Source organism: Watersipora subatra, chromosome 4 (genome assembly GCF_963576615.1).
Source record: "Watersipora subatra chromosome 4, tzWatSuba1.1, whole genome shotgun sequence".
Taxonomy (NCBI): domain Eukaryota; kingdom Metazoa; phylum Bryozoa; class Gymnolaemata; order Cheilostomatida; family Watersiporidae; genus Watersipora; species Watersipora subatra.
The window spans coordinates 58,427,844-58,499,932 of record NC_088711.1 but is presented as its reverse complement, the minus strand read 5'-3'; the positions used below and the strand labels follow the sequence as shown (position 1 = coordinate 58,499,932).

At 34.8% G+C, this 72,089-nt stretch overlaps 1 protein-coding gene across 2 annotated transcripts; it reads right to left on the bottom strand.

Moving 5' to 3' along the window:
• Positions 1-29,588: 29,588 nt before the first annotated feature.
• On the bottom strand, positions 29,589-71,414 carry LOC137395257 (DENN domain-containing protein 2B-like). 2 transcript variants are annotated; one of them, XM_068082116.1, is made up of 16 exons: positions 71,299-71,414; positions 68,575-70,959; positions 67,633-67,713; positions 58,502-58,657; positions 51,875-52,018; positions 45,599-45,678; positions 43,367-43,436; positions 41,364-41,447; positions 38,852-38,971; positions 37,587-37,613; positions 37,095-37,264; positions 36,269-36,452; positions 36,034-36,151; positions 35,504-35,622; positions 32,410-32,536; positions 29,589-30,172 (listed from the first exon to the last, which is right to left on the bottom strand). In XM_068082116.1, the coding sequence occupies exons 2-16, from the start codon at positions 70,936-70,938 to the stop codon at positions 30,060-30,062; spliced, it is 3,957 nt and encodes a 1,318-aa protein (XP_067938217.1). In that variant the 5' UTR covers positions 70,939-70,959; positions 71,299-71,414; the 3' UTR covers positions 29,589-30,059. The 2 variants fall into 2 exon arrangements, with proteins under 2 accessions (XP_067938217.1, XP_067938216.1); XM_068082115.1 differs by lacking the exon at positions 37,587-37,613.
• Positions 71,415-72,089: the final 675 nt, after the last annotated feature.

Below are 72,089 nucleotides of genomic sequence, written 5' to 3'. Positions count from 1 at the left end.
TGTTTCTATCATTTGCTATTGTTTGTTATCAGGTGTCAGTATGTTTCTATCATTGCTATTGTTTGTTATCAGGTGTCAGTATGTTTCTATCATTTGCTATTGTTTGTTATCAGGTGTCAGTATGTTTCTATCATTTGCTATTGTTTGTTATCAGGTGTCAGTATGTTTCTATCATTTGCTATTGTTTGTTATCAGGTGTCAGTATGTTTCTATCATTTGCTATTGTTTGTTATCAGGTGTCAGTATGTTTCTATCATTTGCTATTGTTTGTTATCAGGTGTCAGCATGTTTCTATCATTTGCTATTGTTTGTTATCAGGTGTCAGTATGTTTCTATCATTTGCTATTGTTTGTTATCAGGTGTCAGTATGTTTCTATCATTTGCTATTGTTTGTTATCAGGTGTCAGTATGTTTCTATCATTTGTTATTGTTTGTTATCAGGTGTCAGTATGTTTCTATCATTTGCTATTGTTTGTTATCAGGTGTCAGTATGTTTCTATCATTTGCTATTGTTTGTTATCAGGTGTCAGTATGTTTCTATCATTTGCTATTGTTTGTTATCAGGTGTCAGTATGTTTCTATCATTTGCTATTGTTTGTTATCAGGTGTCAGTATGTTTCTATCATTTGCTATTGTTTGTTATCAGGTGTCAGTATGTTTCTATCATTTGCTATTGTTTGTTATCAGGTGTCAGTATGTTTCTATCATTTGCTATTGTTTGTTATCAGGTGTCAGTATGTTTCTATCATTTGCTATTGTTTGTTATCAGGTGTCAGTATGTTTCTATCATTTGCTATTGTTTGTTATCAGGTGTCAGCATGTTTCTATCATTTGCTATTGTTTGTTATCAGGTGTCAGTATGTTTCTATCATTTGCTATTGTTTGTTATCAGGTGTCAGTATGTTTCTATCATTTGCTATTGTTTGTTATCAGGTGTCAGTATGTTTCTATCATTTGTTATTGTTTGTTATCAGGTGTCAGTATGTTTCTATCATTTGCTATTGTTTGTTATCAGGTGTCAGTATGTTTCTATCATTTGCTATTGTTTGTTATCAGGTGTCAGTATGTTTCTATCATTTGCTATTGTTTGTTATCAGGTGTCAGTATGTTTCTATCATTGCTATTGTTTGTTATCAGGTGTCAGTATGTTTCTATCATTTGTTATTGTTTGTTATCAGGTGTCAGTATGTTTCTATCATTTGCTATTGTTTGTTATCAGGTGTCAGTATGTTTCTATCATTGCTATTGTTAGTTATCAGGTGTCAGTATGTTTCTATCATTTGCTATTGTTTGTTATCAGGTGTCAGTATGTTTCTATCATTGCTATTGTTTGTTATCAGGTGTCAGTATGTTTCTATCATTTGCTATTGTTTGTTATCAGGTGTCAGTATGTTTCTATCATTTGCTATTGTTTGTTATCAGGTGTCAGTATGTTTCTATCATTTGCTATTGTTTGTTATCAGGTGTCAGTATGTTTCTATCATTTGCTATTGTTTGTTATCAGGTGTCAGTATGTTTCTATCATTTGCTATTGCTTGTTATCAGGTGTCAGTATGTTTCTATCATTTGCTATTGTTTGTTATCAGGTGTCAGTATGTTTCTATCATTGCTATTGTTAGTTATCAGGTGTCAGTATGTTTCTATCATTTGCTATTGTTTGTTATCAGGTGTCAGTATGTTTCTATCATTGCTATTGTTAGTTATCAGGTGTCAGTATGTTTCTATCATTTGCTATTGTTTGTTATCAGGTGTCAGTATGTTTCTATCATTGCTATTGTTTGTTATCAGGTGTCAGTATGTTTCTATCATTTGCTATTGTTTGTTATCAGGTGTCAGTATGTTTCTATCATTTGCTATTGTTTGTTATCAGGTGTCAGTATGTTTCTATCATTTGCTATTGTTTGTTATCAGGTGTCAGTATGTTTCTATCATTTGCTATTGTTTGTTATCAGGTGTCAGTATGTTTCTATCATTTGCTATTGTTTGTTATCAGGTGTCAGCATGTTTCTATCATTTGCTATTGTTTGTTATCAGGTGTCAGTATGTTTCTATCATTTGCTATTGTTTGTTATCAGGTGTCAGTATGTTTCTATCATTGCTATTGTTAGTTATCAGGTGTCAGTATGTTTCTATCATTTGCTATTGTTTGTTATCAGGTGTCAGTATGTTTCTATCATTGCTATTGTTTGTTATCAGGTGTCAGTATGTTTCTATCATTTGTTATTGTTTGTTATCAGGTGTCAGTATGTTTCTATCATTTGCTATTGTTTGTTATCAGGTGTCAGTATGTTTCTATCATTGCTATTGTTAGTTATCAGGTGTCAGTATGTTTCTATCATTTGCTATTGTTTGTTATCAGGTGTCAGTATGTTTCTATCATTGCTATTGTTTGTTATCAGGTGTCAGTATGTTTCTATCATTTGCTATTGTTTGTTATCAGGTGTCAGTATGTTTCTATCATTTGCTATTGTTTGTTATCAGGTGTCAGTATGTTTCTATCATTTGCTATTGTTTGTTATCAGGTGTCAGTATGTTTCTATCATTTGCTATTGTTTGTTATCAGGTGTCAGTATGTTTCTATCATTTGCTATTGCTTGTTATCAGGTGTCAGTATGTTTCTATCATTTGCTATTGTTTGTTATCAGGTGTCAGTATGTTTCTATCATTGCTATTGTTAGTTATCAGGTGTCAGTATGTTTCTATCATTTGCTATTGTTTGTTATCAGGTGTCAGTATGTTTCTATCATTGCTATTGTTAGTTATCAGGTGTCAGTATGTTTCTATCATTTGCTATTGTTTGTTATCAGGTGTCAGTATGTTTCTATCATTGCTATTGTTTGTTATCAGGTGTCAGTATGTTTCTATCATTTGCTATTGTTTGTTATCAGGTGTCAGTATGTTTCTATCATTTGCTATTGTTTGTTATCAGGTGTCAGTATGTTTCTATCATTTGCTATTGTTTGTTATCAGGTGTCAGCATGTTTCTATCATTTGCTATTGCTTGTTATCAGGTGTCAGCATGTTTCTATCATTTGCTATTGCTTGTTATCAGGTGTCAGTATGTTTCTATCATTTGCTATTGCTTGTTATCAGGTGTCAGTATGTTTCTATCATTTGCTATTGTTTGTTATCAGGTGTCAGTATGTTTCTATCATTTGCTATTGCTTGTTATCAGGTGTCAGCATGTTTCTATCATTTGCTATTGCTTGTTATCAGGTGTCAGTATGTTTCTATCATTTGCTATTGCTTGTTATCAGGTGTCAGTATGTTTCTATCATTTGCTATTGTTTGTTATCAGGTGTCAGCATGTTTCTATCATTTGCTATTGCTTGTTATCAGGTGTCAGCATGTTTCTATCATTTGCTATTGCTTGTTATCAGGTGTCAGTATGTTTCTATCATTTGCTATTGCTTGTTATCAGGTGTCAGTATGTTTCTATCATTTGCTATTGTTTGTTATCAGGTGTCAGTATGTTTCTATCATTTGCTATTGCTTGTTATCAGGTGTCAGTATGTTTCTATCATTTGCTATTGCTTGTTATCAGGTGTCAGTATGTTTCTATCATTTGCTATTGTTTGTTATCAGGTGTCAGTATGTTTCTATCATTTGCTATTGTTTGTTATCAGGTGTCAGTATGTTTCTATCATTTGCTATTGTTTGTTATCAGGTGTCAGTATGTTTCTATCATTTGCTATTGTTTGTTATCAGGTGTCAGTATGTTTCTATCATTTGCTATTGCTTGTTATCAGGTGTCAGTATGTTTCTATCATTTGCTATTGCTTGTTATCAGGTGTCAGTATGTTTCTATCATTTGCTATTGTTTGTTATCAGGTGTCAGTATGTTTCTATCATTTGCTATTGTTTGTTATCAGGTGGCAGTATGTTTCTATCATTTGCTATTGTTTGTTATCAGGTGTCAGTATGTTTCTATCATTTGCTATTGTTTGTTATCAGGTGTCAGTATGTTTCTATCATTTGCTATTGCTTGTTATCAGGTGTCAGTATGTTTCTATCATTTGCTATTGCTTGTTATCAGGTGTCAGTATGTTTCTATCATTTGCTATTGTTTGTTATCAGGTGTCAGTATGTTTCTATCATTTGCTATTGTTTGTTATCAGGTGTCAGTATGTTTCTATCATTTGCTATTGTTTGTTATCAGGTGTCAGTATGTTTCTATCATTTGCTATTGTTTGTTATCAGGTGTCAGTATGTTTCTATCATTTGCTATTGTTTGTTATCAGGTGTCAGTATGTTTCTATCATTTGCTATTGTTTGTTATCAGGTGTCAGTATGTTTCTATCATTTGCTATTGTTTGTTATCAGGTGTTAGTATGTTTCTATCATTTGCTATTGTTTGTTATCAGGTGTTAGTATGTTTCTATCATTTGCTATTGTTTGTTATCAGGTGTCAGTATGTTTCTATCATTTGCTATTGTTTGTTATCAGGTGTTAGTATGTTTCTATCATTTGCTATTGTTTGTTATCAGGTGTTAGTATGTTTCTATCATTTGCTATTGTTTGTTATCAGGTGTCAGTATGTTTCTATCATTTGCTATTGTTTGTTATCAGGTGTTAGTATGTTTCTATCATTTGCTATTGTTTGTTATCAGGTGTTAGTATGTTTCTATCATTTGCTATTGTTTGTTATCAGGTGTTAGTATGTTTCTATCATTTGCTATTGTTTGTTATCAGGTGTTAGTATGTTTCTATCATTTGCTATTGTTTGTTATCAGGTGTCAGTATGTTTCTATCATTTGCTATTGTTTGTTATCAGGTGTCAGTATGTTTCTATCATTTGCTATTGTTTGTTATCAGGTGTCAGTATGTTTCTATCATTTGCTATTGTTTGTTATCAGGTGTCAGTATGTTTCTATCATTTGCTATTGTTTGTTATCAGGTGTCAGTATGTTTCTATCATTTGCTATTGTTTGTTATCAGGTGTTAGTATGTTTCTATCATTTGCTATTGTTTGTTATCAGGTGTTAGTATGTTTCTATCATTTGCTATTGTTTGTTATCAGGTGTCAGTATGTTTCTATCATTTGCTATTGTTTGTTATCAGGTGTTAGTATGTTTCTATCATTTGCTATTGTTTGTTATCAGGTGTTAGTATGTTTCTATCATTTGCTATTGTTTGTTATCAGGTGTCAGTATGTTTCTATCATTTGCTATTGTTTGTTATCAGGTGTTAGTATGTTTCTATCATTTGCTATTGTTTGTTATCAGGTGTTAGTATGTTTCTATCATTTGCTATTGTTTGTTATCAGGTGTCAGTATGTTTCTATCATTTGCTATTGTTTGTTATCAGGTGTCAGTATGTTTCTATCATTTGCTATTGTTTGTTATCAGGTGTCAGTATGTTTCTATCATTTGCTATTGTTTGTTATCAGGTGTCAGTATGTTTCTATCATTTGCTATTGTTTGTTATCAGGTGTCAGTATGTTTCTATCATTTGCTATTGTTTGTTATCAGGTGTCAGTATGTTTCTATCATTTGCTATTGTTTGTTATCAGGTGTCAGTATGTTTCTATCATTTGCTATTGTTTGTTATCAGGTGTCAGTATGTTTCTATCATTTGCTATTGTTTGTTATCAGGTGTCAGTATGTTTCTATCATTTGCAGTTGTTTGTTATCAGGTGTCAGTATGTTTCTATCATTTGCTATTGTTTGTTATCAGGTGTCAGTATGTTTCTATCATTTGCTATTGTTTGTTATCAGGTGTCAGTATGTTTCTATCATTTGCTATTGTTTGTTATCAGGTGTCAGTATGTTTCTATCATTTGCTATTGTTTGTTATCAGGTGTCAGTATGTTTCTATCATTGCTATTGTTTGTTATCAGGTGTCAGTATGTTTCTATCATTTGTTATTGTTTGTTATCAGGTGTCAGTATGTTTCTATCATTTGCTATTGTTTGTTATCAGGTGTCAGTATGTTTCTATCATTGCTATTGTTAGTTATCAGGTGTCAGTATGTTTCTATCATTTGCTATTGTTTGTTATCAGGTGTCAGTATGTTTCTATCATTGCTATTGTTTGTTATCAGGTGTCAGTATGTTTCTATCATTTGCTATTGTTTGTTATCAGGTGTCAGTATGTTTCTATCATTTGCTATTGTTTGTTATCAGGTGTCAGTATGTTTCTATCATTTGCTATTGTTTGTTATCAGGTGTCAGTATGTTTCTATCATTTGCTATTGTTTGTTATCAGGTGTCAGTATGTTTCTATCATTTGCTATTGCTTGTTATCAGGTGTCAGTATGTTTCTATCATTTGCTATTGTTTGTTATCAGGTGTCAGTATGTTTCTATCATTGCTATTGTTAGTTATCAGGTGTCAGTATGTTTCTATCATTTGCTATTGTTTGTTATCAGGTGTCAGTATGTTTCTATCATTGCTATTGTTAGTTATCAGGTGTCAGTATGTTTCTATCATTTGCTATTGTTTGTTATCAGGTGTCAGTATGTTTCTATCATTGCTATTGTTTGTTATCAGGTGTCAGTATGTTTCTATCATTTGCTATTGTTTGTTATCAGGTGTCAGTATGTTTCTATCATTTGCTATTGTTTGTTATCAGGTGTCAGTATGTTTCTATCATTTGCTATTGTTTGTTATCAGGTGTCAGCATGTTTCTATCATTTGCTATTGCTTGTTATCAGGTGTCAGCATGTTTCTATCATTTGCTATTGCTTGTTATCAGGTGTCAGTATGTTTCTATCATTTGCTATTGCTTGTTATCAGGTGTCAGTATGTTTCTATCATTTGCTATTGTTTGTTATCAGGTGTCAGTATGTTTCTATCATTTGCTATTGCTTGTTATCAGGTGTCAGCATGTTTCTATCATTTGCTATTGCTTGTTATCAGGTGTCAGTATGTTTCTATCATTTGCTATTGCTTGTTATCAGGTGTCAGTATGTTTCTATCATTTGCTATTGTTTGTTATCAGGTGTCAGCATGTTTCTATCATTTGCTATTGCTTGTTATCAGGTGTCAGCATGTTTCTATCATTTGCTATTGCTTGTTATCAGGTGTCAGTATGTTTCTATCATTTGCTATTGCTTGTTATCAGGTGTCAGTATGTTTCTATCATTTGCTATTGTTTGTTATCAGGTGTCAGTATGTTTCTATCATTTGCTATTGCTTGTTATCAGGTGTCAGTATGTTTCTATCATTTGCTATTGCTTGTTATCAGGTGTCAGTATGTTTCTATCATTTGCTATTGTTTGTTATCAGGTGTCAGTATGTTTCTATCATTTGCTATTGTTTGTTATCAGGTGTCAGTATGTTTCTATCATTTGCTATTGTTTGTTATCAGGTGTCAGTATGTTTCTATCATTTGCTATTGTTTGTTATCAGGTGTCAGTATGTTTCTATCATTTGCTATTGCTTGTTATCAGGTGTCAGTATGTTTCTATCATTTGCTATTGCTTGTTATCAGGTGTCAGTATGTTTCTATCATTTGCTATTGTTTGTTATCAGGTGTCAGTATGTTTCTATCATTTGCTATTGTTTGTTATCAGGTGGCAGTATGTTTCTATCATTTGCTATTGTTTGTTATCAGGTGTCAGTATGTTTCTATCATTTGCTATTGTTTGTTATCAGGTGTCAGTATGTTTCTATCATTTGCTATTGCTTGTTATCAGGTGTCAGTATGTTTCTATCATTTGCTATTGCTTGTTATCAGGTGTCAGTATGTTTCTATCATTTGCTATTGTTTGTTATCAGGTGTCAGTATGTTTCTATCATTTGCTATTGTTTGTTATCAGGTGTCAGTATGTTTCTATCATTTGCTATTGTTTGTTATCAGGTGTCAGTATGTTTCTATCATTTGCTATTGTTTGTTATCAGGTGTCAGTATGTTTCTATCATTTGCTATTGTTTGTTATCAGGTGTCAGTATGTTTCTATCATTTGCTATTGTTTGTTATCAGGTGTCAGTATGTTTCTATCATTTGCTATTGTTTGTTATCAGGTGTTAGTATGTTTCTATCATTTGCTATTGTTTGTTATCAGGTGTTAGTATGTTTCTATCATTTGCTATTGTTTGTTATCAGGTGTCAGTATGTTTCTATCATTTGCTATTGTTTGTTATCAGGTGTTAGTATGTTTCTATCATTTGCTATTGTTTGTTATCAGGTGTTAGTATGTTTCTATCATTTGCTATTGTTTGTTATCAGGTGTCAGTATGTTTCTATCATTTGCTATTGTTTGTTATCAGGTGTTAGTATGTTTCTATCATTTGCTATTGTTTGTTATCAGGTGTTAGTATGTTTCTATCATTTGCTATTGTTTGTTATCAGGTGTTAGTATGTTTCTATCATTTGCTATTGTTTGTTATCAGGTGTTAGTATGTTTCTATCATTTGCTATTGTTTGTTATCAGGTGTCAGTATGTTTCTATCATTTGCTATTGTTTGTTATCAGGTGTCAGTATGTTTCTATCATTTGCTATTGTTTGTTATCAGGTGTCAGTATGTTTCTATCATTTGCTATTGTTTGTTATCAGGTGTCAGTATGTTTCTATCATTTGCTATTGTTTGTTATCAGGTGTCAGTATGTTTCTATCATTTGCTATTGTTTGTTATCAGGTGTTAGTATGTTTCTATCATTTGCTATTGTTTGTTATCAGGTGTTAGTATGTTTCTATCATTTGCTATTGTTTGTTATCAGGTGTCAGTATGTTTCTATCATTTGCTATTGTTTGTTATCAGGTGTTAGTATGTTTCTATCATTTGCTATTGTTTGTTATCAGGTGTTAGTATGTTTCTATCATTTGCTATTGTTTGTTATCAGGTGTCAGTATGTTTCTATCATTTGCTATTGTTTGTTATCAGGTGTTAGTATGTTTCTATCATTTGCTATTGTTTGTTATCAGGTGTTAGTATGTTTCTATCATTTGCTATTGTTTGTTATCAGGTGTCAGTATGTTTCTATCATTTGCTATTGTTTGTTATCAGGTGTCAGTATGTTTCTATCATTTGCTATTGTTTGTTATCAGGTGTCAGTATGTTTCTATCATTTGCTATTGTTTGTTATCAGGTGTCAGTATGTTTCTATCATTTGCTATTGTTTGTTATCAGGTGTCAGTATGTTTCTATCATTTGCTATTGTTTGTTATCAGGTGTCAGTATGTTTCTATCATTTGCTATTGTTTGTTATCAGGTGTCAGTATGTTTCTATCATTTGCTATTGTTTGTTATCAGGTGTCAGTATGTTTCTATCATTTGCTATTGTTTGTTATCAGGTGTCAGTATGTTTCTATCATTTGCAGTTGTTTGTTATCAGGTGTCAGTATGTTTCTATCATTTGCTATTGTTTGTTATCAGGTGTCAGTATGTTTCTATCATTTGCTATTGTTTGTTATCAGGTGTCAGTATGTTTCTATCATTTGCTATTGTTTGTTATCAGGTGTCAGTATGTTTCTATCATTTGCTATTGTTTGTTATCAGGTGTCAGTATGTTTCTATCATTTGCTATTGTTAGTTATCAGGTGTCAGTATGTTTCTATCATTTGCTATTGTTTGTTATCAGGTGTCAGTATGTTTCTATCATTTGCTATTGTTTGTTATCAGGTGTCAGTATGTCTCTATCATTTGCTATTGTTTGTTATCAGGTGTCAGTATGTTTCTATCATTTGTTATTGTTTGTTATCAGGTGTCAGTATGTCTCTATCATTTGCTATTGTTTGTTATCAGGTGTCAGTATGTTTCTATCATTTGCTATTGTTTGTTATCAGGTGTCAGTATGTTTCTATCATTTGCTATTGTTTGTTATCAGGTGTCAGTATGTCTCTATCATTTGCTATTGTTTGTTATCAGGTGTCAGTATGTTTCTATCATTTGTTATTGTTTGTTATCAGGTGTCAGTATGTTTCTATCATTTGCTATTGTTTGTTATCAGGTGTCAGCATGTTTCTATCATTTGCTATTGTTTGTTATCAGGTGTCAGTATGTTTCTATCATTTGCTATTGTTTGTTATCAGGTGTCAGTATGTTTCTATCATTTGCTATTGTTTGTTATCAGGTGTCAGTATGTTTCTATCATTTGTTATTGTTTGTTATCAGGTGTCAGTATGTTTCTATCATTTGTTATTGTTTGTTATCAGGTGTCAGTATGTTTCTATCATTTGCTATTGTTTGTTATCAGGTGTCAGTATGTTTCTATCATTTGTTATTGTTTGTTATCAGGTGTCAGTATGTTTCTATCACTTGCTATTGTTTGTTATCAGGTGTCAGTATGTTTCTATCACTTGCTATTGTTTGTTATCAGGTGTCAGTATGTTTCTATCATTTGCTATTGTTTGTTATCAGGTGTCAGTATGTTTCTATCATTTGTTATTGTTTGTTATCAGGTGTCAGTATGTTTCTATCATTTGCTATTGTTTGTTATCAGGTGTCAGTATGTTTCTATCATTTGCAGTTGTTTGTTATCAGGTGTCAGTATGTTTCTATCATTTGCTATTGTTTGTTATCAGGTGTCAGTATGTTTCTATCATTTGTTATTGTTTGTTATCAGGTGTCAGTATGTTTCTATCATTTGCAATTGTTTGTTATCAGGTGTCAGTATGTTTCTATCATTTGCTATTGTTTGTTATCAGGTGTCAGTATGTTTCTATCATTTGTTATTGTTTGTTATCAGGTGTCAGTATGTTTCTATCATTTGCTATTGTTTGTTATCAGGTGTCAGTATGTTTCTATCATTTGTTATTGTTTGTTATCAGGTGTCAGTATGTTTCTATCACTTGCTATTGTTTGTTATCAGGTGTCAGTATGTTTCTATCACTTGCTATTGTTTGTTATCAGGTGTCAGTATGTTTCTATCATTTGCTATTGTTTGTTATCAGGTGTCAGTATGTTTCTATCATTTGTTATTGTTTGTTATCAGGTGTCAGTATGTTTCTATCATTTGCTATTGTTTGTTATCAGGTGTCAGTATGTTTCTATCATTTGCAGTTGTTTGTTATCAGGTGTCAGTATGTTTCTATCATTTGCTATTGTTTGTTATCAGGTGTCAGTATGTTTCTATCATTTGCAGTTGTTTGTTATCAGGTGTCAGTATGTTTCTATCATTTGCTATTGTTTGTTATCAGGTGTCAGTATGTTTCTATCATTTGCTATTGTTTGTTATCAGGTGTCAGTATGTTTCTATCATTTGTTATTGTTTGTTATCAGGTGTCAGTATGTTTCTATCATTTGCTATTGTTTGTTATCAGGTGTCAGTATGTTTCTATCATTTGCTATTGTTTGTTATCAGGTGTCAGTATGTTTCTATCATTTGCTATTGTTTGTTATCAGGTGTCAGTATGTTTCTATCATTTGCAGTTGTTTGTTATCAGGTGTCAGTATGTTTCTATCATTTGCTATTGTTTGTTATCAGGTGTCAGTATGTTTCTATCATTTGCAGTTGTTTGTTATCAGGTGTCAGTATGTTTCTATCATTTGCTATTGTTTGTTATCAGGTGTCAGTATGTTTCTATCATTTGCTATTGTTTGTTATCAGGTGTCAGTATGTTTCTATCATTTGTTATTGTTTGTTATCAGGTGTCAGTATGTTTCTATCATTTGCTATTGTTTGTTATCAGGTGTCAGTATGTTTCTATCACTTGCTATTGTTTGTTATCAGGTGTCAGTATGTTTCTATCACTTGCTATTGTTTGTTATCAGGTGTCAGTATGTTTCTATCATTTGCTATTGTTTGTTATCAGGTGTCAGTATGTTTCTATCATTTGTTATTGTTTGTTATCAGGTGTCAGTATGTTTCTATCATTTGCTATTGTTTGTTATCAGGTGTCAGTATGTTTCTATCATTTGCAGTTGTTTGTTATCAGGTGTCAGTATGTTTCTATCATTTGCTATTGTTTGTTATCAGGTGTCAGTATGTTTCTATCATTTGCAGTTGTTTGTTATCAGGTGTCAGTATGTTTCTATCATTTGCTATTGTTTGTTATCAGGTGTCAGTATGTTTCTATCATTTGCTATTGTTTGTTATCAGGTGTCAGTATGTTTCTATCATTTGTTATTGTTTGTTATCAGGTGTCAGTATGTTTCTATCACTTGCTATTGTTTGTTATCAGGTGTCAGTATGTTTCTATCATTTGCTATTGTTTGTTATCAGGTGTCAGTATGTTTCTATCATTTGCTATTGTTTGTTATCAGGTGTCAGTATGTTTCTATCATTTGCTATTGTTAGTTGTCAGGTGTCAGTATGTTTCTATCATTTGCTATTGTTAGTTGTCAGGTGTCAGTTTGTTTCTATCATTTGCTATTGTTTGTTATCAGGTGTCAGTATGTTTCTATCATTTGCTATTGTTAGTTGTCAGGTGTCAGTATGTTTCTATCATTTGCTATTGTTAGTTGTCAGGTGTCAGTTTGTTTCTATCATTTGCTATTGTTTGTTATCAGGTGTCAGTATGTTTCTATCATTTGCTATTGTTAGTTGTCAGGTGTCAGTTTGTTTCTATCATTTGCTATTGTTTGTTATCAGGTGTCAGTATGTTTCTATCATTTGCTATTGTTTGTTATCAGGTGTCAGTATGTTTCTATCATTTGCTATTGTTTGTTATCAGGTGTCAGTATGTTTCTATCATTTGCTATTGTTTGTTATCAGGTGTCAGTATGTTTCTATCATTTGCTATTGTTTGTTATCAGGTGTCAGTATGTTTCTATCATTTGCTATTGCTTGTTATCAGGTGTCAGTATGTTTCTATCATTTGCTATTGTTTGTTATCAGGTGTCAGTATGTTTCTATCATTTGCTATTGCTTGTTATCAGGTGTCAGTATGTTTCTATCATTTGCTATTGTTTGTTATCAGGTGTCAGTATGTTTCTATCATTTGCTATTGTTTGTTATCAGGTGTCAGTATGTTTCTATCATTTGCTATTGTTTGTTATCAGGTGTCAGTATGTTTCTATCATTTGCTATTGCTTGTTATCAGGTGTCAGTATGTTTCTATCATTTGCTATTGTTTGTTATCAGGTGTCAGTATGTTTCTATCATTTGCTATTGTTTGTTATCAGGTGTCAGTATGTTTCTATCATTTGCTATTGCTTGTTATCAGGTGTCAGTATGTTTCTATCATTTGCTATTGTTTGTTATCAGGTGTCAGTATGTTTCTATCATTTGCTATTGCTTGTTATCAGGTGTCAGTATGTTTCTATCATTTGCTATTGTTTGTTATCAGGTGTCAGTATGTTTCTATCATTTGCTATTGTTTGTTATCAGGTGTCAGTATGTTTCTATCATTTGCTATTGTTTGTTATCAGGTGTCAGTATGTTTCTATCATTTGCTATTGCTTGTTATCAGGTGTCAGTATGTTTCTATCATTTGCTATTGTTTGTTATCAGGTGTCAGTATGTTTCTATCATTTGCTATTGTTTGTTATCAGGTGTCAGTATGTTTCTATCATTTGCTATTGCTTGTTATCAGGTGTCAGTATGTTTCTATCATTTGCTATTGCTTGTTATCAGGTGTCAGTATGTTTCTATCATTTGCTATTGCTTGTTATCAGGTGTCAGTATGTTTCTATCATTTGCTATTGCTTGTTATCAGGTGTCAGTATGTTTCTATCATTTGCTATTGCTTGTTATCAGGTGTCAGTATGTTTCTATCATTTGCTATTGTTTGTTATCAGGTGTCAGTATGTTTCTATCATTTGTTATTGTTTGTTATCAGGTGTCAGTATGTCTCTATCATTTGCTATTGTTTGTTATCAGGTGTCAGTATGTTTCTATCATTTGTTATTGTTTGTTATCAGGTGTCAGTATGTTTCTATCATTTGCTATTGCTTGTTATCAGGTGTCAGTATGTTTCTATCATTTGCTATTGCTTGTTATCAGGTGTCAGTATGTTTCTATCATTTGCTATTGTTTGTTATCAGGTGTCAGTATGTTTCTATCATTTGCTATTGTTTGTTATCAGGTGTCAGCATGTTTCTATTATTTGCTATTGTTTGTTATCAGGTGTCAGTATGTTTCTATCATTTGCTATTGTTTGTTATCAGGTGTCAGTATGTTTCTATCATTTGCTATTGTTTGTTATCAGGTGTCAGTATGTTTCTATCATTTGCTATTGTTTGTTATCAGGTGTCAGTATGTTTCTATCATTTGCTATTGTTTGTTATCAGGTGTCAGTATGTTTCTATCATTTGCTATTGTTTGTTATCAGGTGTCAGTATGTTTCTATCATTTGCTATTGTTTGTTATCAGGTGTCAGTATGTTTCTATCATTTGCTATTGTTTGTTATCAGGTGTCAGTATGTTTCTATCATTTGCTATTGTTTGTTATCAGGTGTCAGCATGTTTCTATCATTTGCTATTGCTTGTTATCAGGTGGCAGTATGTTTCTATTATTTGCTATTGTTTGTTATCAGGTGTCAGTATGTTTCTATCATTTGCTATTGTTTGTTATCAGGTGTCAGTATGTTTCTATCATTTGCTATTGTTTGTTATCAGGTGTCAGTATGTTTCTATCATTTGCTATTGTTTGTTATCAGGTGTCAGTATGTTTCTATTATTTGCTATTGTTTGTTATCAGGTGTCAGTATGTTTCTATCATTTGCTATTGTTTGTTATCAGGTGTCAGTATGTTTCTATCATTTGCTATTGTTTGTTATCAGGTGTCAGCATGTTTCTATCATTTGCTATTGCTTGTTATCAGGTGTCAGTTTGTTTCTATCATTTGCTATTGTTTGTTATCAGGTGTCAGCATGTTTCTATCATTTGCTATTGTTTGTTATCAGGTGTCAGTATGTTTCTATCATTTGCTATTGTTTGTTATCAGGTGTCAGTATGTTTCTATTATTTGCTATTGTTAGTTATCAGGTGTCAGTATGTTTCTATCATTTGCTATTGTTTGTTATCAGGTGTCAGTATGTTTCTATTATTTGCTATTGTTAGTTATCAGGTGTCAGTATGTTTCTATCATTTGCTATTGTTTGTTATCAGGTGTCAGTATGTTTCTATCATTTGCTATTGCTTGTTATCAGGTGTCAGTTTGTTTCTATCATTTGCTATTGTTTGTTATCAGGTGTCAGTATGTTTCTATCATTTGCTATTGTTTGTTATCAGGTGTCAGTATGTTTCTATCATTTGCTATTGTTTGTTATCAGGTGTCAGTATGTTTCTATTATTTGCTATTGTTAGTTATCAGGTGTCAGTATGTTTCTATCATTTGCTATTGTTTGTTATCAGGTGTCAGTATGTTTCTATCATTTGCTATTGTTAGTTGTCAGGTGTCAGTATGTTTCTATCATTTGCTATTGTTTGTTATCAGGTGTCAGTATGTTTCTATCACTTGCTATTGTTTGTTGTCAGGTGTCAGTATGTTTCTATCATTTGCTATTGTTAGTTGTCAGGTGTCAGTTTGTTTCTATCATTTGCTATTGTTTGTTATCAGGTGTCAGTATGTTTCTATCATTTGCTATTGTTAGTTGTCAGGTGTCAGTATGTTTCTATCATTTGCTATTGTTAGTTGTCAGGTGTCAGTTTGTTTCTATCATTTGCTATTGTTTGTTATCAGGTGTCAGTATGTTTCTATCATTTGCTATTGTTAGTTGTCAGGTGTCAGTTTGTTTCTATCATTTGCTATTGTTTGTTATCAGGTGTCAGTATGTTTCTATCATTTGCTATTGTTTGTTATCAGGTGTCAGTATGTTTCTATCATTTGCTATTGTTTGTTATCAGGTGTCAGTATGTTTCTATCATTTGCTATTGTTTGTTATCAGGTGTCAGCATGTTTCTATCATTTGCTATTGCTTGTTATCAGGTGTCAGCATGTTTCTATCATTTGCTATTGCTTGTTATCAGGTGTCAGTATGTTTCTATCATTTGCTATTGTTTGTTATCAGGTGTCAGTATGTTTCTATCATTTGCTATTGTTTGTTATCAGGTGTCAGTATGTTTCTATCATTTGCAGTTGTTTGTTATCAGGTGTCAGTATGTTTCTATCACTTGCTATTGTTTGTTATCAGGTGTCAGTATGTTTCTATCATTTGCTATTGTTTGTTATCAGGTGTCAGTATGTTTCTATCATTTGCTATTGTTTGTTATCAGGTGTCAGTATGTTTCTATCACTTGCTATTGTTTGTTATCAGGTGTCAGTATGTTTCTATCATTTGCTATTGTTTGTTATCAGGTGTCAGTATGTTTCTATCATTTGTTATTGTTTGTTATCAGGTGTCAGTATGTTTCTATCATTTGCTATTGTTTGTTATCAGGTGTCAGTATGTTTCTATCATTTGCAGTTGTTTGTTATCAGGTGTCAGTATGTTTCTATCATTTGCTATTGTTTGTTATCAGGTGTCAGTATGTTTCTATCATTTGCAGTTGTTTGTTATCAGGTGTCAGTATGTTTCTATCATTTGCTATTGTTTGTTATCAGGTGTCAGTATGTTTCTATCATTTGCTATTGTTTGTTATCAGGTGTCAGTATGTTTCTATCATTTGTTATTGTTTGTTATCAGGTGTCAGTATGTTTCTATCACTTGCTATTGTTTGTTATCAGGTGTCAGTATGTTTCTATCATTTGCTATTGTTTGTTATCAGGTGTCAGTATGTTTCTATCATTTGCTATTGTTTGTTATCAGGTGTCAGTATGTTTCTATCATTTGCTATTGTTAGTTGTCAGGTGTCAGTATGTTTCTATCATTTGCTATTGTTAGTTGTCAGGTGTCAGTTTGTTTCTATCATTTGCTATTGTTTGTTATCAGGTGTCAGTATGTTTCTATCATTTGCTATTGTTAGTTGTCAGGTGTCAGTATGTTTCTATCATTTGCTATTGTTAGTTGTCAGGTGTCAGTTTGTTTCTATCATTTGCTATTGTTTGTTATCAGGTGTCAGTATGTTTCTATCATTTGCTATTGTTAGTTGTCAGGTGTCAGTTTGTTTCTATCATTTGCTATTGTTTGTTATCAGGTGTCAGTATGTTTCTATCATTTGCTATTGTTTGTTATCAGGTGTCAGTATGTTTCTATCATTTGCTATTGTTTGTTATCAGGTGTCAGTATGTTTCTATCATTTGCTATTGTTTGTTATCAGGTGTCAGTATGTTTCTATCATTTGCTATTGTTTGTTATCAGGTGTCAGTATGTTTCTATCATTTGCTATTGCTTGTTATCAGGTGTCAGTATGTTTCTATCATTTGCTATTGTTTGTTATCAGGTGTCAGTATGTTTCTATCATTTGCTATTGCTTGTTATCAGGTGTCAGTATGTTTCTATCATTTGCTATTGTTTGTTATCAGGTGTCAGTATGTTTCTATCATTTGCTATTGTTTGTTATCAGGTGTCAGTATGTTTCTATCATTTGCTATTGTTTGTTATCAGGTGTCAGTATGTTTCTATCATTTGCTATTGCTTGTTATCAGGTGTCAGTATGTTTCTATCATTTGCTATTGTTTGTTATCAGGTGTCAGTATGTTTCTATCATTTGCTATTGTTTGTTATCAGGTGTCAGTATGTTTCTATCATTTGCTATTGCTTGTTATCAGGTGTCAGTATGTTTCTATCATTTGCTATTGTTTGTTATCAGGTGTCAGTATGTTTCTATCATTTGCTATTGCTTGTTATCAGGTGTCAGTATGTTTCTATCATTTGCTATTGTTTGTTATCAGGTGTCAGTATGTTTCTATCATTTGCTATTGTTTGTTATCAGGTGTCAGTATGTTTCTATCATTTGCTATTGTTTGTTATCAGGTGTCAGTATGTTTCTATCATTTGCTATTGCTTGTTATCAGGTGTCAGTATGTTTCTATCATTTGCTATTGTTTGTTATCAGGTGTCAGTATGTTTCTATCATTTGCTATTGTTTGTTATCAGGTGTCAGTATGTTTCTATCATTTGCTATTGCTTGTTATCAGGTGTCAGTATGTTTCTATCATTTGCTATTGCTTGTTATCAGGTGTCAGTATGTTTCTATCATTTGCTATTGCTTGTTATCAGGTGTCAGTATGTTTCTATCATTTGCTATTGCTTGTTATCAGGTGTCAGTATGTTTCTATCATTTGCTATTGCTTGTTATCAGGTGTCAGTATGTTTCTATCATTTGCTATTGTTTGTTATCAGGTGTCAGTATGTTTCTATCATTTGTTATTGTTTGTTATCAGGTGTCAGTATGTCTCTATCATTTGCTATTGTTTGTTATCAGGTGTCAGTATGTTTCTATCATTTGTTATTGTTTGTTATCAGGTGTCAGTATGTTTCTATCATTTGCTATTGCTTGTTATCAGGTGTCAGTATGTTTCTATCATTTGCTATTGCTTGTTATCAGGTGTCAGTATGTTTCTATCATTTGCTATTGTTTGTTATCAGGTGTCAGTATGTTTCTATCATTTGCTATTGTTTGTTATCAGGTGTCAGCATGTTTCTATTATTTGCTATTGTTTGTTATCAGGTGTCAGTATGTTTCTATCATTTGCTATTGTTTGTTATCAGGTGTCAGTATGTTTCTATCATTTGCTATTGTTTGTTATCAGGTGTCAGTATGTTTCTATCATTTGCTATTGTTTGTTATCAGGTGTCAGTATGTTTCTATCATTTGCTATTGTTTGTTATCAGGTGTCAGTATGTTTCTATCATTTGCTATTGTTTGTTATCAGGTGTCAGTATGTTTCTATCATTTGCTATTGTTTGTTATCAGGTGTCAGTATGTTTCTATCATTTGCTATTGTTTGTTATCAGGTGTCAGTATGTTTCTATCATTTGCTATTGTTTGTTATCAGGTGTCAGCATGTTTCTATCATTTGCTATTGCTTGTTATCAGGTGGCAGTATGTTTCTATTATTTGCTATTGTTTGTTATCAGGTGTCAGTATGTTTCTATCATTTGCTATTGTTTGTTATCAGGTGTCAGTATGTTTCTATCATTTGCTATTGTTTGTTATCAGGTGTCAGTATGTTTCTATCATTTGCTATTGTTTGTTATCAGGTGTCAGTATGTTTCTATTATTTGCTATTGTTTGTTATCTGGTGTCAGTATGTTTCTATCATTTGCTATTGTTTGTTATCAGGTGTCAGTATGTTTCTATCATTTGCTATTGTTTGTTATCAGGTGTCAGCATGTTTCTATCATTTGCTATTGCTTGTTATCAGGTGTCAGTTTGTTTCTATCATTTGCTATTGTTTGTTATCAGGTGTCAGCATGTTTCTATCATTTGCTATTGTTTGTTATCAGGTGTCAGTATGTTTCTATCATTTGCTATTGTTTGTTATCAGGTGTCAGTATGTTTCTATTATTTGCTATTGTTAGTTATCAGGTGTCAGTATGTTTCTATCATTTGCTATTGTTTGTTATCAGGTGTCAGTATGTTTCTATTATTTGCTATTGTTAGTTATCAGGTGTCAGTATGTTTCTATCATTTGCTATTGTTTGTTATCAGGTGTCAGTATGTTTCTATCATTTGCTATTGCTTGTTATCAGGTGTCAGTTTGTTTCTATCATTTGCTATTGTTTGTTATCAGGTGTCAGTATGTTTCTATCATTTGCTATTGTTTGTTATCAGGTGTCAGTATGTTTCTATCATTTGCTATTGTTTGTTATCAGGTGTCAGTATGTTTCTATTATTTGCTATTGTTAGTTATCAGGTGTCAGTATGTTTCTATCATTTGCTATTGTTTGTTATCAGGTGTCAGTATGTTTCTATCATTTGCTATTGTTTGTTATCAGGTGTCAGTATGTTTCTATCATTTGCTATTGTTTGTTATCAGGTGTCAGTATGTTTCTATCATTTGCTATTGTTTGTTATCAGGTGTCAGTATGTTTCTATCATTTGCTATTGTTTGTTATCAGGTGTCAGTATGTTTCTATCATTTGCTATTGTTTGTTATCAGGTGTCAGTATGTTTCTATCATTTGCTATTGTTTGTTATCAGGTGTCAGTATGTTTCTATCATTTGCTATTGTTTGTTATCAGGTGTCAGCATGTTTCTATTATTTGCTATTGTTTGTTATCAGGTGTCAGTATGTTTCTATCATTTGCTATTGTTTGTTATCAGGTGTCAGTATGTTTCTATCATTTGCTATTGTTAGTTATCAGGTGTCAGTATGTTTCTATCATTTGCTATTGTTTGTTATCAGGTGTCAGTATGTTTCTATCATTTGCTATTGTTTGTTATCAGGTGTCAGTATGTTTCTATCATTTGCTATTGTTTGTTATCAGGTGTCAGTATGTTTCTATCATTTGCTATTGTTTGTTATCAGGTGTCAGTATGTTTCTATCATTTGCTATTGTTAGTTATCAGGTGTCAGTATGTTTCTATCATTTGCTATTGTTTGTTATCAGGTGTCAGTATGTTTCTATCATTTGCTATTGTTTGTTATCAGGTGTCAGTATGTTTCTATCATTTGCTATTGTTAGTTATCAGGTGTCAGTATGTTTCTATCATTTGCTATTGTTTGTTATCAGGTGTCAGTATGTTTCTATCATTTGTTATTGTTTGTTATCAGGTGTCAGTATGTTTCTATCATTTGCTATTGTTTGTTATCAGGTGTCAGTATGTTTCTATCATTTGCTATTGTTAGTTATCAGGTGTCAGTATGTTTCTATCATTTGCTATTGTTAGTTATCAGGTGTCAGTATGTTTCTATCATTTGCTATTGTTTGTTATCAGGTGTCAGTATGTTTCTATCATTTGCTATTGTTTGTTATCAGGTGTCAGTATGTTTCTATCATTTGCTATTGTTTGTTATCAGGTGTCAGTATGTTTCTATCATTTGCTATTGTTAGTTATCAGGTGTCAGTATGTTTCTATCATTTGCTATTGTTAGTTATCAGGTGTCAGTATGTTTCTATCATTTGCTATTGTTTGTTATCAGGTGTCAGTATGTTTCTATCATTTGCTATTGTTTGTTATCAGGTGTCAGTATGTTTCTATCATTTGCTATTGTTTGTTATCAGGTGTCAGTATGTTTCTATCATTTGCTATTGCTTGTTATCAGGTGTCAGTATGTTTCTATCATTTGCTATTGTTAGTTATCAGGTGTCAGTATGTTTCTATCATTTGCTATTGTTTGTTATCAGGTGTCAGTATGTTTCTATCATTTGCTATTGTTTGTTATCAGGTGTCAGTATGTTTCTATCATTTGCTATTGTTAGTTATCAGGTGTCAGTATGTTTCTATCATTTGCTATTGTTTGTTATCAGGTGTCAGTATGTTTCTATCATTTGTTATTGTTTGTTATCAGGTGTCAGTATGTTTCTATCATTTGCTATTGTTTGTTATCAGGTGTCAGTATGTTTCTATCATTTGCTATTGTTAGTTATCAGGTGTCAGTATGTTTCTATCATTTGCTATTGTTTGTTATCAGGTGTCAGTATGTTTCTATCATTTGCTATTGTTTGTTATCAGGTGTCAGTATGTTTCTATCATTTGCTATTGTTAGTTATCAGGTGTCAGTATGTTTCTATCATTTGCTATTGTTTGTTATCAGGTGTCAGTATGTTTCTATCATTTGCTATTGTTTGTTATCAGGTGTCAGTATGTTTCTATCATTTGCTATTGTTAGTTATCAGGTGTCAGTATGTTTCTATCATTTGCTATTGTTTGTTATCAGGTGTCAGTATGTTTCTATCATTTGCTATTGTTTGTTATCAGGTGTCAGTATGTTTCTATCATTTGCTATTGTTTGTTATCAGGTGTCAGTATGTTTCTATCATTTGCTATTGTTTGTTATCAGGTGTCAGTATGTTTCTATCATTTGTTATTGTTTGTTATCAGGGGTCAGTATGTCTCCATCATTTGCTATTGTTTGTTATCAGGTGTCAGTATGTTTCTATCATTTGCTATTGTTTGTTATCAGGTGTCAGTATGTTTCTATCATTTGCTATTGTTTGTTATCAGGTGTCAGTATGTTTCTATCATTTGCTATTGTTTGTTATCAGGTGTCAGTATGTTTCTATCATTTGCTATTGTTTGTTATCAGGTGTCAGTATGTTTCTATCATTTGTTATTGTTTGTTATCAGGGGTCAGTATGTCTCTATCATTTGCTATTGTTTGTTATCAGGTGTCAGTATGTTTCTATCATTAGCTATTGTTTGTTATCAGGTGTCAGTATGTTTCTATCATTTGTTATTGTTTGTTATCAGGGGTCAGTATGTCTCTATCATTTGCTATTGTTTGTTATCAGGTGTCAGTATGTTTCTATCATTTGCTATTGTTTGTTATCAGGTGTCAGTATGTTTCTATCATTTGCTATTGTTTGTTATCAGGTGTCAGTATGTTTCTATCATTTGCTATTGTTTGTTATCAGGTGTCAGTATGTTTCTATCATTTGCTATTGTTTGTTATCAGGTGTCAGTATGTTTCTATCATTTGCTATTGTTTGTTATCAGGTGTCAATATGTTTCTATCATTTGTTATTGTTTGTTATCAGGTGTCAGTATGTTTCTATCGTTTGTTATTGTTTGTTATCAGGTGTCAGTATGTTTCTATCATTTGCTATTGTTTGTTATCAGGTGTCAGTATGTTTCTATCATTTGCTATTGTTTGTTATCAGGTGTCAGTATGTTTCTATCATTTGTTATTGTTTGTTATCAGGTGTCAGTTTGTTTCTATCGTTTGTTATTGTTTGTTATCAGGTGTCAGTATGTTTCTATCATTTGCTATTGTTTGTTATCAGGTGTCAGTATGTTTCTATCATTTGCTATTGTTTGTTATCAGGTGTCAGTATGTTTCTATCATTTGCTATTGTTTGTTATCAGGTGTCAGTTTGTTTCTATCGTTTGTTATTGTTTGTTATCAGGTGTCAGTATGTTTCTATCATTTGCTATTGTTTGTTATCAGGTGTCAGTATGTTTCTATCATTTGCTATTGTTTGTTATCAGGTGTCAGTATGTTTCTATCATTTGCTATTGTTTGTTATCAGGTGTCAGTATGTTTCTATCATTTGCTATTGTTTGTTATCAGGTGTCAGTATGTTTCTATCATTAGCTATTGTTTGTTATCAGGTGTCAGTATGTTTCTATCATTTGTTATTGTTTGTTATCAGGGGTCAGTATGTCTCCATCATTTGCTATTGTTTGTTATCAGGTGTCAGTATGTTTCTATCATTTGCTATTGTTTGTTATCAGGTGTCAGTATGTTTCTATCATTTGCTATTGTTTGTTATCAGGTGTCAGTATGTTTCTATCATTTGCTATTGTTTGTTATCAGGTGTCAGTATGTTTCTATCATTTGCTATTGTTTGTTATCAGGTGTCAGTTTGTTTCTATCGTTTGTTATAGTTTGTTATCAGGTGTCAGTATGTTTCTATCATTTGCTATTGATTGTTATCAGGTGTCAGTATGTTTCTATCATTTGCTATTGTTTGTTATCAGGTGTCAGTATGTTTCTATCATTTGCTATTGTTTGTTATCAGGTGTCAGTATGTTTCTATCATTTGCTATTGTTTGTTATCAGGTGTCAGTTTGTTTCTATCGTTTGTTATAGTTTGTTATCAGGTGTCAGTATGTTTCTATCATTTGCTATTGATTGTTATCAGGTGTCAGTATGTTTCTATCATTTGCTATTGTTTGTTATCAGGTGTCAGTATGTTTCTATCATTTGCTATTGTTTGTTATCAGGTGTCAGTTTGTTTCTATCGTTTGTTATAGTTTGTTATCAGGTGTCAGTATGTTTCTATCATTTGCTATTGATTGTTATCAGGTGTCAGTATGTTTCTATCATTTGCTATTGTTTGTTATCAGGTGTCAGTATGTTTCTATCATTTGCTATTGTTTGTTATCAGGTGTCAGTATGTTTCTATCATTTGCTATTGTTTGTTATCAGGTGTCAGTTTGTTTCTATCGTTTGTTATAGTTTGTTATCAGGTGTCAGTATGTTTCTATCATTTGCTATTGATTGTTATCAGGTGTCAGTATGTTTCTATCATTTGCTATTGATTGTTATCAGGTGTCAGTATGTTTCTATCATTTGCTATTGTTTGTTATCAGGTGTCAGTATGTTTCTATCATTTGTTATTGTTTGTTATCAGGTGTCAGTATGTTTCTATCATTTGCTATTGTTTGTTTTCAGGTGTCAGTATGTTTCTATCATTTGCTATTGTTTGTTATCAGGTGTCAGTATGTTTCTATCATTTGCTATTGTTTGTTATCAGGTGTCAGTATGTTTCTATCATTTGCTATTGTTTGTTATCAGGTGTCAGTATGTTTCTATCACTTGTTATTGTTTGTTATCAGGTGTCAGTATGTTTCTATCATTTGCTATTGTTTGTTATCAGGTGTCAGTATGTTTCTATCGTTTGTTATTGTTTGTTATCAGGTGTCAGTATGTTTCTATCATTTGTTATTGTTTGTTATCAGGTGTCAGTATGTTTCTATCATTTGCTATTGTTTGTTATCAGGTGTCAGTATGTTTCTATCATTTGCTATTGTTTGTTATCAGGTGTCAGTATGTTTCTATCATTTGCTATTGTTTGTTATCAGGTGTCAGTATGTTTCTATCGTTTGCTATTGTTTGTTATCAGGTGTCAGTATGTTTCTATCATTTGCTATTGTTTGTTATCAGGTGTCAGTATGTTTCTATCATTTGCTATTGTTTGTTATCAGGTGTCAGTATGTTTCTATCATTTGTTATTGTTTGTTATCAGGTGTCAGTATGTTTCTATCATTTGCTATTGTTTGTTATCAGGTGTCAGTATGTTTCTATCATTTGCTATTGTTTGTTATCAGGTGTCAGTATGTTTCTATCATTTGCTATTGTTTTTTATCAGGTGTCAGTATGTTTCTATCATTTGTTATTGTTTGTTATCAGGTGTCAGTATGTTTCTATCATTTGTTATTGTTTGTTATCAGGTGTCAGTATGTTTCTATCATTTGCTATTGTTTGTTATCAGGTGTCAGTATGTTTCTATCATTTGCTATTGTTTGTTATCAGGTGTCAGTATGTTTCTATCATTTGTTATTGTTTGTTATCAGGTGTCAGTATGTTTCTATCATTTGCTATTGTTTGTTATCAGGTGTCAGTATGTTTCTATCATTTGCTATTGTTTGTTATCAGGTGTCAGTATGTATCTATCATTTGCTATTGTTTGTTATCAGGTGTCAGTATGTTTCTATCATTTGTTATTGTTTGTTATCAGGTGTCAGTATGTTTCTATCATTTGCTATTGTTTGTTATCAGGTGTCAGTATGTTTCTATCATTTGCTATTGTTTGTTATCAGGTGTCAGTATGTTTCTATCATTTGCTATTGTTTGTTATCAGGTGTCAGTATGTTTCTATCATTTGCTATTGTTTGTTATCAGGTGTCAGTATGTTTCTATCATTTGCTATTGTTTGTTATCAGGTGTCAGTATGTTTCTATCATTTGCTATTGTTTGTTATCAGGTGTCAGTATGTTTCTATCATTTGTTATTGTTTGTTATCAGGTGTCAGTATGTTTCTATCATTTGTTATTGTTTGTTATCAGGTGTCAGTATGTTTCTATATCATTTGCTATTGTTTGTTATCAGGTGTCAGTATGTTTCTATCATTTGTTATTGTTTGTTATCAGGTGTCAGTATGTTTCTATCATTTGTTATTGTTTGTTATCAGGTGTCAGTATGTTTCTATATCATTTGCTATTGTTTGTTATCAGGTGTCAGTATGTTTCTATCATTTGTTATTGTTTGTTATCAGGTGTCAGTATGTTTCTATCATTTACTATTGTTTGTTACCAGGTGTCAATATGTTTCTATCATTTGTTATTGTTTGTTATCATGTGTCAGTATGTTTCTATCATTTGCTATTGTTTGTTATCAGGTGTCAGTATGTTTCTATCATTTGATATTGTTTGTTATCAGGTGTCAGTATGTTTCTATCATTTGCTATTGTTTGTTATCAGGTGTCAGTATGTTTCTATCATTTGCTAATGTTTGTTATCAGGTGTCAGTATGTTTCTATCATTTGCTATTGTTTGTTATCAGGTGTCAGTATGTTTCTATCATTTGATATTGTTTGTTATCAGGTGTCAGTATGTTTCTATCATTTGCTATTGTTTGTTATCAGGTGTCAGTATGTTTCTATCATTTGCTATTGTCTGTTACCAGGTGTCAGTATGTTTCTATCATTTGCTATTGTTTGTTATCAGGTGTCAGTATGTTTCTATCATTTGCTATTGTTTGTTATCAGGTGTCAGTATGTTTCTATCATTTGCTATTGTTTGTTATCAGGTGTCAGTATGTTTCTATCATTTGCTATTGTTTGTTATCAGGTGTCAGTATGTTTCTATCATTTGCTATTGTTTGTTATCAGGTGTCAGTATGTTTCTATCATTTGCTATTGTTTGTTATCAGGTGTCAGTATGTTTCTATCATTTGCTATTGTTTGTTATCAGGTGTCAGTATGTTTCTATCATTTGCTATTGTTTGTTATCAGGTGTCAGTATGTTTCTATCATTTGCTATTGTTTGTTATCAGGTGTCAGTATGTTTCTATCATTTGCTATTGTTTGTTATCAGGTGTCAGTATGTTTCTATCATTTGCTATTGTTTGTTATCAGGTGTCAGTATGTTTCTATCATTTGCTATAGTTTGTTATCAGGTGTCAGTATGTTTCTATCATTTGCTATTGTTTGTTATCAGGTGTCAGTATGTTTCTATCATTTGCTATTGTTTGTTATCAGGTGTCAGTATGTTTCTATCATTTGCTATTGTTTGTTATCAGGTGTCAGTATGTTTCTATCATTTGCTATTGTTTGTTATCAGGTGTCAGTATGTTTCTATCATTTGCTATTGTTTGTTATCAGGTGTCAGTATGTTTCTATCATTTGCTATTGTTTGTTATCAGGTGTCAGTATGTTTCTATCATTTGCTATTGTTTGTTATCAGGTGTCAGTATGTTTCTATCATTTGCTATTGTTTGTTATCAGGTGTCAGTATGTTTCTATCATTTGCTATTCTTTGTTATCAGGTGTCAGTATGTTTCTATCATTTGCTATTGTTTGTTATCAGGTGTCAGTATGTTTCTATCAATTGTTATTGTTTGTTATCAGGTGTCAGTTTGTTTCTATCATTTGTTATTGTTTGTTATCAGGTGTCAGTATGTTTCTATCATTTGCTATTGTTTGTTATCAGGTGTCAGTATGTTTCTATCATTTGCTATTGTTTGTTATCAGGTGTCAGTATGTTTCTATCATTTGCTATTGTTTGTTATCAGGTGTCAGTATGTTTCTATCATTTGTTATTGTTTGTTATCAGGTGTCAGTATGTTTCTATCATTTGCTATTGTTTGTTATCAGGTGTCAGTATGTTTCTATCATTTGCTATTGTTTGTTATCAGGTGTCAGTATGTTTCTATCATTTGCTATTGTTTGTTATCAGGTGTCAGTATGTTTCTATCATTTGCTATTGTTTGTTATCAGGTGTCAGTATGTTTCTATCATTTGCTATTGTTTGTTATCAGGTGTCAGTATGTTTCTATCATTTGCTATTGTTTGTTATCAGGTGTCAGTATGTTTCTATCATTTGCTATTGTTTGTTATCAGGTGTCAGTATGTTTCTATCATTTGCTATTGTTTGTTATCAGGTGTCAGTATGTTTCTATCATTTGCTATTGTTTGTTATCAGGTGTCAGTATGTTTCTATCATTTGCTATTGTTTGTTATCAGGTGTCAGTATGTTTCTATCATTTGCTATTGTTTGTTATCATGTGTCAGTATGTTTCTATCATTTGCTATTGTTTGTTATCAGGTATCAGTATGTTTCTATTATTTGCTATTGTTTGTTATCAGGTGTCAGTATGTTTCTATCATTTGCTATTGTTTGTTATCAGGTGTCAGTATGTTTCTATCATTTGCTATTGTTTGTTATCAGGTGTCAGAATGTTTCTATCATTTGCTATTGTTTGTTATCAGGTGTCAGTATGTTTCTATCATTTGCTATTGTTTGTTATCAGGTGTCAGTATGTTTCTATCATTTGCTATTGTTTGTTATCAGGTGGCAGTATGTTTCTATCATTTGCTATTGTTTGTTATCAGGTGTCAGTATGTTTCTATCATTTGCTATTGTTTGTTATCAGGTGTCAGTATGTTTCTATCATTTGCTATTGTTTGTTATCAGGTGTCAGTATGTTTCTATCATTTGCTATTGTTTGTTATCAGGTGTCAGTATGTTTCTATCATTTGCTATTGTTTGTTATCAGGTGTCAGTATGTTTCTATCATTTGCTATTGTTTGTTATCAGGTGTCAGTATGTTTCTATCATTTGCTATTGTTTGTTATCAGGTGTCAGTTTGTTTCTATCATTTGCTATTGTTTGTTATCAGGTGTCAGTATGTTTCTATCATTTCATATCAAGGCATGCTAGCCTAATGTTTTGTGTTTTTTTAACACTATGGCCAAGTAGGCTCACCAGAGAAAGTACAAACTCCTAAAAGAGTTGTCCGCTCATACCATGGTTAGAACAACTCTATCAGCTCATGTAGTAGTAAGCTGCTAAGCACTTTCTCATCAGCGCTTAGCAAAGATAAACCAACATGAGTGACTGTCCCGTAATATGGCCAGCTGTACAGACAAGTGAATGAGTTGAAGTGGTCTCCCTTTGGTAATTCCATGATGTTTGGGCGGCTGTAGCACGAGAAAAAGATGGAGTTAAGCCCAATACTCAGCCACCCTGGTGTGCCTGCAGCCATTGGCAGCATTCAAGGAGGCCGCATGTTCTCACCGCCTACGGTATCAGCGGTGATCATGCAATTAAGAAAATGTCTGCTCCTAAACAATGATATCTTTTACGCATGGAGTTGAGATATAATTTGCGTTTCCAGGTCAAGGTCATGTTGATTTTTTTACCATAATTGATAATACGGATTAATCGGAAAATCTAAATTACAGAAACCATATGTACAATGAATTTTGGGTGCACGGGCTTTCTGTGCACGGTTCTAACTACAGGCGGCATCGTGCAACGTATACCAGGGACAATGTAGAAGTTCAAATTGCTGAGCTTTGCCGACACTCTGCTGGTTCTCAGCAACAGCTGGCAGTCGCCCGTTGCACCACGGTCGCTCCTTATAGTGTGATGAGATAGCATTAGAAAAAAAATTGCTTTGTGCGGGACTTCAACTACTTACAGCTTTGTAGCCCGACACACTAACACTTGCACTAATTAACAGTCTTTCGGTGTTTTGTGCACCTACTTATGCTATGCGCTTTATTGCCACACTTGACAATCATGTACGATGTAATAGACTGTCAGAGTATTTGTTATATGTAAACATAATATAAGCAAAATAATTTATTCAGTGTAACTTCTAGAAATATTTTTGTTTCTTATTACAGCAAAATATTGATTTGTCCAGCATGCCTATAAAAATTTGATAAAAATAAAATATTTTGCTCTTAAATATGACCTAAACAAACATGTAAGACTAAAGGCTGGGTATTTAGCTTTTAGGAAACTACCTAAAAATGCAAAGACATTTGCATACTTGATCTAACACTTGATAACACAGGAGTTGCTTACTATCGTTGTTATTTTTGCAGAGAGTAGACAACTCTTTGATCAGGTCTATATAATTTCAAATCTTCTCGATTTAAGAGTTTAATTTATTTATTCGGCTTCAATAGTGTTGATATAGTTGTTATTTCATATATAAGTCTATCTCTGATAGAAACCGATCGTCTCTGATAGTCTGATCTCTGAAACCATAGCTGTATTTGAGCAAGTTACCATTATATGATTTTAAAAATTAGCACATCTTGTATTAATATGTTTGCAACTTTGTACTGGCCTTTGTAGGTCAGTACAATTTGGTCTAAAAAATTGACAGCATTTGCAGTGGAAGTAGGTAATTTATATAAAAATTCTCCACTGCGCCTTAAAATATCCTTGAGACTTAACTAGTCATTGCATCAAGCCTTAATCCATCAGGAATTATATGCATAGAATTTAACAGGATGAACTTATTAATCAATTTTTTAAATAATGATTAATTTTGATACAATGAGGATGAAGGATTTGCAAAATAATTCATATATACATAATATATAAATAGTAAATATAGTGTTTGATCATGAATACCGCTGGAGAGCGAATGTAATGAATGCAATTAAAATGTCATTATATGGACGGCGAGTCTCTGATGATGTGAATCTAATTCCACTATCTCTTCTTATTTTTTCCAAACAGTTTGAACTTCCGAAACCTTTTACTGTCGTGAAAGAGTTCTGCGTGATCTTCAGCTTGAAACTCAGATACTCTTGCTTCGAAAGTACCTGCAAGGAATAACACCTGGTTTAAAGTACCTGCAAAGAATAACACCTGGTTTAAAGTGCCTGCAAGGAATAACACCTGGTTTAAAGTACCTGCAAGGAATAACACCTGGTTTAAAATACCTGCATGCAATAACACCTGATTTAAAGTACCTGCATGGAATAACACCTGGTTCAAAGCATCTGCAGGCAGACAGGTTGACAGGTAAAAGCTACTGTTTGCTACCCATGCTAGTTGTTTACCTGCATGCGAGCAGATCAACAGTACCTGCATGCGAGCAGGTAAACAGCGAGCAGGTAAACACTACCAATAATATCAAGTTAATAAAACCTGCGTGCAGCACCAAACTTGACTGCATGTACACGCTAAAGACCCTTATGGTATTCTTTATCTTCGGTAAGTTGTCGAACCTTGTATGCTAAATTATATCGCTTAAGGTTCAAACACACGATTTTATTGCGTGGGTCATGAGAAGTGCGGAGATATTTTTGGCGTGTGCCAAAACACACCTGAGCGATTCACCAGCATACGATAACATGGGCACACTCACAAACTACCAATACAATTCCACATCATTAGTTTCTTCAAAGTTGTTAATAACTTTAGGTAAGTCAATATGGCATCTAGGCAACAACGTAAACAACTTCCGCTTTTGTTATTAGGCCTATCTCACTTTTACGGATTGTACACTACAAGACAAAAAAAAAGATTCTTGTATTTTTAACAGTAATATTTTATGATTTTTATATATAGTTTACTTTATAGTAGTTTTTATATTTAATATATTAAATATTTGTCATTCTCAAGATGGTCAACCTGCGCAACGATTGACTCCAAATGTTGGTTTTCAACTGGGTTTTTTGTGTGTTATGTCATACAGGACTGAGAGTGCTTTTATTAAATTTATGAACTATTCAGTGTTTGTTCTGATGATGTTTCAACCGTAACAAAATAGCACAGTATTGCTACTGTACATTGGTGAAAATCGATAAGAAACAATTACCCGCCATAAAATTGCATTCTGGGAAAAACCAACCAATCGAAATGCATCTCGCTAGCGATAAAGTTGTGAGAAACAATGTCAAGCATTATCGCTCTGCATGAGCTCGCGGATCGAGTTCTAGCGCAGATTAGCGTCATGCAACGCGATATCGCACTAAATATCGTCAAGTGTGTTTGCACCTTGAGTCTCTAAAATGTGATTCAATCTCTTTTTCTGACAAAGACTAGTTGATTTTTTTAGTTTCTTTACCTTCTAGGTAATTCTCAAACTAAAAATTTAAGAGTTTTCCAGATGAACATTTTAACTTCCTTATAAGCTACCATTGATAAATTAGTTTTTCTTTGCGGATTAATTGTTACAAGGTTACAGAAAGCTGTCTAGAATACAGCTGAATAATTTAACATTCAACAGTAAGACAGAATATTTGCTATTGTAATTATTTAAATATAAATGTAGGTTCAAACAGGTTTTAAATACAAAAATACAAATCCTTTCATCTGAGCGAAGAAATGAGTGAAAAATGAATATTCTTTTTAATCAAGTTTTGAACAACTAAATCGTGTTTAATTAAACTAAGCATATGAAGTTGTCTTCTCCTTGCATTAGGCTATGCGTGTCCAATTAAAGATGACTTTACTCAAAGTTTTGGTAGATTTTATCAAAAAGTATCGGTACTTTTTTACCACTTGCGATTGTTTTTGATGTTTGAAGTGATCTGACTGCCAGGATGTTTCAAGATTAAATGGATAAAGGTAAATTAAATGCGAGCAGGTAAACACTACCAATAATATCAAGTTAATAAAACCTGCGTGCAGCACCAAACTTGACTGCATGTACACGCTAAAGACCCTTGTGGTATTATTTATCTTCAGTAAGTTGTCGAACCTTGTATGCTAAATTATATCTCATAAGGTCCAAACACACGATTTTATTGCGTGGGTCATGAGAAGTAGCCAATAACACTCACATCGGCTAGTGCGGAAGTTGGAGCGTTAGGCAACTATAGACATCATAATCACACTTGTGCTTTATCTGTGTGTTTTAACCGTGTTCAGGTTTGTCCATTTTAATTTTGAAACACTCTGGCAGTCAGATCACCACAAACATCAAAAACAATCACAAATGATAGAATAATACTGATACTTTCTGATAAAATATACTAAAATTTTGTGTAAGTTCATACTTGAATTAAACATGTGGAGTTGTCAAAACATTTCCTACAAACTCAATTTTTACCTGAAATTATATTTCTGTCATTCTCTCTTTCTGTCGTATAAACTTCAAACATTTGGGTGGCAGTGAACCACTGCAGGAAGTCCATAATACTTGGAGCATTTGAGGCATTGCATACGAATTCTTCTTTCTACAATTTTATTACAAGCCATATAATAAACAATCCAGCGGTCTCTGCTGTTGAGCAGTTTTAGCAAACCTGGTTAATTTTCTCATCTATGTATGTTTGCATAAACTGAATCACTAATTTGATCTTGCGACCCTTCAGAAACTAGAAGATATCAGGGCTTTCTATGTTTACTTGTATGAGTGTTGAAGAATTCGCGGGTCATTTGATGTAGCTGAACCATCTTAGAAAGGGAGAAGGGAGCATTCACACCCCCTCCCTAGACAAATTAAGACTATCTACTAAGATTGAAACTGGTGTTTTGAAACAGCTGGAGAAAAGACTAATCTCCAGGAAGTAGATAATAAATAATAAGCATTAGCTTCAAGTAAACAGGCATGTAGGATTATCTGTGGTTTTATAAAGTAAACAGTCCGTGTTCTAGAATGGTTACAATGAGATCAGTGATGCTCAACTAAGATCTCAGCATGCCTCCCGTGATCTGACAGGGAAGACAACAATGGGTTATTTACAATGAGACGGCTGAATTCCTATCAGAGTTTTCTAAAACTTCAAATATTATATGAGAAAAGACGATTACCAGGGAGACATCAGTAAGGAAAAGGCTAGCAGCATCATCAGTCAGATAGTTATGTTATGGAAACAGGCTATGCAGTCATTAAGTTGTATTACGCTAAGAGGGTTTGCCTATCATTCATAGAGTTGTGCTACGATAAGAAAATATGGGTATCATTCATAGAGTTGTGTTATGGTACGAGGGTATGGGTATTATTCATAGAGTTGTGTTACAGTAAGAGGGTATGCAGTCATAAAGTTGTGTTATGGTAAGAAGGTATGGGTATCATTCATAGAGTTGTGTTATGATAAGAAGGTATGGGTATCATTCATAGAGTTGTGTTATGATAAGAAGGTATGGGTATCATTCATAGAGTTGTGTTATGGTAAGAGGGTATGGGATCAGTCATAGAATTGTGTTATGGTAAGAGGGTATGGGTATCATTCATAGAGTTCTGTTATGGTATGAGGGTATGGGTATTATTCATAGAGTTGTGTTACGGTAAGAGGGTATGCAGTCATGAAGTTGTGTTATGGTAAGAAGGTATGGGTATCATTCATAGAGTTGTGTTATGGTAAGAGGGTTTGCCTATCATTCATAGAGTTGTGTTATGATAAGAAGGCATGGGTATCATTCATAGAGTTGTGTTATGGTATGAGGGTATGGGTATTAGTCAAAGAGTTGTGTTATGGTAAGAGGGTTTGCCTATCATTCTGAGAGTTGTGCTATGATAAGAAAGTATGGGTATCATTCATAGAGTTGTGTTATGGTAAGAGGGTTTGCCTATCATTTATAGAGTTGTGCTATGACAAGAAAGTATGGGTATCATTCATAGAGTTGTGTTATGGTAAGAGGGTATGCAGCCATAAAGTTGTGTTACAGTAAGAGGGTATGCAGCCATAAAGTTGTGTTATGGTAAGAAGATATGGGTATCATTCATAGAATTGTGTTATGGTAAGAGGGTATGGGTATCATTCATAGAGTTGTGTTATGGTATGAGGGTATGGGTATCAGTCATAGAGTTGTGTTATGGTAAGAGGGTATGCCAAGAGTTATACCAGAGGTCTATCATGGTCTATAAGATCTATCTAAGAGGTCTATCAGAGTTGTGCCATGATAAAAGATATGTCTATCATCCATAGAGTTATGTTATGATAAGGTGTGTCTATCAGTCATAGAGTTGTACTCCCGAAAGCGAGAAGTAGTTCAATAATAGCTCACTGGATAAAAAAAGCAGGCCTGACAATCTCATGACTATAATTGCTCACAGTAAATCTAGGATATAAATAATTAGTGTAATTAATGTACAACATAGGTTAGACAACTACATGTAACAACCATTCAATAGCTTCTAGCTAATGAACGTAGAATTTCAATATAAACAAAACGTTATCTCAGTTTGGTCAATCAATCACATCAAGAAGGCCTACAAACTCTCTGGTGTCCTCCCCAAAACTGCCACAAAATGTATAAATTATAATAATATTAATGAGCTGACGTCGCAATTATGAGCACTCATCACCTACAGGTGAAGCTTGGACAGCCAGTTTACCTTTCATACAGTTTATGAAACTGACCAATAAGAGACAGCTTTTGTTAACTCTAAAGATGCCTGACTAACCAGTAATAATGACAATATGGCTGCCAGAATCCACATACAGTAATCCTTTGCTGCCTGACCTTTGTAGTTTCAGTATTTTGAAAATGTTCAAAAGAGAAATTTAAAAAATAATTAAAAAATTCAAATGCATGTATGCAAACATGTGATTTCCTTCACACAATGAACCCATGCAGTTAACTAGGGCAGAGGAAGTTCACTTACTACATAAGTTACTACTACTACTGCTATTATATAAGCTGGGTCCGTCTGTCTGAAGCCACAATTTGAGCTAAGGAAAAAGATTCCTTTTAATGAGATTCCAACTCATGGCATTTGGCTTCATAAACCGATACTCTAACACCTTTGCAAATCGATCTCTCAGGCAAACAAAGTGCCAGGGTGCCTGCTATAAATGAAAAGGCAAAAGTATAAAAGGCATAAATTTTGTATCAAAACAGATCCTGAAAACTTAAACAATCAAACAAACTTTCGTGCGAGCTTTCATGCACGGAATGACTTTGTATGAATGTATCATTCTTGAAAAGGACAAGTTGTTCGATAAGGCTAGTAAGGCTGTCCATCCTATCACATCATCGATAAGGCTATTAAGGCTGTCCATCCTATTACACCATCGATAAGGCTAGTAAGGCTGTCCATCCTATCACACCATCGATAAGGCTAGTAAGGCTGTCCATCCTATCACACCATCGATACACTTATAAACAGGTAGAACTCTCTTGGCATCAAAGAGGGGTGTATGTAGGGGTCAGCTTTCGCTCCTATATTTTTGGAATATGTAGAAAAAGCAACTTACCTGAAATTGTCGACCAACACCCGGAACATGGATCATAAAATCATTAAAACTTCCAGTTGTTTCGAGAAAGAACCGAAGGAATGATTCAGCTACCATCATGCTCCGCAATGGCTGATTCTCTGTAACCAACAACGTGTGTTATCATTCAACACCTTCCAGACAATTCTTTGTTATCAAGGATAGCTATTCACTTTGTGTGCTTCTACGCATTACCCGTAAACATCTACAGAAGGCCCTTCTGACATTTCAATCTGCTCATTGGCCACTAAACAGCATCAGTATCTGTATAAGGTATCACTAATTATCACCATACATTGACACCTGTTCCGGTCTGTCAACATCAAATTTGGTGGCGCTTTTCCGTCAAATTCAAAAGATTACATTGGGAAAAGGCACTGAAAAGCTATCAAACATGTATTTGTTCTAACAGATTTCTGCATTTCCGATTGCGATGCCCATTAAAAGGTTTGGTAGCAAGTAAGGTTGGCTTAGATCATTGATAATTTGGTTGTCATGTCTCTGGCCCTTACCTGATTTGGCCATGTCCAACGCAGCCACAAGTGCCCTGTGCAGCTTCTTCGGTAATATTGTCTTCTCATCTCCCATTCGCTGTAAAAACTTGTGATTGTCTAGATCTATAACGAGCACCTGCAAGTAACAGCCGACCATTTTATCAACATGACTGACAATAAGCCATCATATCTTTAAACTTATCAGAAGGAGTGATTCAACTCTCTATAAATTTAGAAGTATTCTAGAACTAACCTCTTCCATTTCATCATCTAGAGAAGCGAGAAGATGAGCATTTGTTGACAGAAGTCCGACTATGAAAGGCGTCGGAGCACAGACTACATCAATGAGGTTTGGTGGCAGCAGTGGAATGAATGTGTGCTGCCAGCTGAAGGGGTATATCAGCGAGGCGAAGGCATGTACACAGGAAGACAAAATGCTAAAATGATAAATGCCAATAATAGTGAGCAAAGTTTCAACTCTCTACAAACTGTCTAGGCAGAAGTCATTACAATTGACTACTACTACTAGGGTTGCACTCTAAATGATCTACCAAAGGATACATTTTAGTTAAAAATGAACTTTCACAAAATTTTAGCAAGTTTCTCAGAAAGATAATTTTCTATCATTCGCGATTATTTTTGATGTTTGAAGTGATTTGATTGCCAGAATATTTCAAGGATAAAAACGATAAAACTTGATCACGGTTAAAATGCCCAGATCAAGCGAAAGTGTGATTATGACGTATCTAGTTAGAAAGAAACCGGACACAATAGAGACGGGCAACATTGCAACTTGAACATAATAGCCGATATCAACTATCGCAACTAGTGAGCTCATTTTGCACATATTTGTCTTCTGAGCATTTTAATCGCGATGAAGGTTTGCCGATTTCAGTCTAGAAACATCCTGATAGTCAGATCACCTCAAACATCAGAAACAATCATAAATGATAGAAGAATACCAACGCTTTCTGATAAAATCTATCAAGATTTTGTATAAGTTCAACTTGAATGCTATTATAGACAAGTGCAGAGAATGCATGTACCATAAGCCAGCCATAAAAACCAAATCAACTCACCTAAGTTTCTCCGCTATAAATATGATTTTTCTCTCGAGGAGTATAGAAGCAAATATTTTGATTATCTGGCTGACGGAGAGAAGGTTAAGGAGGCATTCATAGTCAATGCCTTCCCTCTGCGAGTCAGGAGATCTGGTGAAGACCAGACTTTCTGGTTCTTCATACACATTCTGCAAGAGAGTAAGCCGACTCGTTACAAAAACTACCCGTTACAAAAATGACCAGATTACTTGACAGGTATGCAAACTAGCGTTGCAGGTTTATTGTATACAGAGGGGTTAGTCGGGTTAGCCAAAGTCATTAAGCAAAATTTGATTAAATTCCTCTCAGATTATCTTCCACACTTAGCATTCCCGCACAAATATTACATGTTACCGTAATTGGATGCTCTTGCATAAATTTTCCCAGATGCCCGTAGCAGACGTATTACCAAGCACACATTCATAAGCAGTAGCAACTCTGCCACCAAGTTGACAGGGGAGACGATCTTACCGTTAACGATTCATACAACTCCAAATCCTAAATAGGCAACTTGATAATAAATTGACATCACAAATACAAAAACTTACTCCAGTTATTTGGTGTAGCCTCAAAGCTGAACTAAGGAAAGATAATTACCAAGGTTATTATTTAGGGTAGCCTAAATATTAGCCTTAGTAACTTGAAAAATAAACTTTTAATTTGAGTAATTTTAAAATCCACCTATAGAATGGGGTACACAGTTAACATTTATCTACTCCTATGTATATCAATAAACTTGGAGTTATGCTCTACTTGCTGTTTTTAGGAATATGCGATGAACACAATAGGTAACTACTTTATCAAATACCCATTAATGAATCCAGTAAGGTATTGTTAGCGCCTCCTAAGCGTGTTTGTTCAAAGTATGATTATCATAGCCTAGAATGATCAAAATATTCATAAAGATCTCCAGTAAATATTTTAAAGTTATACTCTCAGACGCGCACAGATTTGCCACTAACAGGCCCTTCTCGCTAACAGACTCTTCTCGACTCAGTTATTCTGTATCATCGGGTACCCAAGTAAGACAAAAGCTACCATAGTTCTCCTGCAAATGTGAGAGGTACAGAATAGGAATTCTAACATCTCACACGTTCTCCAATCGTGTTCCCTCTACACGTGAGGAATATATTTAATGCACTCCTAATGTGAGAAAGGAGCATGTCGAGCTCAACAGGCAGCCTTTATCACCACTCAATAGCAAGGTTACAGAGTCAGAATGAAAGTGTCTAACCATCTGAGAGCTGGTCTTATTTACAGCTCATTTGGCTGATGAGAGAAAATAGGAAAGGCCTCCTTCTCTCTCAATGATTAATGTATTGAACGGAATGTGGACTGACGTATTACAACTGTCCCTTGTACTCAGTGCCTTTACATGGCATACAGTGACCAGGCGTGAGATGATGAGATTGCTCTCTCCTCTCTCTAGTTTATTTATCCTAAGCTACTGCTCAAGGTTGAATGCTTTGTTTTTTTTTGTAACAGATAAATGTAATAAATGTAATAGCTATTATAATTTGTTATTATGTTTATCATGTCTTGCTCTTCAAAATCAGCCCAATTCTGTGAAATTGTACAGTATTACATGTTTTCTTTCATACTAGCTCCTACAGCCGTAATTGAGTTTATCAACTAGGAGAGAAATAAATATGACTAACAAGCTAACAATCGATGCTTGTGAAAAATCAGCGACTGGAACTATTAGATAAATGTCAAGGACATTATAGCAGACTCACCATTGCTCTGATAGTCACGGAATGGCCAGGGCTTGGCAAGGGTCGACCATAGACAGCCTGTAGGAACTCTTCTGCTCGCACCGGGTTTTGTTTGCCCCTTTTCTCCACTTCATCAAGCACCTAACAATACCAAGTACAGTTAACTGGCATCCAGAGCAGGTGCTTTGGCTGTACTATAAGTGAGGAATACGGCTGAAGGTGGACTTGCACAAAATTATGGTAGATTTTATCAGAAATTGTCGGTATTTCTCAATCATTTGTGATGCTTTTGATGTTTCAAGATTAAAATCGAGAAATCTCAAGATCTCATCAGTGTTGCTATCGTTGCTATAGTTGGTATTGGCTATTGCATTCAAGTTTCAGCGCTACGCATCGCTATTTTGCCAGCCTCTTGGCAACTACAGTCGTCATAATCAAGCGAAAGTGCGATAAGGAATTACAAATTTCCTAATCGCACTGCTGCTTGATCTGAGCATTTTAACAGCAATCAACCTTTGTCAATTTTTATCTTGAAACATCCTGGCAGTCAGATTACTACAAGTATAAAAAACAATCGTAAATGGTAGAAAAAATACCAATACTTTCTAATAAAATCTACAAAGATTTTGTGTTAGTTTGTCTTTAAGAGAATTCACAGAACTCTGAGATGTAACAGAAAATGGCCGAGTGAGTGGGGAGCAGATAACTTGTATAAATCTTATAAATTATTATTAGTTATTGTTTACACAGCACAGTCATACCTCTACATACAGAATTTAGTTCTGAAGTTTGCGTTGTGAGTTAAGATCATCGTATGTTGAGTCAAGTTTTTTCATTAGAATACACTGTAATTCATTTAATTCGTTCCACAAATCTAAGATAACCTTTTAATAAATACTATTTGAGAACTATAAAATGCTCTCAAAGACCACTAGTTTGTTAGGTATATCTCAGTGCTATTATTAGGTTAGCTTTCTGGATATAGCCATACAATGCTCTGTCCTTCTCTGCAAGCCAGATCATAGCTTCACTTAGATTATTCATAAAAAGGTTGATGGACCAGATAGAAACTGCCAGTTTTAGCTCGAGACCACACGCTTAGGTATTTGCATCACAGGCAACCTTGATGGTTGGCTTATTCTTAGCGAAGGAGTCATATTAATTGCTATGATTGAAAGGCTGATAAAATTCAAATCTCGAGATTCATTTTGAAAGTCGCAGCCATCAGCACAAATAACTGCAAAAAGGAAATCATGTTGTCTTCTAATCAGTATATCACATTTAGGGGCTTGAGGTGACTTAGTGACCTTGACACCCTTGATACGAACCCACACTCTTACAGCGCAGTATGTCAATGACACAATCAAAGAGTTTTGATCGCATTTCTAAATACTAACAAACACTGGATATATTTGTTGGCAAGGCAGAACACCACTAAATATTATAAATGATAAAATATTTCACTTGTTTATAGATGTCAAAGCCTTGTTATAATTTGATCAACCATGTAAGTAGAATTGAAAATAAGTAAAATCAGTAATTTGTAAAATCAAATTTTTTTAAATTTGCAAAATAGGTAGAAAGCTGAAAACTTGCAAAATGGAGGAGATGATGATCATCTGCGTTAAAATACAATCGGCGCTCTTACAACTTACATAAATAATCCGTTCTAGGAATGCTTATGTTATCTGGGTTTTTACATTATACAAACAGTAAAATACATGTCAACTGCCTAACCTATTCCAAGATCTTTCCAAACTCACCCCTTGGGCCATACAAATAGGAAAAACAAGACTTAACTTTTTAATTTGTTGGCTGTTTCGTAACAGCAGTATTATTGGCTTGCATCGACCAATTTTCTTCCTTTTCTGATCAATCTCACTGGTTTTATAGACCATGATTGTGGTAATTTTTACAATAACTTGATGGAGAGGGCACATCTTAGGCATTCATTTACAACAGTTTGCTTATTTTTCTAAACAGCAAAGTCTATTCTGCAAGGTAAAACTAATAACAAATTTTTATATACATCTACAATAAAGCAAAACAAAAACATGTTTACTACAAAAAGAGTAGTACTACCTGTTCGTCGTCTATTTGTATCCAGGGGTTAATGTTAGGATAAAGGATAACATTTAACGATACTCCAACTCGTGACATTCAGATTGGTAGACCGATGCTGTAACACCTGTACCAATCGATCGCCTTTGTATTTATGAACAATTGCACATCTATCCTATTCTCTGTTTTGTCGACACATCTGACGATCTATCGCGACGAACTAGAATGCTACGAAAGTTATATATAAAATAGATACAACGCTATGCTATACGCGTTTTTATTTCATTTTTTCTCTCACGACGAAATAGGTTACCGTTCAAATCGAATTTGAGAAGTCGCCCGACTTGACACTTTACGTTATATGGAATGTTGTACGTAGTACAAAACAAAAATTTCACATAAATTTTTAAGGTTACTGGAATTTACGTTATAGGAGGTATACATATTACAGGAGCAGCTACTGTACACTAACCTGATTGTATAGTTTTGGTGCATGAAGTGGGCTAACAACACAAATAACTTCTGCCGTACGGGGAAGGTTGTTCAGGTCGGAAGGCTACAAACAAAATGTTTGAAAGTCTATAAAAAGTACATTCTGAAAAACAATAATGGTGTCGAGAGACAGAGGGGAGCGACAAAAAGAGCGATGAAATGAAGAAACAAATAACAGTCAAAAAGTGAAGAGATGCGTGAAAATGCAAAGACAGCAGAGAGGCGGAGTAGAGAAAAAAAGTGTAGAGATATACGGAGAGATGGATTTGAGAAAAGGGGTGAAGAGATGGATTGCAGAGACCATGTGGAGACACAGAGCGGAAGATAGAGTATCGAGACAGAGTAGAGAGGTACAGAGGAAGTACACAAAAGATAAAATAAGCAACAACAAGCCATAATTAGTTCTACTTCCTCAAAAACTAAAGGGATTAGCGTTCATATAACCAAAGACACGCAATTAGGGTTTTATGGATGAATTAGCTGGTGGTTGATGGTTTGAGTTGCTAGAAACTGTCACAGAATCCATTATGGAAATAAATCTGTCCATCAGTTTACAGATTATCATTAATCGGGACTGGTAGTGCTAATAAGTCAGCCATTATTACATGATTCAGAAAAATAAAAATGCAGTAGTAGCTGCTAGAATTTACTGAATAAAAGTTGAAAGTAAACCTATCACTTACTAGGTGTAACAGCCAATCTACAAGATATAGCTTGGACAATAAGGGTATAATAGGATTCTCTATAAGCAGTGAGAGTAGGAAGTATCCATATGGTGGCTGGATTGTAATCATATTTCTTTATAATTGCAGAAGAATTACAGTAGTTTCTTTATAATTCTAGGAGAAATACTGTAGCTTCTTTATAATTGTAGAATAATTACAGTAACTTCTTTAGAATTGTAGGAGAATTACAGTAGCTTCTTTAGAATTGTAAGAGAATTACAGTAACTTCTTTATAATTGTAGAATAATTACAGTAACTTCTTTAGAATTGTAGGAGAATTACAGTAGCTTTTTTAAATTGTAGGAGAATTACAGTAGCTTTTTAGAATTGTGAGGAAACTACAGTATTTTTTTACAATGAGTGGGCGTGCAATAGAATGGAAATGACAGCGGGTATGCAAAAGTTTGTACAGCCCGTCATTAAAAAAATCTTCAAAATTCAATATCTTTTTGATATAATAGACATGCGTGGTAGATGCTAAAAATATTATTACTCGATTCGAGGTCATGTTCTATGTTAATCTAGCCTCAGCTTATAACAACACATTCATCACAACATTTGCAGAGTTGAAGGGCATCATAATGGTTCATTTTTTCAACTAATAATTTTCGTTCCCAGCCAGATCTTGTGTTTACATTGTAATGATGGTGGATTCAGTTTTTTGGCGAAAAGGACATCTGCACAAATCGTATTATTATACCCAACTAAAAAACTTAAGGATGGAGATATCTTTTTTGGGGAAATACATCTACATGAATAACAATTTGTCAGATGCATTTATTGATAGTATTCCGTCTTTCAACTGTTTATACGATGAAACATATAAAATATCAACTTACTAGGATATCGATTATTGTTTATAAACATGCGTTAACCATCGAAAAAGTTTGGAATTCAGCTTAATTCAGTAAAGAAAATTGCACCTGAGACACTGTCTAGAAATCAGGGAAGGAAAGTTTCAGAGTGTCAAACAGCACGTTTGCTCCATAAACAATGTTCACATTAACACCATGTCAGTCTCTTGTTATTACACCGTGTGAAATACCATCCAATGAAAACAAGACTTTATATCCATCTAACCAGCATGCTTCGTTTAGCGCAAGAAACCAAAATGTCTAACGAGGGATGCAAACCTCACATTTAATAACTGAGCCTAAGTTAATCCTTAGAAATGACCAACAAGTACAGTGTAGTGGTACAGTAGTACTTCAGTATAAAAGATGCAAACAATGTCTATCTGCAAAAGGTTACTACATACCAGCATTCTCTTGCAGTAGCCATATTGCCTCGTTCCCGTCACATCTGTCAGCACAAAGGAGAAAGCCTCACTGCAACAAGAGAGGATAACTCAAAGTATCTCTCGAGATTTATAATTACTTTGCTAAAATTCTTTTCGCCGAACTATATATTTGCCGAAAAGCCATTTGTCGAAATTGAAGCCTTTCGTCGAAAAGTGAAGTTTTGGCCAAAAATTTAGGCTATTAGTCGAAAACTCATGCCAATTAGTTGAAAATAATAATCAGCTATGTTATAATTGCTTTACCATAATTAAATAATTTCAATATGCATTGCATTGTATATGCAAGATTGCATTAAACTCATTTTTTATGAAATTCTGCAACGTTTAGGTGTCATTATGTACAGATATACAACATATTTGTGTTCTTTAGGTTCGAGATCTATAAGTTGCTATGCCAAATTTGATTTGGCAAAAAATATGTTTATTTGTTTTACAGGATATATAGTGAAATCTTTTGAGAAGTCATAGTTTTGATGTCACGGCTAGGCTATATGTGTACTTTTTAAAAACTGTAGCAATGATAGTGTCATAGTGATAATACAAGTCATTTTAATAGTCTTCAATCTCGACTGGCATGTCGACAACAACGGTTTTGGCCATTATCTTTTTGACTAAACCTCCATTTACTCTCTTGAGTACATGGTTTGTTTGTGCTATATTTGTTGGAATGTCGATTCCAATCAGACTTAATAAGGATGTTTTGAATATTTTAGACATTAGTAAAAAATAAGCTGTGAATTATTAACCAACACAAATTAGTCTTTATTCATTGAAGTTAACGAGTTGAAGTTTATTGAATATTGGTAATTGTCTGCTTATTTTATAAGTGAATTTCAATAATAAACAGTTATCTGTAGACACATTGTCATAATAGTCAACTCGTTACAAGCATTGTGGACTCCTAGGCTAAAGAATAGAAAAATAGAATTTATGTAGAACTTAAGCTAAAACTGTAAAGTTTCCAAGAGAAGCTTTTGAGGCATAAAGTGCTAGTAAGAAGGGAAAATGTCTCAAAAATAAAATGGTCACTGAAAGCTGTCGGATCAGAGCTGCCAGATCGTGTGTTCTCAAAGTTAGTTTGTTGCCATCATAGGTCTCCACTCACCTTCATAAATGCATGGATATGAATAACAATTATTCGGCATTTGATTCTAAAAAATGTTTCTCTAGTTAGTGGTTTAAAAAGTGGTTATAACGACATGTTGTTTGTTTCCATAATGATTCATCCACTCACTACCTTTGGTTTGGTTGAGATAAAACTGGAAGAGTCGATATATAGGTAAATAGCAGAGATGTTAGTAATGAAGAAGGGTGTCCTATCGAATTCATAATTGAAACAAAAACTAAACGTTCAACAAGAGTATAGAATGTTGGTGAAATCAAACCTGAAAAATCAAAAATCACTTCGAATTATCTTGAGGCTTCTGAACATTGAATGTAGTACGAGTGTAGGACACGGTTTTTATGTAATAATTTCCAATACTCGTGGTATGCAAAAATTAATAATTTATTTTGCAGAAAATCACGTAAGCCAGAAGATTTTCAAAACCTGAAGGTGTTTTTACACAGCCTGATATTAGGCAAATCAAAAAACTTCAAACGAACTAAGGAGCGCTTAGAGCAGTTAAAGGTCATCAGGATGCTGTTAACAACTGAACTATAGCGTTGATTGTGCTGTTTGCAGTGTTTAGGCCATCAAAGTTCATGATAAAACTGCAACACTTTACTTAAAATAAAACTGACAAATATTTACTATAATAAGAGCTGTGGCCGTCCATCGCTCTGTCTGAAGCTGAACAATCTTTTTTTCCTTCAAGGTTAGAAAAAATATTGTTTTCAATGGGATTCGAACTTGCAACTTTTGGCTTGGTAGATCAACACTACCACTTGCTTCGATCGACCACCTTGTCACATTACAGAATAATTGTGCAGATAGCTATTACACCTGACAACCTCCCATGGAACACAAGACTATCAGAGTACTAGTATATATAAAAAGCCGTTTTTTAATTTAAAACATTGCGAAAGAAACACTGTCGTGTGTCATCATATTGTATAGCCCCATTTTGAGGCTTTCTATAAAAATAAAAATGTCATTCCATATTGCCAAACATTAATAAATTAAGATAAGTGTAACCACAGGACAATTCACGAAAGTAACAGGTTGTGCAGTGTCTGTCGGTAACATACCTTTTGTAATCCGTACATCTGTGCCAAATATGGGCGTCGGGATAGCAGAACTGTGGAACTGCCGTCTGTTCAACATTGAGCTAAAACAGAGGAGATTATCATTAATCTTCGGCTTATTGACCTTTAATCCCCTCACACGTCATCGACACGCTATAAATAAGCGCCGTGTACTTTTTGCATTAAGTCTGCATGTCACTTTATTCTACTTGTACATGGTTATTGCAATCTACCACCCAGCCCTTGCACTAGACAACACCCTTTTATTATTTTTTGTTATAATTATATCAATTATATGTGGGCGGACAATTATTCTACTCATATATGCTGAGAAATTTCAAATTGAATAAAAAAATTTAAAATACAATAAAATAACAATTCCTTTTAAAATCTAAGTTTCTGGCAAACAGAGTTTTGTGAACTAAAATAAGATGGCTGCCCAGTTGTACTTGATAACCTGATGAAGTTTACATGTAGGTTAGGAAATGAGAAAATGCTTAAAGGTTGACTTGCAACAAAATTCACATTACAGTTATTTGGTATCAAAAGATTCACCATGTCTTACTCTGTTTTGTTGTAGGTGCAAAATATGTGGGAATGTGATTACAAGCTCTTAAAAGCTAAAAAACGGACAGTTAATCGAAGCCACACAAGACCGCCGTTGTTTGGAATCTCTTTCCAAAACGGCTCAAATGGGACGTAGTGGTTACAAGATGATTTCTGTTTACACTTTCATGCAACCTCACTCGTTGAAATATTTTCACAAATATACTTCACGCATTCAATAAAACTATGTCTATTGTTCTTACGCGTCTGTTTTATCGTCATTGTAATGCTGCCACTTTTAGCACTGATATCTTATAACTTACCGTAAAAATTCGTTTAATTTTTTAACCTTAGCTCGAAGGAGTACATATCATTGTCTGAAAATCATGACGAGCCTGTTGGTCACCTGTGAGAATCGAAAAGTGCTACAGAAATTATTTGCGAAGTATTGGGTCACGTGATCAGATTACGACTTGACGATTAGATCAAGCCGAAACAAAACTGTAAAGTAGCGAGCATCTATATTTGATACGGGGTCTTCGGTAAAACCCGAAGGGTTTGTCATAAACTAGTGCTACGATAAGTTTTATATTGAGCTTTTTATTAGCCTTTCAATTCACGTGAGAACATCACGTGACAAGACGATAACCAAATGTAATGACTACATCAGAGAAGTAAAGAGATTCCAATCTACGGCGGCTTTTCGTTTTTGAGCTTTTAAGAGCTTGTAATCACATTTCCACATATTTGGCACCTACAGCACAACAGAGTAAGACATGGTGAATCTTTTGATACTAAATAACTGCAATGTGAATTTTGTTGCAAGTCAACCTTCACAGGAGCTTCCTTTAACCATTGTTCTGTGAATTGAGAGTTATCAGTTGTTCCATATTCTCCTCCATTCTCGATAAGATAGGACCATTGTTTGAAATCTCTCATCACTTTAGTCCAAATTTTCCCGTGGTCTGTGAGATTTTTCACAACAGACAAAAACTGATCTCATAAGAGCCTATTGACCTCTAATCTCTGGCTATCCAACTGTACCATATGTAAGGATGTACCAGCGGGCTGGGCACCAGCATAGAGGCTGCGGAAATGTGCTGAGAGGTGAGACTGCACAAGTTTCTAGCTGTAGGATTTGTCAACAGAGAGTCAATATATCCACTGACCAAGCTGAAACACCCTGCCAATCAAATAACCTTGGAATGTATCAACTAGGTCCTGGCCTCATTGCTTGGTTGTGATGATTTCTTGACATTAATTATGCATATTTCAGTCCAGGTGGAGATAATCCATCTATCAAACGATCATTTCGAAATTCATCGAGGCACTTATTTCCATGGTCTGGCATGCTGATCATGAAGAAGACCAGATACTGAGGAAGATCTAAGCTTTTAGCTTAGATCAGTAAAGAGAAACGAGAAGCAAGATACGAACACAGAATTTGATATAATGCTAGGTTCTACATGGAACAAAAATATCGTAACAAAGTATATCTAGACAGTGCAGACATAACCTACTCCGCAGTATTGTACAGTTGACAGCCATAAATTGCAATAAAAATTTGTTTCAATTAAATTCCTTCTTTCTGCAGTTAAAGTAAGTCTATGTAAGTTAAGGTAGGTCCAGGCAAGTAAGTTTAGGTAAATATAGGTAAATGTAGTTGAGAAAACACCTGCTAAGTAAATGTTGAAGAGTGCATGTAAATGTATGTAAGTGTACGCAAGTGTATGCAGGTATAGGTAAGTGTCTGCAAGTGTATGCAGGTATAGGTAAGTGTCTGCAAGTGTATGTATGTGTGTGTAAGTACAAATATGAGCTCAAACATCTTCAGTAAATAAGAACTCAAAAGAATTAACATCTCGCTTCTCTATAATGCAAAGAACAAAATTGTAAACCAAGTTGCGCTTGAACAACCAGCATTGATTACTATGTTTTTGGCCTTGACCTTTGCTGTTTATAAAACTCAAGTGTTGATAAGGGAATATCATAGTAGTAAGGCTAGTAGAAAAAATAAGACTTAGTGGGCTCTCAAGCTACCAATACACCAGCCAATACTCCGTTAATAAATTTTAGTCCAATTCCGATTTGTAATATAAGCTATCGCTTTGACCAATAATATAAGCAATATGCTTTGTGTGAACCATCTTTTTCCTTAATTCTTATTAGTTATAAGAGCATTCGACTCAAGGCCACAATTTTACTCCTTTTCGAAGGCCAAAAAAGTATTGCTTTATTTAAATACGGCCCGGCAATACAATGTCATAGCAATAAAGCTCTTTTACAGCAATAAAATTTATGCCATATCATAAATATTTACTTAACTTTTAATTCTAGTTAGTTATAAGAGGTTCATAGGTTTTTAAATATGTCTATATCTGATTTTCTCTATTAAATGCCCATAAACATTAACTTTTAATTGATCTGCTTTTACATTCATTAAATGTTTACTCAAATACAAAAACTGCCTGATAATCACTGTTTCCATGATGCGTAGTACTTCGGCGTTGCGCTCTCTCCGAATCATGGAAACCGCGTCTTCGCACTGAAATCACTGCGCATTGATCAGTGCGGAGCCAGTGCAAATTCGCAGCAATGCGAATTTACACTGCGCAATGCGCAAAGTGCAATTGCGCAGTGGCTGCACATAGCTCTCTTGCCGTGGAGGCAGATTCATCGAGCGCCATAAACTAGTAAAAAAATTATCCGCTTATCTTGTTTTTTCTATTCTTCCGATCTTCTTTCACCTAAATTTAATTATGGTCTGCACCCACGAGGATGATGAGGTGATTACTTTCCCAGACTTTGTTATCGATGCCAACACTTTTCGAAAAATAGGTGGCAAATCCTAAAGTAACATTTAAATAATATATTACTTAAAAATACTAATTAAAAATAGATTACTTGGTAAAAATTGTGGTAAGGTTTGTAAAACCTTGTGCATGCGTATTGTAAATAAAAGTATAATGACGACAGAAGTATAAAAAGACCGTTTCTGACGTTCGGTATCCATGATCGATTCTATCTCTCCATCCGGCGATTCGATTTATACAATTTCTCTTCTCTGGCTAATTTGCTAAAAACCACAGCGCAGCATGTAACTTTGGTTGGACTCGACTTTGGAGGTGGCTGCATCGAAGTACTGCGCATCATGGAAACTTAGTGAATAATGCAAGAAAGAAATATAGATGGTATATTTGCTTGTTTGGCCAAATCACTGGCTAAATACTGTTTGGGTTATTGACAGCACTTTGATTTCAATAGGATATTGTTTTGTACAAAATCATGCTGTGTTGGTAATCTATGGTGTTGAAAATTGAATTGGCAACAGCTGTTCGTAATAACAGAGATCTTATCATTTTAATGAGACTTGGTATACAAATTTCAATGGTAAAACACTACTACTGTGAATGTTTCAAAGTGAAACCACTTTCCATTCGTGATTAATTGAAACTACACGCCCAGGGTGTTGAAATCCATTTGTTTCATTTTGTCTCATCGGTTATAATAACAGAAGAATAATCTGAAAATTAGATACAAACAAATTAGCTTTCAATTGATTATTTGGTCCATTTTGGTTGGTCGACAATGGAAATTTACCCGCATGATTGGTTAGTCTAGCTTTTTGAAAGATTTTAATGTCAACAAGTGCGCATGCAGCTGAGGGAAGTGTCATTGTAGGACTACATAAACTAAATGTCTGTGTAGTTTCAAACATACAGCTAAAATAGGCTTTATCAAGCTGAATGGGGAACATTCAATGGTGGCTGTTTCTTTTACCACATAGGCCTACACGTATATTTAGGGAGACAAAAATTTTCAAATTTCAAACGCATTGAAATCGCAGAGAAATTATTTTATTCTTTTGGCTGAGGTTGATAAAGATCTCTGGACAAGCTTGACTGGTGGTGAAGTAGCGGATATAGAGAGAGAATTGATTGCAAAACAATCAAAACCACAAAAGATAGGGCTGATGATTGATTGGTGAAGCTATGAGAGCCAACCCAGCATAACCCCTTCAGCAGAGGAAATAGCTGTATCCGTTGGGCGGCATACAGAGATGGATATGTATAGGAAAGGCCTGACAGCTAACACGAAGACTGTGGTACGTACGCTGCTCTCAAACAGATCTGAATCCCAAAATTTACGTATTACTTGCAAATAAAAAGTTTGCATGGCAGTGAAGACTGGGTGCATGTAAATTGATAAGGTTTAAATAGGCTAGATGCTGGTTTGTGGTGATTGCATTCACCCTATATAGTAGAAACATTGTGCAGTGACTTCGGATGGCCGTGCTGCAATCTACCTTTGGACCCGTTGGGTGTTAGGAACAATCATTGTGGTTTCATGGCCAAGATGTTTCCTTCCTAGGAGGATTTCCAGGCACATGCTCGTGTACTGGCATTGCAAGCAACCACGAGTTCTTAACTAAGATATGATTGGTATATCAAAGGTACACTTGATGATTTGATACATATGAGGGCTGATGAAGCACCCTGGAGGTGAAATGAGAGACGTTGCAGTCAGGCTGGCAGTAAACACATTGCGAAACTTACTGGAGATGTCAAAAATGAACACAATCTTTTGACCTTGACATTTATAATATCAATTTTTAGTAAGATGCAAGAAATATATAAATTTTATGATTCCCACTATTTATTTTAAACAATTTTATTCGTAACAAAACCTATTGAAAACAGCATTATATTATTTGAGAATGACCAAGTTTTCATCATTTTCTATCAGTGTGTTTCTGGTTTCGTTATAAAATATACTTTCTGAAAATCAGCTAGCTAATCATGACAAAACGGCAGCAAAAATATGAAGCGCTCCTAGTACACGAGTGAATACATTAGCATTCATCACTAGCATCAGCAGCCTTGTCACCGCACTCAATATACGGCAGCTTGCTCTAGCTTTTACACTGTTGTTAACCAATCATTATTACGGCAGACTTCCTGGCAGCGAGTTGTGTTTAAAGATGAACTTACACGAAATTTCCAAAGATTTTACCAGAAAGTATCCGTGTTTTTTTATCATTTGCAATTGTTTTTGATGTTTGAGGTGATCTGAATGCCAGGATGTTTCAAGATTAAAATCGACAAAACTTTGATCGTAGTTAAAACACTCAGATCAAGCGAGAGTACGATTAAGATGTCTATAGTTGCAAAGAGACCGACAAAATAGAGACCTGTAACGCTGCAACTTGAACGCAACAGCTGATATCAACTATAGCAATGATAAAACCTGGTGATGTCATTTTGCATATATTTTTCTTCTCAGCGTTTTAACCGAGATTGAGTTGTGTCTATTTTAATCTTGAAACATCCTGGCAGTCAGACCACCACAAACATCAAAAACAGTCAAAACTTATAGAAAAATACTGATACTGCCAGAGAAAATCTACTAAAATTTTGTGAAAATTCATCTTCAAGGTTGCTTACTTTTAACCACAAAAGGCAGGCTTGAATGCGAATTAGATGTCATCTGTAACAACAGAAACGAGTGGTTGCCATAAGACAACTCCTTAAAAGCCTGGTAAAATGGATTTGTTTTCAATATAGTCGTATAATTTGGTTTATATTTGTAAAGGGTGCTAATAAGAAAAACTGTTCAAAGCATAAAAACTCATGACCTGGTAGATGGGAGCCAAACTGATCTGTATAACAGAGTACACCCAACAAACAAGCCAGCGTTGAATCTAGTACCAGGAAACAGAAAGGTGTTAGTTACCTGAGGTGGAAATTTGTACTTCACATATGGTTCATAGGTGTTCGTTTCTGGATTCTTTCTGAGAGCCACAATCACAGCATAATCATAGAGTTGCGCATAGATACGTGTCATGAAACCTTTGATCTGTTCCACACTCGCATATGTCTATGGAAAAGAGGAATGCTATGTTAGTGCGTTGGTCAACATATCATCAAGGAGAAGACCTCGTCAACGGAACAAATTCTATTCTATTTATATAAATCTCAATGTTTGTCTGTATGTCTGTTATTCGTCTGTCCAGCCATAGTGATAAATTTTTAGCAACGAAAAAACACTTTACTGATAGATTTGAACTTGCAACATTCAAATTGTAAGTCGACTAACAAGCGCACATAACCACAAGGCTAAGCCGTCCTTATCATTGCCTACGCTTTAACCATATACTGTATATCTTTTTCGCAATTGCACTCGCCAAATGTGCATTTCTTATTACCCGTATGCCCTCGGGTTACGATGACCCTGTTACAGTTTTTTCGACTTGTGATGTAGAACACGATGCTTTTTTCGTCCTCGCCATAAGACATTTTTTCGCCATACGATATCAATAAAAATTACGTGTGCTGAGTACGTCGAAATAACGACGATACCGGAATGCTATTTGCCAAAATCCCTCCCACAATGCATGAAAGAGATACGATGCTCTCTCTCTCAGTTCAGATTAGCTGAACCGAATAGTGAAAACATGTAATTTGGTAAACTTGTAACGAATTACGAGTTTTCACTATAATTTGTTACAAGTTGTGGTGAAAACGAAACAGGAAACAGGTAATAAAGATTAAGACGATGACAAAATTAAAGTTTAGTAGAATACATAATAAAACCTAGCTTTAAGTATGTGTTTAGTAAGCTAGATTCATTTGAGTTAAATTCAACTTTTATGTTATACGTCTGTCTTGAAGATAAGAACTCCCTATCCTACATGTATGTACTGCACATAAAACATTGTAATGTTACATTTTGTTGCAGATTATAACCACTAAATACACAGAAGTTACCGTAGGTAGCTGTAGTTACTAAGGTTACCATATTAATTTGTTACTAATTTTTTGTATGTACAGTAAGTATATAAAATTTTGATGATTTTTACAAGAAGGTGTTTGCATTAGATAATTACTATGGGTTTCTATACCCCTCTAAATGACATTTTCGCCTTCATTCAACGCTGGAATGAATTATAGTTTTTTGGTGAGGGTCCACACGTGTATTAATTAATATTACCTTTTGTGTTTGTTACTTTTTTGAAATTTTTTAAAGGCTAATTTTTTTCACCATAATGTTAATTTTTAATTTTAAAATGTGCCATTTCAATTTCAAATAGGCCCTATGCCGTTACACTCATATTTCCAATTTCGACAAATCTATAAAAACTAGTAAATGCTTTTCACGTGGACAATTGTATTCTCTGGAATAGGAATTGCTTCTACATTGTCTCTCCGTTTGGTCAGACAAAGTATCAGACAAAGAAAGCTCGAGATCTCATTTTTACGTTTGTACCAAATTCGAGAGATACCAGTATCATCAATGAAAACTTTGAATACGAGCTTCCGCTGCAACAGTAACCTTTTTTATACACACATTTCCATGTAGCCTACTCATTGTTTCTTTTATTCTAATTTATTTGAACTGCACAAAAACTCTTTTCTTCTGATATGAAGTTTAAAAGTTAGAATGGTAAATGTTGTATATGTTAGAGAAAAATAAATTTGCTGCGCAAAGACTTTTTTATTACCCAGGCAACTCTGGACATTCAGCTAGTCTGTACTATAGCAACTACCTTTTCTGTCAACCTGTCTGTCTGAAGCCACACTTGGAAAAAAATTTCTTACAAACAAATTTGATCTCCCAACTTTTGGTTTGGTAGATGAACACAGTCTCTAGACTGTGCCAAACAACCATCCACTGGTGCTCGAGACTGATTGTGCATATAGCTATTGCATCTGGTAATCTCTCATGGCACACTAGACCTTCAGGTTGCAAGTAGTTATAAATATAAACACCAGACTTGAATGTTAACTATGTCATTGGCCAAGGAAGTGACATGAAAAATCGTAACAGGGTGGGAAAGGCTTCGAGGAATTTTTTACATTTTTCAATGAATCATATATAAACATATTACAACCTGTCGCCAAAATAAATCACTGTTTTTAACAAGAGCCGGGTGATTCATCATCCAAAGAGTTTAATGACTCTCAAGGGAATATTTAGATCACCTGTGACCTTTAGCTCAGCACTGCTGGCCAGTGACTTAGAACGGTGGTAACATAAATTCTGAACATTTGCGGATATGAATAGTTGAAATATGTCTATATATAAACTTGGTAGTCAACTTTCTGCGATAAAAATTTCACTACCAAAGTGTTTTCAAGTGGCACTTTCTATCATTTGTGATTAGCTAAAACCATAATCTCTAGAGGTTAGCCTCCTTTCTGGTTGGCTATCATGACTAAATAGTAGTTTGTAAATTAAAATTGAACAAGCTTTCTTTCAATTGAATTATTTGGCCTATTTTTGATTGGCTGATAGTTAAAAATTGCTTTCAATGATTGGCTGATTTAATTTTTTTTTAAACTTCAATTATTGGCCAATATACATAGTTTAAGGAAAGTGTCATTGTAGAATGCATGCTATACCGCAACAATATAAACCCAAAGTTTCGATAACTTTAGATACTTGCCGGTAACTAGAATAGGCTTCAACAAGTTGAATTGAAAATAAAGTGCAAAGCTGCCAAAATAATACAAGGCAAGGTTTTTTCTACTGAGGGGAATAACAAACATGAAAAACAAAAAGGTCAACATTCGCTTGTTATCTTAATTTGCACTTTGTCCGACTTAGCATTTTCTTTAAAAACAAATTCCACAACGTATCGGCTTAAAATGCTCGGAGGTTTATTATTTTATTTGTGTAGAGTAATCACAAACATTCTTCTATATATATATTTACTGAAATGAACTGGCACTGCAGGGTGCGGCTGTACCAAAGCATCGACTAATCAAAATATACACTATCTAAAATAGATGCCAAGTTTGTACTGACAGTAACGACGCAAAAGGGGATGTGAGCAACACATTCACGTGGACAGGCTCTCAGACAGCACCCCTACTTTTCAAAGACATTATATTAATGTCAGGCTTTACTCAAAACTTTCAATAAATAAATTACTGAACTGCCATTAACCAATCATGAGAGAATGTTTTGTCAAACTGCGTGCAAAAAATTTTAATCAATTTCTTAAGTAGCCTACAGTCGACGGGAGTAACGGTGTCGCTGTTATGGTTTTTTCACCCAACGATGTGAAACACAAAGTTTCTCTGACATACGTGGGTTTATGATAGTGTGAACATTGTTATTACAGACGATCAGCGAAGTATTGCGGCATCAACACCGAGATATAGAGTGAACCAGCCTTAACATAAATTGATCAAGATAATGTAATATCCGAATAATGCAATATCTGAATAATGCAATATACGAATAATGCAATATTTGAATAATGCGATATCTGAATAATGCAATATCTGGATAATGCAATATCTGAATAAGACCATTTTCAAACAAACGAACATAATAAAGTATTATTAAAGTTAGATTATTCGTACATTAATCATATACAAAGAACTTATTTAAATAAAACTGATTTTAATTTTTAGTCACCAAAAGCTAATTAGTAAAATATGATGATAAAATAGCACAAGATCATAACGGTTGGTACATTTATGGTTTCCAACAAGTATATGGAATAAATAACTAATAAAAATATCATTCAAGACTAAAACGTTGCACCAATCAGCATCAAGTATGAAGAGCAAAGATTCCTAAACCATAAATGATGTAGACATACACCCTATGAAAGACATTTGCATAGCTACAATACAGTTTAATATGATTATACTTCATAGACATATCAAGTAAGTGATTATGTCATATGCTTGTCTTTTCCTGAAGTAAAGGTCTGTCAAAGCATACTGACAAAACGCACAGCTTACACTAGCACAGATAATCACTGTGGCAATACACGCGGATGCTACCACACTGTGACATTGATAAACGGATTAACCAGTGAGGATTGTTGTGTGAAACCAATGACGTCCTTGCTGGGATGTTCATTACTGCTATTATCATTATTTGAGTGTCATTAGCAGAGTAATTATTTAGCATAAATATTTAAAATTTTGTGATAGCGTTAACGCATGTGCAACTATATTTTTATCTAAGGAAAAGTTGCTACGTTTTTCATGATGAAAATCAGTCAATTTAGGTTGGAATGAATCAGATAAAAAACTTTAGGTCTTGAATACTTTAATATTTAGAGAAGTATCTGAAATATTTTAAGAACATTTTATTATTATTTATATAAATGTATATAAATAATATATAAAAATGTATAAATTATTAATGAAAAAAACACTTTTGATAAAAATAAATTTAATTAATAAATTTAAAAAATAAATTTAAGAAAATAAATAAAAATTAAGATAGAAGTAAATTTAATTAATAAATAAATTAATTGTTTGGGAACATGGTCAGGCCTTCTGGTTAACAACAAAGGGAGAAACCTCTGCACATAAGTTCGCTTTCGCAGTTCTATTCTTACTAACTACTAAAAGTATATTGAGCTGACACAGAAAATAATCCCTCAGCTGTCCCTGAGATGGAACGGAGTCAGCTGCCACCCTATTAGACAGCTGAACATCAAAACTAATACAACATCGCTAAACTTGTTGTTGTTCTGGATTCACTCATGGGCCACAAAACTGCAAGCCTTTGGCTATAAATATTTATATTTCTTCTTGTTATTCCTACTGTTGCACTTTGTTTCAAGTTACTGCAGGATGGCTCACTGAACTCAAATTACACAAGTCTTTCAGAGACCTGATGACGCTGAGGCCTTCCATTGTAAACATACAGCATGTCTGACAGCAGCAGGTCTACCCATAGTGCAAAACAATAATCTAGTAATTTGAAGTAATTTCCTTATAGAGCAATAATAAATCACTTGGCTCGCTATTGGTCTGTCAGATAGCAGATGCCAACTGCTTTGTTATCGTTATTTAGTCAACTACCGACGGTATATGATATACAATGTATGACTACTGAATAGTTTCATTTAGAAAACATTGTTGAACATAAACCTACTACTAGCCAAGAATGGAAAGCACATTACAGGTATGACTCTGGGAACCTACAGTAGTTTCTCTTGGCAGCCTTATCATAGCACTATTCAATTCTTAATTTTATGTTTACAAAAGTTACTTATATTATATTATTATATTTATCATATTATATTAATACTATAATAATATATTGTGTTGTTATATTATTAAATTATATATTATATTATATTATTATAAATAGGCCTATTATATTAATGTTATAATATATATTATATTATTATACATGTAATATAAATATTATGATACCATAAATATTATATTAATATTATAAAAAGAAATCATGCAAAAATTCTTAATTCTTACACTACTAGAAACACAAAAGCAACTCATGTACCTATATGTTTATACGAAGTGTTGATGGGCAGCAAAGGGAAGATGTCCCTTAATTGGCAGCCCATGAATATGTCATCACGCCTTGAGTAGATTCAAGGAGGAAAGGCCAAATCTAATCTTGGTACAAATCGTAATATGACAATGGCTGTCAAAACCTGCCTAAACTTTCTAAAATATTAATTAGAATCTTAATCATCCAATTTAATGCTAGTTCAACCCCAAAAATCATAGTTTGTGAGTTAACAGCAACATATCATTACAAGTTTATAGAAATTCCATTAAATATTTACTATTAGCTAATTAAAATTGATCATCCACAACTATTGAGGGAATTTCCAGCAGACAAACTGTAAATGAATGTCTGTACATCTAAATCAAGACAAATTTTATACATTCATAGCAAATGAAATATAGCGTGCTCCCTATTATTTAGACTGTCCACTATTTGGCTGCCGCAAATGATTCTGTCACCCCAATTGGTCATCATTACATTCTTGATGAATCTCTGCAATCTCAGCAATTGTCTATTATTGTATAATGTACACTAAACTATCTAACAGACATTCCCAAAAACAGAATTTCACAACAAAAATGCCAAGAACCATGGTGATATGAACTATGGCGGTATGAACCATGGCGGTATGAACCATGGCGGTATGAACCATGGCGGTATGAACCATGGCGGTATGAACCATGGCGGTATGAACCATGGCGGTATGAACCATGGCGGTATGAACCATGGCGGTATGAACCATGGCGGTATGAACCATGGCGGTATGAACCATGGCGGTATGAACCATGGCGGTGTGAACCATGGCGGTGTGAACCATGGCGGTATGAACCATGGCGGTATGAACCATGGCGGTATGAACCATGGCGGTATGAACGATGGCGATACAAACTATGGCGGTACAAACTATGGCGATACAAACTATGGCGGTATGAACTATGGCGGTACGAACTACGGTGGCATGAACTATGGCGGTATGAACTATGGCGGTATGAACTATGGTGGTATGAACCATGGTGGTATGAACATGGTATACATAAGTTACAGAGTGGGATATCTACATGTACATACAGCATACTCTTTGACAGTAGTGCAGTGTTTAAGCCTCTCTTCCAAAACATCTGGGTCAGGTGGTCTCTCATCCTCCTCGCCATCTGAGGTCAAGGTAGGCGCAACAGTGGTAGGTCTCCTTAGTGCATTAAAAGCCTGATTTAGTTTCAGACGTATCTGTAAAAGTAAAAGCATGCCAGAAACTGCGACGGCAACAATATAATAGCTACTTACAAGACATGCTGTAACTTGATAATTGAGAGGACTAGCATAAAACATCTAATTGAACTCCACCTCCATTTGAACGCCACCTCTATTTGACCACCACTATAGAAGAGAGGTTGAAAAATAGAGCGCTATGGCGTTCAATTAGAGGTTTTACGGCACTTCAGCAGAATGGGTATGTTACCATACTACCTCCCTAAGTCCAAATTTGCCAAATTTGTCTTCTGCTGGCATTGTGGAAATAATTTATTAAGAATCTAAGCTAATCCTTCATTTAAATCTATTAATCATTTTGTATATTTACTAAGTTGAAAAATTAGCTTCTACAGAATCCCGGCTGCAAATATCGATGAGATACGGTGGAAACATATGCAACATGGCTAAACACACAGTTCATCATATTGAGGGTGGGTCTTTTAACCAGCTTATCATTTCCGTAGAGGATCAAGGACTCAAATTTTGATTATTATAGTTTCTCAAATAGAACCTGGACAATTATTGACACAAGCGACCTCTGCTTAATAATATTTAGGTATGCTTCTACTAAAAAAGGAAACGGCGATGGATGATAATCATTTATTGATTTCTCACAAGTGATATAAAAACACATCAAACTAAAGATGGATTAAATGGAATTACCATTATTTTCGATAAAAAAGCAACTCCTTCAGCTTATTTTAGTCAGCCAATAAAAATTAACTGGTAAATGTTGAATGCATAAAAACATTTTTTCATAGAGGTAGATATGACTTCAGGTTAGAGCGTGTTGCTTTTGTCAAATTACGGTGCTGTAAAACCACACAACCAACCTTTTCATAAAAAATGTTTTTTCCACAGCTAAAATGCATAAGAAGGTTCAGTCTAACAACTGACCAAAGTGTGACCTTAAGTAAGAAGACACCACAGTCACCTACGCAGGCCAAAATACCCCCAAATTGCACAGCAGTTAGAGGATGCCTTTGCTTTGTGTCTGATAAAAAGGTGTTTTTTACCCTTGTTACAAGATACGCTACGTTGCTAGCTAGGTTGATGTACGCCACTGAGTCTACCTTTTCAGAGGAATGTTGTTCAGGAATGCTCCAGGGATGATCTACCACCCGGAGAACGACTCAAGTTGGAGAACGACTCAAGTTGGAGAATGGCTAGTGCGCCATTTTATATGAAAAATAAAAAGTGGTACTAACTACTGCTCTTTAGTTTGTGAGGCAGGTTTGCTGGTGACCGTATGCTGGTCTCATTACTAATCATAATCCAAAAACCAAACTTCCGAAAGCTAAATAAAATAGAGAGAACATCGATACGACGGCAGTAAACAGGCTAAGACGTATTCACACATATTATCTAATGTTTATTGTTTACTTAGAATAGCTCTGTTGTTCAGCTGGCTTGCTAAAATGGACGAAATTAGTGGCTAGTGCCTTGTGACCTTCTCCTAACTTGTGGTTAGGCCAGAGGTCTGCTGGTTGATGAGCCTGTCTATTAAAAACAGTATTAGTGTGTCAAAATCAGCCCTGCAGCATACTAGCACTTGTAAGAAAATGATGCCCTCGCTAGAGCATAACTCAATAATCTGAGGTAGATATAAATGGAAAATAAATGAAAATTAATTATTTTGGTGTCCTGGCAACTACACTGGGGCTGGCAGAGAGTTTGGTGTGTAGTTGAGAGCTTGTGAATGGAGGAATGTCAGACGACTCACTGATGGTTCTTTGTTTTAGAATTTGAAGCATGACAATTTTGCGTAGGTGGGAAGCATGAGAAAAGACCATTACAGCTGCTATAGTAAGAGGGTTTTAGGATTTCATAAATAGCCTAGAGAGATAGGTATGGTAAAATATCTCAAAATACCTTTCAAAAGCCAAAAACATACGTTTAGGCCTGTTTATCCATAAGCTTGGAGTTATCCGCTATATGACTATGACTGGCATGGCAATTTCTCTAGCGAAAAGGATGGCTCACAGATGAGTTCAGCAAAAACATTTTTAGCTTTAACTGAATGCGATTGTTATAATGGAAGCATTTAATTATTGTAGCCAATAGACATCATGAAGATGTCTATTGATCATGAAAATCATGATCATGTCTATGAAGATCTTGGCCTTTAATGATGTATCTACCGGAATGTTTTTATCTGTTGTCAAAGACGCCCACCGATTTATTTATCATGTACCCTCATGCACCCAATGAAGGCAAAACTAACATACTTTTACAACTGTGAATGGTACGCAATTAGATTTTAACCAGTTTGAATCTCAGTTGGAGTCCTCAACTGCATACCTCCTACCAAAGCCTGAGCAATCTCATTATGGTTATCAAGCATTATCTAATACTTTCATAGATTTTTTGACAGACTACAAAGCTGTAATAGAGCAATTGAGGTAGAAGCTAAGGCTAGGAAGGAACTAACTAGGAGCTTACAGGGGTAAATGACACTGTAACAGTTTAGTCTTCAAGGATTAGCAACAGCGAATGAACGAGAAATGTATATCGGATTTATGTTTCAACAAAGCCGCATAAGACGCTGACAAGTAAACTAGCTTCAATACAGGGCAATTTCGTAATGCTGACTAACAGTAGGAAAATATTAGAAGATAAGGTACGGTTTGCCTGCAAAGTGAGCTAGCAAAACTCAAGTAACGGTTGATACATTAAAGAGTGTTTATCCTGATAAGATCAGGTTTATCTGAATAAAACTGGCATCATGGTCCTTCAAACTTGGTTAATTGAATAATAAAATATTTGAATACACTAGGACACTTATATTTCGCTAGTATTTAGTTTCGTGAGTAGCATGCAGAGTAAAATTTCGTTGCAACTTAATTTCGCAGCTTTGATGAGTGCGAAAATATAGTGATGTGAAAATAAATGCAGTGGAACAAACATAATTAGATTCCTCAGGTTCAGTTCACCGATAAGAAAAAAAATTCAATTTGGGACTAGTTTGTAATTGTGAACCGCAGGTATAATGGTGTAGGCGAAATCGATAATGCAATTTGATCGCTTGCTGCCATTTGTTTCTTGGACTATCAATGAACAAAGCTAATTAATTTCTCGTTTTCGCTCATTCGTTATGATAGTTTAGTTTCGCACATGAAATTTTCGCGAGAGGATGACTCCACGAAAACGCGAAAGTTAGATGAGGCGAATACATAAGTGTCCTAGGGTAATACCATTTCTTTCTTAAAATCATGTTGATACAAAGTATTCATTGAGATTAAAGATCTCATCTGAATGGCATTTAGTAAAAGAAACCTGCCATCCTTATGACTATTTAGGTTTATTATATTTGCTTATATATTATTCTTTAATATTTGGCAAGTACCATCTGATACGCTACCGCGGAACAAAAACTAGAAGACATCAGGCATACATACATAGATTGCTTTTACTACAATTATAAATTAAAAAAGCAGCCTCTCAAGTTCATGGACAGGGAGTGAAGAAACTTCCCTTCGGATAACTAGAATGGACCAGAATTATTATGACAGTTGATAAGCTCCATTTGAGACAACCAAGAGCGAGTTACACAAAAATGAATTTCCCAGGTTTGGCTATAAAATACATGGATTCAGACGGAGTTTGAACCTTGATCTATTCGGAATATTCTAGACCAGCAGATCTACTAGTTACAAGTAATCTTCATTTAACAGCATACTAATGACACTTCAAGATAACTATAAACTTTAAAACTGCTGCAATATTCTTTCAACGCAAATCTTTTGTAATTACGATGGTTGTTGTTGAGAGTGTAACTGCAGACTACTTTCCCTATGCTAATTAAGCAATATTTTGTCAGTTGCACTTTTTTGTTTCACTTTTTTTTAATTCAAAGAATTTTCTAGGTTAGTAAAACAATGAAGACAGTTTTAATATACATATACAGTACTACATAAAAATAGAAAGATTTAAATGACAACTAATATTCTACCGCTTGGCTGTTCAGTCCTGAAAAACTAATAGCCTACCAGTAGGTTTGTAATACCTTAAATTATTGGCAAAAATATTTCATAATCTATTCACTCAATAAATACTTTGTACTAAATACAGTTGTTATGCTGTAGGCTACTTGTTAATAAATTGAAAATAAAAGAAGTAATAAATCGTACTGTAGACCCTACGTACAGAAATACACTACCGTACATATTGTCGAATGATGACAAAATGTCTAGGCCCTTAGATTTCCTGTATTCTAGTTACAACAATTTATGACTAAAATATTAAACGCGACTTTACTAAACTAACAAAATCGTAAATGAGGCTTTAATTTATAAAAGATGAAAAGCCAAAAGATACCATATTGTCGAATGATGACGAAATGGCTCAACCAAGGTTTCTACGATCATGAGATATATTTAACGATGAGTTTGTTTATTGACTGAGTTTGTTTATTGATAGCGTGTCTGGAATAAATAACAGTCGTACAACGAGGACTATTTGTTCTGGCATGGCAGATCTAGAAGCCTAACGAGTTATGCAAAACTCTCAATGCTTTCAACAGCTCGGTGCTGACTTCTTTCAATAAGGAAATGCAACTCGCATTACACTGATATTATACCATAGGGGGTATGCAATGGACACTTTAGTAACATTCTGATTCCATTTGTGTACCTCACAACTGTAAGAGAACCACTGTTGGTTTTCTTTTTATTGGGGTGCTAATTGAGTGGAGTAAGATACATTGGCAATGAAAAATTCATGCATCACTGGATCAGTGAAAGTTGAAGTCTAAGATTTTTTTAAATATTTCAACGTTTATAGTCCACAATAACTGAGGACTTGAATTATAACAAACATGGTCAATGTACGTTGAAAGTATTTTTATTGGATTCGTCCATGCGTCATCCATAGGGTAACTATTATGTTGGCCGTATATCGCTGAAAGCATCGTGCAGATGATAACTGCAGGTTTATGGCAATGTGTACAACTCAACACATTATTATCGCTTACCATGTTAAAGGATAACTTGTGATGTTTCATCATATTTTATCATATGTACCTCGATTTAAAAGTACCTACGAGGCCAACAATGATGGAGGGTTTGTTGTCTTCCCTCTGCTGACATCATCATACACATCATCAGCACTGCATACAGCTATGTAAAGTTCATAATCGTGATGTTGCTACGACCCGGTTAATCGCAAGTTTGCATCATCCGCTAGATGAAAAAGGCAAAAACCCCCAAGTCGAGCAAGTTTTTTACTCGTAAGTTTTTACCGATGTTTTATGTTTAAGAAAGATGGAAACGGCTCTCGCAAACATAGAGTTATCTCCCCCTAGAGTGATAACTACACGAGCGTTTTCGGTGCCAACAAGGAGCGTTTAAGCCACTCTAGGGGGGCGATAACTCTATGCTTGCAAATGATTCGCAAGGAAATGCTAGACAAGTATTCAATTTGAAACATTTTCCTCATTTTAGTCGTTCTTATTTCGAGTCGTTCCGAATGTGACGCTATGACCTCTGGCATAGAAATCTTTATCTTTTTTAACAAAGCGTTCTCGCTAGTCCGCATCATGTGAATGTCTATTGAAACACTTATCCCATGTTATCTCACCGTATCTGGTATCTGCATCATGCAAACATTATGAGTGTTTGTTTCATCACTCTTATCTAGTCATCTCTACCTTTTAGACTTGCACCTTGGCAGCAACAGTAGTAGTAGTAGAGACATACAAGTCATAACAATGATGCAGTCATTATGTTAAGCCTGGCTCCCATATCGCTTGCGAGATCAAGCGGTAATCTTGCCCAGCAAAACACTTGCGACGCTAAGCTCGGCGGCTTCTGTTCATAAAGCTGCATCGCTAATAATCGCATAAAAAATGTTCGCTCGCCATGCCGTTTTAAAAATGCTGTCCTTCACATGTACAGTGCGTTTCGGGAAGGTTTTGCCTGCGGCTCTTCGCGAAAGTTGAATAGCTCTGAGCTCTTGCATTGATCGCCGGCAACTACCGACGATACTCAGCGCCTAGGTTCACATTTCACCGCTGATAGTCCTGCGGTGCTGTCATCGGTGCTTGCGGCGTATATGGGAACCAGGCTTTAGAGTGTCCATCCCTGTCACCATGCGAGAAGCATGACTAGCATATTTTAAACTCACAACATGATGGCAACAGAAGTAGAAGATTGGACATTCCTAGGGCTTGCAGTGCTCACATGGTTTGAATCATGTTTCTGAATAGGCATGAGTAATAGAAACTTTGACAAATCAATGTAGACGAAGAGGTTAGGAATATGTGGGCTGCAGACGAGAATGAATGCTTTAACAGGAACAAAGGAAACAATCAGCTATGAATAGTTTACTCTAATAGACTTCATAATGCGCATTTTTAGAACTCTTCTAGGGTTGATTCGATTTATCAAAAATAGGTGCAGGATGTAGTTTCTACTAGATCGTACTTTAAAATGCGATCTAAAAAACGGCATTTGAATTAATAACCAATCCGGTACAAAAACTGAAAAAGAGCTATCAAACTATGCAATGATTTAAGTCCAATCCCTCTTATACCCCAATTAAGCCACTAGTAATAGTTCAATATTTACCACTTATTTAGGAAGCATCTCAAGAATAGGAGCAGTCAATTGATGCAGAGTGAGTGATTGAGTGTTTATCAATGATAAAGTGACAGTCTAGTAGATACTAACTAGCCCATGGGTAAGAGATCACGACAGCTGTCTATTCTATGGTCGTATCTGCACATTTACTGCTCGTAAAAAAGTGAAGGCAGCTGAACAAAGGAAAGCACTCAATATAATGTTGAAAGTCCAAACATCATTTGTTTTATGCTGGTTAATTGACACCAGCAAATCCTGTGCAGTCCTCATAGAAAATCAGGGCAATTAGTACAGCAGTTCACTGCGAGACTTGCCTACATAAGGATATATGTGGGAAGTTATACAGCCAGCTGCCAGAATAGATATACAAAAGTGCTTTCGTGTTTCTGCAAATTCTAAAGTTCAATTTAAAAAAAAATTTATTTTAAAATTCAACGCGTCACAACATTCTTTAAACATTGCAAGTTCGAAGAGGCCACAACATTTCATATGATATCCAGTAGAGTGAAGGCTTTATTACTCTTATAATCAGCCCTAAATGACCACCAGTGGCATTCTCTTCCTTCTTGTCCTCAATCTGAACTTGCTTGTTGTTTATCCTCACTAATTGCGCTTATCTCACATTGCACTGAGCCAAGAACTGGCTGACCCAAGACCAATGCAACTTCTTGCAGACAAGCTTAGCTCAAGTTCCTAGGTTGCTTGGGAAACTTTCACTAGGGGTGAGTAAGGAACATGGAGTAGAAAGAGATTTCAAAATATGAACGTGAACTAATGAATTCATCCCTTTGACTCATCTCAAGTTATTCCTCGTGTATTAAAACTGTAATTTGCTTAATGAATTCTATTGTCTTTGTTAATTCAGTACGGTAACAATATTTTACCAAAAATCTATAGAAAAATCTTTGCCTAAACAGACATGTGTTAAATTTTTGTCTTACTTTTTAAAACGCGTGTTCGCATTTGCAAAAAGCAAACAATAAACTGCTAGTCTTCAAAATAAAGCAACTCATTGCCTCATTGCCCTTATAAAATAAAATCATAATTAATGCTTCCAATCATATTGGCTGACCTGCTGTGATGTACTGATATAGAGATTTTGATTTATCCCACAGCCGCAGAATTATATGAGGCTAAATGATTGTAACCTATAAAGCTTGCAATCAATAACAAGGCTACATTACATGCACCGACAAGCCCTCATAAACCTTTCTATGCATTTGTAACAGTCTAATGGCTGGTTCACATGACGACGAAACCTATGACGAAACATCTGTTTTGTGCGGGCAATCAGAACTTGCCAAATTTTTTTCTGGCTGTTTCATTCGACTCCCCGATTCAGCAAATGATAACACAAGTTATACTCCACACAAACCTAAGCATCATCACTTTCCTGCCAACAACTCGCAGATCGCATAGATCTAGTTTCATCCAATACAGTGGGGACAAAAGCTGCAGCTACCTAGTCATATCAATCCTCTTCACTAAGGATCCTATGAAACTTAACATTGATTGATGCTACAAAACTACATTGCTACAAAATCTTAACAGACTCGTCGTTTTAACGTCTCCGTTATCGATTTTATAAAACTTAGCATTTCTTAGTCGCCAGGAAATCTTAACAGGTTCCATTGTTTGTACAGGTTTCATTGGAGATTTGTCATCGTGTGATCTAAGCATAAGTCTTTAAGACTTTTATGCTTCCTATTATAAACAACTAGCTCTCACATTCTCCAAAATTGTTGGAATGTGACAGACGTATGCAGTTAGCAGTTCATTTGTACGTTTTATAGCATCGAGTTGCAGGAGATAATTTATTTACAACCCTAACCTCTCTTATTACCACCCTCACGAGACTTTGTTACTTTGTTACGCTTCTATCTATTCATTCTTTCTACTTAGAGTTGGTTAAACAGTTGCTTAGCACTTGGTATACCTGGTACTAAACATCAAAAAAAATGGTGGAGAGATGCCACCACCACCCCCCCCCCCTTCTCGCATACGCACAGGACTATGGATGAATGTTAGATCCTACTGACTTGATGACCCAACACAAAATAGTCATATTCAGACGGTTGATGAGATGGTGTGAATTTACCATATTTCTATTCTAGCTTATACGAAATAATCGCTAATACAAAAAAGGCACAGAGATTCTTTGCTCATTTCATGGTCAAACCCAGCAATTACTTTACCAAGCAGTGAGTATTACTGCTCACCACCATCCCTATTGCACCACCTTCTATTCGGATGATAAAGCCTTAGCTAATCCAGCATGTCTCACTATCAAATGGTTGTCTGGTCGAGTACGTCTTTGTTGAGAAAGATGCAAACATATCTAAAACCTTTCTAGGTATATACAGAACATCCTACCTTTTCCAATGCTTTCTCATTCTGCGTTTTAACAGCTTGTTCAGCTGGTTTTAATTGGCTCTGATCTATTCTCTTCGCACCCTGAAAGTAAACATCACATGTAACCTGAATGTTTGTTTTCATTGTTGCTGTTAGTAGATTACTAGGTTACTAGTAGCTGTATTCACATGTTTGCAGCCATTCTCCAGATACCATATGGATTCCTTGCTATGACTGCAGGTCACTAGGTGATGGTACCCCGATATGCACAATTAGGTACCTCGAATGGTACAGCTAGCCTATGGTACCTTGAGAAAAGGCACTGCCACAGCTGTATCATAGCTGAAGTGAAGATAACATCTGATAAGAAGATGATCACTGACCAGCTCCAGGCAATGCGCTACTAACCTATTTTTATACCCAGAAGGCGTTGTTTTGTAATAACTCTAAAGTCGTTGAAACCACAAGAAGACAAAGCTTCAAAAGTTTATGGTCTCACTTTAACTATCTCAGCTATCTCACTATCTCAACTTATCCAACTGGCAGTGGGCCAGTTATAAAAGTTGAGATTCAAAGATTGGGTGAAAATTCCAGTTAACTCATTTTCATGCATATGTTTATATAATATAACGCTTTGTCATCATTCACAGCATTTGTCATCATTTGGTCTTTGTAACAAAGCTAAAGCTTCAATAAAAAGTAAATCCTAGGCAGGTCTTGCGGCCAGACAATATTTTGACAAGGATAAAGTGATTGACAGCCTTTTTATTAGTCACAGTGTCACATGTAATCACTAATAGCTGTACACATGAAACTACCCTTTAGCACAACTGCCAACAGCCACCGTGTTGTAATCGAAGACCATAATCAAACACATGCATAACTCTCCTCCCCATTAACTAGTGGTGATCTGGGAGAAGACATTGCACCAAGTTTAAAGACCATAATCAATGAAATGATTACCTTGATATCCGGCAGTGCATACCCGGCTTCATCGATTGGAACATCTGGAACTTGTGGATTTTGCGAACTCCATGAGTTTTCAAGTGCTGATATATGGTTGGTTTGCATAGTACTGTGGAACGCAGGTTCCTTGTCATCTAGAAGATTCTCCATGCTGGATGCTTTTCTAATCTCATCCGTTTTCCGTAATGCTTTGGGGAGGAGGTATTTAAACTTTGAAATTAGAGTCGGGCTTGCTTCTTTTATTGTTTGATTACTTTCAGAGAGTGTACTACTTAACTGACTTTGGATAGTTGAATTTTTGTTGATATCCAAATTGCCAAAGGCTGTTGTTAATGGGCGAGGGCGAAGATTGGAAGGACGACGTGGAAGGGTTGGAGGACGAGAGATGTCACTGTCAAGTTCTGAAGCTGATATAGTATCATAATGCTCATATGAAGATGCAGCACTTGCCTTTCCCAGTGTATCATAAGCATTTTCACTTCCAGCTACAGAATCATCTTCACCCGAACCGCAAGTTGTAGTCAAGCTAGTATACGGTCTAACATCAGTACTACTAGTAGTAGTTGTCGTATATGGCTTGGGATCAGTAGACACACTCACCGAAGTATAGACGTGTGGCTGTTGGCACGAAACATGACCTTCATAGTCATGGTTTTCTTCTCCATCCCCTGCTTGTCTAGGATTCTTGCCAGGATCAAAATCTGTATCCTTTGTTAAAGGTGCTTCTTTTGTCAAGGGTGCTTCCTTTGACGAGGGTACATCCTTTGTCGGCGGGTGCTCAAATGTTCGTGGGGGTTTGGGAGGAGGAGCTTTGGTCTTCGGTTTCAAAGCTACTAATGGTGGAGATAAAGCTTTCGGTCCCTGTGAATCTGGAGGAGGTTGTGTAGACTTGGAAGAATTGGGTAATGACGGGAGGGGTTTTGAAGTTGTTGCAAGCGCTAATGCAGAACTTCTTTTCTCTTTCGGTTTAGAGCTTACAGCATTTTTATCTGCTAGTTTAGTATTATTGTTCATAAAAGGTAAAGGCTTTGGATTGGATGTTTTACCATTAGTCGATGATGTTGATTGTTTCTCCGTCTTAGCTTTTGAAAGCATAGCTGCTGTAGGGGAAGGTGAAAAAACTGTGCCAAAGCCAGTTTCTTTAACTTTTCTGTATGCTTCCGCCTCTTCAGAAATTGAATTAATCTCCTCAATACTTTTCTCAAAAATCTGAGTGCGTCGAGCAACAATATTTTGAGGTGGCTTGGTGTCCCTGCGTCGAACTTTTTGTGAATGTGTTCCATTAATGTACTCAGTATTCAGACTGTCCATGCTACTACAAGTACTACTAACACTTGGTGATTTGCTGCGCGAACCCGAGTATGAACTCAACTCCTCTACTGGAGCTACCTTATAGTCGCCAAGAGATTCACTAACCTTCTTCAGGTTACTTGCAGTGAGTTGAACTTGTTGAGGCGTTACTTTTGGAGATAATCCAGCCTTGTCTAAAGGGTTGTTGCTTTCTTGGTTATCCTTGGCATGTTTAGAAGGTGCAGGTTTTTTCAATTTGGCATAATCCATCCCAGGTTCAAATAAGCTGTCAACTCGATGCGGCAACTCATCAACGCCTTGTTGTTTTAGAGGCAGCTGTGGATGCTGGCGCATGGTAACACCATTTTCAGTACCTTTTTTAAAGTTGCTAGTAAAAGGTGTTGGTGAGGTGCTGTTGAACTCAATAGCAATCTGCTGATCATCAATTGATGGTGCAACTCTTTCCTCAAATGAGTTCTTGCCCTTACCAGCTTCCAACTTGCCGCTCTTTCCTAGCTTCTCTGTATTAGAAGGCGGAACAACGATAGCAGGATATGTAACAGGTGAGCTAATCTTCTGCTTGCACGAACTAACTATACCAGTATTGTGAAGCCCTATCAAGGAAAGCTTATCAATAGGTAATTGTTGACTCAAAGACTGAGTACCAGTAGAAATAATAAGCGATGTGGGTTTCACTACGGTCTTCTTATACTTATCAATAGGCGCTTCAGGCACCGGTGCTGATGTAATCCTATTGGTCTTGTTGATTATTGTGTCTAATTTAGACTCGCTTATTTGTTTCACAGCCTGTTTATGTACGCTAGACCCTTTCGATTCCATGATAGACTCCATGATTGACTTTTTGGGGATTAGTGGGCTTGAAGTGTTGCTAGTTGGGGTAGAGCATGTTGATGATCTCTTCACCCCAAATGCTAGCCCAATTTCAGGTGATGCGCGGTCATCTGCTGTTGACTCAAATTTACAGCGGATATCATTGACAGTGGCATTGCTAGGGTCAGATTCAGTTCGACGGTATCCGACTTTTGTTTTGGAAGCGACTTGTGTAGACATTTTTCATAGTTATCTACAAGCCTACAATAAAAAAAAAACATAAATTTGAATTAAAATTTTAAAACATCAAGTAGTACGACTTAACTAAAGATGGTCAGGTTAGATTTATGAAAATGGAAAGCTAATTAGAATAGTGGTGTCTGCGGAAGCAACCTAAAGGTTTCGGCGTCTGCACAGAACAGACTATGAGCGATTATCGAACAATCAACCAAAATGTAACTGCAAACTGGCCGACTCGCTGAGTGAATCCAAACAATAGAATATATATTTGCTACTGTCATTTAATGTAAAGGTCTTAGATGCTATCAGTTTAACTTCATATTACTTGCAAGGTTTAAAGTACTAAACTCACACACTCACCTATTTCAGTAACAGTCACGTACTCTCCCATCAGACAACATGAGAACAGGACGTTGCAAAAGTTAGTATTCAGCTAACATGTCATTTAACCCCTCCATGTGTAGTTTAGACTGACCACAAACACTCGGAATGCTGAAGCACTACCTCTCTCAACTGTTGATAATTTGTAACTAAATAATAACTATCGCAACATTGACACTGAAATCTCGTTTATCATTCTTATAGCAAAAACTCCTTAACGGTTGATTGTCCAAAACCTATTTGAGATTATAAGGCACACTGCACTGATGGCCCGTTGTTTACGTATGAAAGAGTTAGCCTGAGCTCATAGGCTACAACCACATGGCATTCCAGCTTTAACTGATGAGACTAGGGAGAATCAGTTTCTTCTGGTAGCGGACACTCAACAACTAGGAGCACCGCCTCTGCATGTCAGGAGCACTGCCTCTGCATGTCATTTTTACTACTCGTAACTTGCCATATTGTGGCAGCCTCACTACTAACAGCTTAACCTTGACGCATCACTATGAGCAACTGTTACTTTCAGCACTATTTGGCACCCGCTACATCTGGTAGTACTGCTATTGCACTGCACACTCGACAGCATATATAGCCTTTTTCCATAATGCATCTGATTGTTTCGACAAAGCTTGGTATGAAAGGAGCAATTTAAAGTCTACAGCCAAAACTAGACCAGTACGCAATGAGATTAAAAACACATAAATGCAAAAACACTGACATTCCTGGCTGGATTAATAACTATCTCTGTTCATGACTGCAGCATAAAAGTA

Bases quoted from the DNA above. Each gene is read 5' to 3' on its own strand.
- LOC137395257 (XM_068082116.1), bottom strand. From the start codon at position 70,938: ATGTCTACACAAGTCGCTTCCAAAACAAAAGTCGGATACCGTCGAACT. The intron at 36,152-36,268 runs GTTAGTTCTAGA...TGTTACTTGCAG, and splicing joins TAGATGATGAAATGGAAGAG to GTGCTCGTTATAGATCTAGA. The intron at 30,173-32,409 runs GTAAAAATTGAG...TATTCCTTGCAG, and splicing joins TGACAGAAATATAATTTCAG to GTACTTTCGAAGCAAGAGTA.